Raw genomic sequence first — 72,089 nt, 5'->3', positions numbered from 1 at the left:
AAGTAGATAACTAATTTAACATTCTAGCTTGAAAACCACTTTCTGAATTGTGTCAGCAGAAGTTGCTAAGCGGGTTAGGTGTTCAAAATGATCTTGACGCGACTATATTGTTAAGAGAATAAGAGCGTGTCAAGATAATTTTGAACACCTCGCCCGCTTAGCAACTTTTGCTGCTGACTGTAGATTCTTCGGTTGGCCTTTAAAATGTTTTGGATCCTAGATAAATATGTACAGGTTGAAATTTTAACCACCAGCCATACTCTGCGTAGTGACTTTTATAGGTAATACCATACTGAACAACTTTTATTATGGGGACCAATGCCAACATCGCGAAATAAAATTTGGCTGTCCCATAGAAAACAGCGGAATCACATCAGCCAGAATGGTCTCATAATAAAAGTTGTTCATATGACCTATAAAGTCACTACTCAGAGTATGTCTGGTGGTTGAAATTGCACCCTGTATAATATATTCTAATATATTCGCACAAAAAAGATAAGAAAAATACCGATGTTTTGCTGGTTACATTTTCAAAAACTCTGGAAATACTACTCTACTGGAAGGACTATAATAAATTTAAAAGGTTGGGAAAGGGTTTAGTAGTCAATTATATTCACGAAGCGGCACAGGATTAAGCCGCTCTTACCGACCCATAAAAAAAACCACTTTGTATTTTTGGAGAGCAAAGTCCGCTTTGGGCAAAAAATAGAAGGTATGATGGAAGGAAAATAACGCCTCTTCTGGGATCGAGGTTTTTCGCGTTCGAGCTGTGCCTCATAAAGGAGCGCCACTACTAGTGGAAGCGCTGGTGGCCTAGCGGAAGCGCTCGTGGCCTAGCAGAAGCGCTCGTGGCCTAGCGGAAGCGCTCGTGGCCCAGCGGAAGCGCTGATGGCCTCTAGCGGAAGTGCTGGTGGCCTAGCGGAAGCGCTGTTGGCCTAGCAGTAAAAGCGTGCGACTTTCAATCCGGAAGTCGCGGGTTCAATTCAAACCCCGGCTCGTACCAATGAGTTTTTCGGAACGTATGTACGAAATATCATTTGATATTTACCAGTTGCTTTTCAGTGAAAGAAAAAATCGTGCGGAAACCGGACTAATCCCAATAAGGCCTAGTTTTTCCTCTGGGTTGGAAGGTCAGATTTTCGTTAGTTGACCGAAGCGAAGCGAAGGTCTACGTTCTGACTCGGGCATCTTGCTTTCTTATGTCCGGATGTTCTCCTCTACAGGTCGCAATTCTTAACCGATTCTCGTGAAATTTTGTGACCGCATTTTATGACTAAATAAAATTTTTTTGTCAATCCGGTTTTTGGAAATTTTTAAAAATGGCGGAGTCGTGATACCTGGCGCCTAAACAAATAGTCGTATCGATATCATAAGAGTTTTTTCTTTTTGAGACATGTTTACAGAGTTAATAGCAAAAAATGCAGAAAAAAATTATCGCTGGTTTAGGCGGTATTTAGATATTTAGTTTCGTATTTCCGGATGTTCTCCTCTACAGAGCCTCTACCATCAGTTTTAACATTGACATAACGCTCACGTCTACGTAATTTACTTTCTGTACATCTCGCTTGCACTATTGCTCGCATATGCGAGTACGAGCGAGATGCATAGAAAGTAAGTTACGTAAACGTGAGCGTTATGTCAATGTCAAAACTGGTGGTAGCCGTACAGGTCGCAATTCTTAACCGATTCTCATAAAATTTTGTGACCAGATTCCATGACTAAATAATTTTTTTTTGTCAATCCGGTTTTTGGAAATTTTAAAAAATGGCGGAGTCGTGATACCTGGCGCCTAAATAAATAGTCGTATCGATATCATAAGAGTTTTTTCTTTTTGATATATGTTTATAGATTCAATGGCCAAAAATTTAGAAAATTTGTATCGCTGGTTTCGGCGGTATTTAGATATTTAGTTTTTACTTGAGAATGAGTAGCTAAATTTCGTCAGCTTTAGTAAGAACTATCATGGCGCATTTTGCAAACGTTCTCTTTTTTGTTTGCATAGGGAGGTCCCTGGTTGCATCCCCAGTAATTGTATGCTGCTACATAACTTTTTGTATTTTTTTATACTTAAATTTCGTATCAATTGTTGTTTTTTATTTTATTTTTTTATTTTGAAAAAATGAAAAAAATCGTATTTTTTATTTATCAAGCGCGGGCTAAGCGTATTCGTTTATTTTTTGCAAGAGATGATGGCTTTTTGCGCTTTAAAGAAAATTTGATTCTTGAATATACGGCGCCATACCTTTGGCCTATGCTCGTCTAGATGGCGACACCATTTTATATTTAACAATTTTTACTCATATCAGTAAAAGAACATGGGTCAAAATCATATGGCGTTCTAAAAATAAAAAAAATCATTTAACCATACATATATACATTTATTGATTTTTTTTTTCATTTTCATTTTAATCCTGTATCGAAAGATGGCAGTAAATTTACTTTGACTACAAAATTTAGTATGACAATAACCCTCTACTACATATAGGGACCGTGCGCGTTGGAGGGTCTGCCATCTTGTGGCCTGAATCGGAAACATGTACATTGCCAAAACAAGTTCTACCATCTACCGTTCTTGTAGGTACGTTTCCTTATGCATAGTAGGTTCTGTCATCTTGTGGGCTACATCGGAAGCATAAACGTCACATTTACGCCTCACGCCAAAAATCTGACGGCTCCTATGCTACCCCCACGTTCACGCACGCCCACTATAGGGACCGTGCGCGTTGGAGGGCCTGCCATCTTGTGGCCTGAATCGGAAATATATGTGCACATGTACATTGCCAAAGCAAGTGCTACCATCTACCGTTCTCGTAAGTACGTTTCCTTGTGCATAGTAGGTTCTAATCATAAACTACACATCTACGCTCCGCGCCAAAGATCTGACGGCTCCTGTGCTGCCCCCTATAGTTCATGCACGTCCCCTATACACTTTATTCTCTTTAGATTAGATATTTAAATTCTTACTTGAGAATAAGTAACCAAATTTCGTCAGCTCATCTAAATGCTATCATAGCGCAGTTGGAAAGACGCTTACAAGCAAGGATATGGGATAGGTACCCGGTTCTTTCCCCAGGAAATGCAATTTTTTTTTATTTTTTTGCACTTAAACATCGTATTGCTGATTGATCAAGCGAGCGCGAAGCGCGAGGTAAGCGTATTCGTTTGAGTTTTTGTTTGAACATTTTTTTAGCGGTTTTAGTTCAAGGGCATGGCTGTTGCAGGAGTCAATTTCCACTTACATTTATAGCATGGGCGGTCACCATCCATAAATCGCAGGGGTTAACATTGCCTAGGGTAGTGGTCGACCTTGGGCTCAGGGAACTAGCTGTAGGTTGCTCGTACGTTGCGCTTTCCCGCATTAACACATTAACATTATTGTTATTTAACATTATTGTTAGTTAGACTTTGAGCCTTTTAATTTGGATCGCCTCGCTTAAATGGCCCATAATTTCCGCAAATCATTTTTTCTTCGAGGCAATTACTCCGTTCTCATTTTTTCCCAGTGGAATTTCTTCGCTTTATTTAATTTTTCGTGTACATTTTTTCATAAACTAAATTTTCCTTTTCTCTATTTATTCCCTTTTCTTTTTAATCCTAGTAGTTAAAATAACCAGTAGGTTTTTTTTTCACTAACTAAATAGTCTCTATCTCCATATTTTCTCTTTTTTTTTAATGTTAGTGGTAAAAATAACCAGGTTTTTTTCAAATAGGTAGGTTAGGGTTATTTTTTTGATGACCCTAAAAACGAAACTGCTCCCAGAGATAGGTAGGTTAGGGTTATTTTTTTTTGATGACCCTAAAAACGAAACTGCTCCCAGAGATAGGTAGGTTAGGGTTATTTTTTTTGATGACCCTAAAAACGAATCTGCTCCCAGAGATAGGTAGGTTAGAGTTATTGGCTGACAGCGTTTGGTTTTTTACTTGCAGTTTTTTAGATTATGTTTTAATTTTAGTGTTTTTGATATTTGTTGTATGTGAAATACCTACAAGTAACAAATATAATTACTACACTATTAACATAAAGTAACAAGAAAATATTATCCTAGATATTTAAAAGAACGAAAACTATAAGGAAAAGATTAATTTAAAAATACTAAAAATAGGCGATTGCGAAAGAAAACCATTGGGAAAATATGGGAATGGAGTAATTGCTACCGAGAATGAATGATTTCGGGAAATTATGGGCAACGCAAAATATGAGAACGGAGTAATTGCCTCGAAGAAAAAATGATTTTCGGAAATTATGGGCCACACTCGCGCACGAAGCTTCTTAGTTGCAGTTTACAGGTTAATTCAAAGGTAATGTTGGTGACCTAACATAAGTAGAGTTAGACCAAGAAAAGTCTGCAGAGATTTTGACACTGGCACAAATAACATTGGAACTGCGTGTGCTGTCAAAATCTCTGCAGACTTTTCTTGGTCTAACTCTATCCACTTTTCTATACAATTAGTATGGCGACGTGTATACTTAAGGGGCATCGACCGTACACTGACATCGGGATGATATTTTTATCATGTTATTTAGTAGTCATCGTGCGTCTCGCTTGCGCCAATACATGTACGGACAAGAACGAGTGAAATGCACGATAACTAAATGACATCAGTTAGATGTCTTTCTGATATCAGTGTAAGTTTGAATTGGCCTGTTAGCCAAAAATTGTTTCGTATGTCCATATGTTCTACTCTACAGGTCGCATATCTAAACCAATTCCCGAATTTTGTAAGCAATTGATAGTTAAGTTTTTATGGTCAAATTAGATTCTCTAAATTCTTCAAAACAACGGTAAGTACCATACATTTATTCAGTTTTAAACTCTGCTCGCGAGGTCTACAGCTCACAGAGCCACTAGTTAGTTAGAAGAGACTTTCGTAAAAATTAGTGCCTACGTCAAATCATGGGATTAGTTATCAAGCGGACCCCAGGCTCTCATGAGCCGTGGCAAAATGCCGGGACAACGCGAGGAAGAAGAATAGAGCTGTGCCTCATAAAAACAATAAACAATGTACACATCATTGTTTTTGCAAAGCCCGCACTATCGACGATTTCTATTGGGTTTGAAATATTCATAGCTCACCAACAACCGATTTGTCACGACAACGCTTGTGGCGGAACATTTCCATATTCATTCGGATACATGGAAACCAAATTTTATTGACAAATATGCTGACGGGCCCCGCATGTGGTAAATCGTTGTTGATAAAGACAACACAATCAAGATGAATTGATAATTGTATTCTGAATGGTGCAATTTCCATTTTATTGTTCAACATTAATTGCTATTAATTACTTATTCTGCAGCACGGAATTAATGTAAATCGTCCATTACCTACAATTTTAAAATAAAAGGAAATATGGAAAGCTTAATTCGCTTCGAGCGAAATCGAACTCTCGTTTTTAATACAGGGTGGGCCAAAAGGGTGTTGGTAGTTTTAATCTTGAATTTTTCAAAACCGCTTGGCGGGGTGCGCCGGGGGGGTATCTTGCTCGTGGAAATTTTATTGGCATAGGGCAGTACACAGGAACGGAGCCTGCATTTTGTGTATGAGCTTTTCACCAAAACCCTAAATCGTTGATTACTGCACCATGGGTGTATAGACAGGAATACCATTTACGAGATTAACGTGAGGTTCCAAGTGTTAATGTTATACGCAAATTGATTATAATGGTTGAAACAACCAGCTCGACCATAGCAATAATGCCTAGCGGACGTCCAGCCTCTAAGAGAAAGCCGACATTGCGCTGGATGTCGGGCTTTGCCCGACCTTTACGTGGGAGGTGCTCCGCGGGCGCCCTGTATGTAAGTGTAATGTGGTAAATGTCCACGTGGAGAATGTGGAGCAAGTTCGTTGTTCAGTTCGGCAAAATCCGCAACAATCAACGCGTAAGAGAGTTTGGGCTACGGACAATAAAAAATTCAACATTGCGACAAGTTTTGAAGCATAATTTGCATCTTAAGGTTTAAAAGATTCAGTTTGTTTATGAATTAAAACCAAATGATGCGAATAACCAACTTCATTTTGCCAATCAGAATACTGATGCTCTAATCTCATTTCCGAAAGGAATGATAACAAATGGCCACCCAGCCCCGATCTCGGTCCTTTTGATTTTTTTTCTGTGGGATTACCTCAAATCTGTAGTCTTTGAGAAAAATTCGAAAGATTTTGAGCAGCTCAAAAGGAAAAAAAATCGGAAAATCGCCAATATCCCCGAGGGGAATATTTCGAAGAAAAAAAAGCAGAATTTGAGATTTTGCCTTCAAGAGCGCCTAGAAAATCTGGTGGGCCACTAATTTACACATTATTTTGAGTCATACAATTTCCATAACTTGTGTTTTTAAAAGTAGTATTAAAAATGTTGTACGATTTGAAGTTTTTTTTTAATTCAATTTTCAAACTGCCAACACCCTTTTGGCCCACCCTGTACAAAATTAATTAATACTAAGCAACTTAAGTTTAATAATTATATTCAAAATACAACTGAAGATAAACTTGCCCTTGTACTACATATTTACCTATGTTTTATCTGATGTACCATTATTCCTTCCTTACTTACTTGCTGGTACATGAAATAAATAAATAAAAATACTTTTATCATAATATATTGTACACACATTACATCCCTAGGTCGTTGTTGTGTTACAAAAACGATGTCAAAAGTATAAATATTGCATATTTTTTACAGAACATGTTTTTTTTTATTTAACTTAAAATCAATTTAAAAGTTACCAAAAAGGACCTTTAATAATAATAATAATAAGCCCGCAGGGCAGCTTGTGGCGAGCTGTTGGGGAATAACGACCCCACGGACCCGACTGCTCCCGAGAGTCGGTCAGGGTCTCCGTCTCCGGCGTGTCTTCGTCGGTCGGAGTGGACCCCAAGGGGACCCGCAGGACTCTCAGCTCTGGCTTGCCTTCATTGGCCATCCAGAGAGGAGTCGCTAGAGCTATATGCTCCAGGGGTGGAAGTGTTAAAGGGCATAACGCCGCGAGTCATTTCGGATAAAGCGCAGCACCACCTCTCGACACCCCTGAGCCGCTCACACCGGTGTTGCGCCTGGCCGTCTTTACGATGGCGCATCAGGTGCCTATCTAACGAGTGGCGAGTCATCGCCTGCCTCGATAACTTGTGCAAGCAATGTTATGGCAGGTGTCCGGACTTCTTAGCAATAGCCCAGTCTTTATTTAATCCAAACTTAAACTATAGACCATAGTACTCTGTCCATATTTTTTACAATAGTTTCCAATGCCTGCTGAAACCGGTTCACGGGTATTGATGTACCCGTGAATGAGTTCCAGCAGGCGTTCTACATGACATCAAATCTCTCCTAAGGGGCTGTCCATAAATTACGTCATCGATTTTTGGCGTTTTTTGACCCCCCCCCCCCTATAATCATCCAAAAATCATGCTTCAAATGACCCCATTTCCTCCTACTTCATGCTACCGTCATCCGATGTCCAGACCCCCCCCCCCTAATTTGAAATGACGTAATTTATGAATAGCCCCTAACGGCCTCTACGTGTTGGATCCATATCCCACGCACGCCTTATAAACCGGGCTCGAAAGACCCGAGAGTTTTAAAACGGAGATACAAATAATAATAATAACTTTGTGATACCGAGAAATCTTTATCTCAACTTTGCCACTCCCTTACAAACTTGCCCATTACGCGAAGGTTCGCTCGGCCCGACTCCCCAACTTTGTCATTTGCTCAAGTGATAATTGACACAAGTGTGTCAATGTTTGCCTGTGTTCATTAATGACACGACATGTCCTTACGACGTGAGAATAATTTATCTTTATTCCAATGCCGTAAGGTTCAAATTAGTTATTAGTCATATAATGTGCTATAAATCTTAATGGTTCAGTGTGTAAAACTGACACGTTTTATTATCTAGTTGAAGAATTGATTATAAATTAAGTACTTAAGTTAGCTAGCTAGTATCTGTCCTTTACACACAATTTATTAAAAATCATTAATTTCCCTGCAAAAATATCGCAACATCTGCTAAGATGTACGGTTATTATTATTTTGCAAATGATATCCTACTGGCATTACAATACAATACAATACAAATATTCTTTATTGCTCACCAATATGAAAAAGAACATAATATACAAATTAGGCATAACTTAAACTATGGTAGACAACAGGCGGTCTTATCGCTAAAGAGCGATCTCTTCCAGACCATCTTGTGGATAAGATTTTTATTTCTTTCTTTTGAATCAATACGTTGTTTTGTCTAAATCAATAAATTATAATCGAAATATTAATCAGCAATACTCAACGCCCATGTTTGCTGATATCGTCAAATCCAGTAGTAATCCTACATTATTAATTTCAGATTCATACGTGTTTATTGAACTAAGTCCAAAATAATGAAACGCTTAGGTATATCGTCATTCACAAATCCAACCAACCAACCAAATCAAAGCAACCATATGGTTGCTCCAGTCCTGAGCTCCTGAGCCTCCATTAAAATAATAGGATTTTGCTTCCAGCTGTTTCCTTTTTCCGAATGGAATACTCGTTAAATAAAGGCATAGAGAGACTAGACGCAAAAGCAGTTTTCTCGAATGAATATGGTCGAGCCGACATCGCTTAGTCGTTAGCAACATAGCAACTGCAGGACAGCTATTTAAAATTAAATATTTGGCAGTTCATTTTAATTTAACTTGGTAGGATTATAGTAGAGGTATAGTTATTACGTATGTAGGTACCACTACCTACGGGGTTCTGGTGGTGGTTCATCTTCTTCACAGTTTTGTCACCCATGAAACAATATAAAGACAATCATTTCTAATGAGCTCATATTACCAACGTTCTTAGCTAATATTAAGTGACTTGTATTCACGACAAATGTTATTCAGTACCTATTATTTCATTCAGATTTTATTCAATAACCACCCAAGATTATTTGAGTGTATTAAAGCTTCTACAGACTTACAACAAATGTTATACGATTTTAGGTAATTGCTGGCTGATTGGGAGCAACAAATTCAATCGATCGATCAAATGCAACAATGTATCGCAAATCTCATGCGCTTATCGGAGGCGTTTGAAGAGCCCATTTAGATGAGTAGTCTCAGAAAAAAATCGTGCCTGCAGTTTGCAGGCGAAGTACTAGATACGCTGTACGGCGTTGTATTATGTCAAGTTTTGCCAACCAAAGCTACCGCGTAAAGTACGGAGCCATAACACGCCATTCACATTACTAGTAGCTGTCGAATTCGAAGCATGAATTCGTTTTGGACTTGTACAATCAATGAATCTTCGTCAACTACTAAAATCAGACGTGATTTCATAGTTCTCACTTTAAAGTTTATTTACACGAGTTTGAAGTTCAAAGCTCCGGCTTTCCATTTCCTCGGGCGCGGCAGATTCAACAAATTTCGTATAATTTATGCATTTCAGAGATGTTCGATTGGTGACTGACTGGAGTCCTTTATTGATGACAAAGATGACAGAATTTGCCACATGATTCAAACTTTACCGGTCGCCGTGGTAAGACCTAGGATTTACCATGTCGGTGTTGGTAAAAGCCCGAAGTAAACTAGTAAGATTTAACATTTCGGGCTTTTACCGATCGGCAGCGGTAAAACCTAGGTTTTGCCGAACTTCGGGCTTTTACAGTGACATATACATTATACATATTACATACATATACACATTTGGGATATTAAATGTACTTACAGTAAGCTGCGAAATTGCATGGAGAAATTATAAATAAAATCATTGATAAAGTCGCAATGTACTACGGCTGATGGTACCAACTAATAAAGTCGCTGACCGTGTCCAAGCAAGATTGTAATTTATTGACAATAGTAAGATTGAATCGCACAAAACCTTAGTTTCATATGCATAATGCCCTTCCAACATAATGCTCGAGAGTAGTGTCGTCCCATTTTTCCAACTCAAACAAATATGAAGTACACTGCGTCACCTTCACCGGTAGCGTTCCTCCTCTTATCTAAGCCTCAGCGTATCTAAAGCAAATCAAACTGTATCCAACCCAATACAAGTTCCAATTACCTTAATTTACAATCTCACCTTTCTTTTCAGGTCCAAGGAGAAAGTTTAAATTGAACGGAGGCAATTTATGAAAAAGGCAGAGTTCCTTGCACGATACGCAAATACTCCCATAGACTGCCGATGTTTGCTCTCGCTGTCTTATCATTTGATAAGTTAAAACACAAGCCGCGGGCAAACAACCTTATCATGCCCGTCTCACTGGGGACTCTGCGGCCCGTTTCAGCACACAACACTTGAAACGCAAGTTTAGATTAATTACGCTGCAACGCGATGGAAACGTGCGAGTGCAAGTGAAAAGACTGTGAATATTGTGTAAAGTAGTTATAAAATTCGGCAAACTGGAGGATCTAAGCACGATCGAGGTGCAGGAGACACTGGGGGAGGCGAATCTCAGTGCAAGGACGTTAGAGTGTTATGCCAAGAACGATGGGCTGGAGGGGAATTACTGCCCGGCGTACCACGACGGGCTGCTGTGCTGGGACCCCACGCCGTGGAACACGAGGGCCATACAGAAGTGCTTCAACGAGCTAAACGGAGTCCAGTATGACGATACGCGTGAGTAGCTTTTTAATCATTATTTTTAGTCACAGGTACTAGATTTATGTTCAAAACATTAAAATCCTCTAAAGAAGATTCTGAAGGGAGGCGAAAAGTGAAATACCGTGTAAAAATGATAGAAAACCAGTTGCAGGGATTAATGCAAAATAACATATTACGCGGGAAACCATGTTCAGAGTGATCTTATTGAACAGACTCTATAAGAGCGTGTTGTGATAATTTTTAATAATTTTTGACGGCTTTCTGGCCTAAATATTCGGTAGTGACACTGCCTACGAAGCAGTAGGGTTCTGGGTTTGAATTCTGGTATTAGACTTCCTATAGCCAGTACAAATGAATAACAAAAACGCAAGTCACTGCATACATTGTTATTACAGGAAGCCGTAGTATAATGATATTTTTTAGGTTAAGCAATGTCAATTGGCAATAATAAGTAGGAATTTCGTTATGAAATAAAGAAGCTTAAAATCATACTGCTTTACCTAAATGATATTTTTTATTTTTAACAAGCAGAAACGTCTGTGAACGATGTTATTAAATGCCAAATGCTTGCGATGCTAAACGATATTACCAAAAATTTTCATAATAAATTTCACTTGTAAAAAATAATTTCTAAGGGCGTTTAAGCTTTTCAAATTTGGCTGCGTAAAAGTTGAAAACAATGAATTATTTATGTCATTTGCCGCCGCCACCTGACAATAACCTTTTGTTTTCAAGTAATACTGTTTCTGTGCCAAAACAAGAAAACATCAAAAAAATAAAGATTCTGAGGTACTTAATTACTACTCGTAAAATTGAATACAGATGATAGACTGACCATGCTAACTTTACACAAACTTGACAGTATGAATGCTTATTCGCGATGGCCATGAGCCATGACATTACGCGACTGGCTTCGGCTAAAGCGACAACTATAGGTGGGAACGAAAGGTCCGATCGCTGTGTCTCGCTCCAACCTATGGTTGTCGCCTTAGCCGAAGCCAGTCGCGCAATGTCGTAGCCAACGCGCATATCCCTATAAGTAAGCTCTACACTTGACGTAGCATTTGGCTGAAAACTAAGCGTGGTCCGACTCTAATGACATTGTTCGCTCGTTGTTTAATTTAAACGTATTAACGCTAATACCTGTTTACCAGTAATAGAAGAAGTAATGATAATAATATAATAAAATTAGAACAGGATTAATAAAATAGATAATAATATATAAATAATAAAATTGAACGAAACAATAAAATGCAAATCAGTTCAGATTGAAAATTCTTTTTTGAAGTATTAGTACTACAGGTAGAAACGAGGGCCTTAAGAGGGATATTAAACGTCTATCAGTATCAATCTTTGATAAACGTAGTTTAGGGCTATTCCATCAAATAATCAATGCTAAAATTATGCATAACGTTTCGTAGCCATAATAACTTGGGATCGTTTGTACAATAGTTTAACCTTTTGGACGCCAATGACCGATATATCGGCACCGCAGGTCCAACGCCAAAGACCGATTAATCCGTCACAGACCACAGAGCAACACAGACCTACGTGCATTTGCATAAAGTTCAATTTCAGTTTTGACACTTCGGTGACGTGGCGTCCGAGTGACAGCTTTTGTTTGACATGGCGTCGAAAAGGTTAAACAAATAAGTTTGTTTTTGTTATTTTACTCGTTTAGCACAACGTAGATCTACCTACTACAATAGTAGTTTTGATAAGATACTACATTGAAGCGAATTTTCATACTGTTTGATAACTTTAGCGACGTATTGTAGTATGGGTGTAGCGTACATGTTCAATTTAATGACTATATCATATAGACGACGTTCTCGTCACGGTAAGTGTTATTGATATGATATTAAAACAACTGCGTCTTGCTCTCGGAAGAACGCATCTTTGTCAACCCTGTTTTGGGGGGGGGGGGGGCGGTATGATCTTGTGGCTACCGGGCCAAATCAGCTTTGATTGACCTTAGAAACAATTGTGCCAACCGGCATCGCCTGAGACAAAAGTGTATACTCACTGCACTTACTTAGCCTACGAATACATGTTCGAAAAAATCTAGTGTCTTATTGTAGCAAAAAACACCTTAGGAAATTACTATCAAAAACTAGTACTTTAGGGTTATAATCGCCCAAATCTAAAAAAAAATGCGGTTTATTCGATTTTTGATAAAGTTGCGTTCGGCGCTCGAGGTTACAAACTTGGATTATTCATTGGGCCAACATCATAAACAAGTCTGCAAAAAATCTGAACTACCGGATTTGACGCAAACGCAAAATGTATAATTTTACTGTATTATAGTTCATTTTTATATGCAGTACCTGGCACGTCATAATGTTTATAGATATGTTTTGGAAGTTTAGCACATTCATTTGTTTCTTTAATATTTTTTTTTAATTAAGACCATCCAAACTTCATTAGACGCGAGAGGTCGATCGAAAAGCGATTAGTAAATATAAAATCATATTTCGTGTTTTCCAAGAAACTCATTGATACGAGTCGAGATTTGAACCCGCGACCTTCGGTTTGAATGTCGCACGCCTTACCGCTAGGTCACCAACTTTTCTTCCTAAATAATATTTTCTGTTTTCATATCGACATATTAATTAAATTCCAAGGTTAATGGTAGAATCAATATTAATTCATAAAAGTATCTTGAAAGTTAAGAAATATTATTAATTAATAATTAGCAACTATGTAATAAGAAGTTTTGATTAACTTTTCAAACTTATAATGTTTGAATACCAGGCAATTAACTAAATTACAACTGAAGAAAAATTAGAAGTTTCTTAAACATGGACTTTCAATATAATTAGTTGCGTTGCTTTTAATATATAAAATATTGGAATAGTTTCATAATTATTTTTGAAACTAAAGTAATAACTAATAATCAATGTACGTATTCGTCATATTTAATCTTCAAAGAATTATTGGAAAGGTAAAAACTTTCTAAGTATTTTATTGTTATTGTTAGTTATTTTATTGCTTTCTCTTACAAATCAATTACATGTAACAAAGTTATTACATTAAAGAAAATGTAGACATATTTTATTTACTTAGACCTGTCGGGAGTACGTGATATAACTCGTTCAGTACCAAATCAAATAAGTAATGTCATTATCCTAGGTTTTAACCGAATAAATAATCTTTGAATGCAGCTATTCTTATCTCTAGAAAATATGCCTCCTCTATAAATAATAGTCAGTATCTTTAGGTATTTAAAAAAAAGTAAACAAACAATTTGTAAATTTTTGGGTAGTTACAACATTTATTGGTTAACCAACCAAATACAAAACCGCCTGGAGCAGTCACTGAACGACCTGACCTTAACCAACATTATTTGATCACAACTACCCTCAACTGGCTTAAGGAGCCATTTGAGGGTAGATTTTGTTTACTTTTATTTAAATACCTAAAGATACACCTCCTTATTCATAAACGCGCCACAAACCTCAATTAGCTAATAATCGTTTGTCTTTATCTGACATTTTGACTTATGTATTTGTAAGAAAGGGATAAAACATAATTTAACTAAATTAGGCCCGTAAAGTTTTATGAATAAGGGGGACAGAGTATAGTCATGGTTCCTACATACAATGCTGCTGCGAGCATAGCAAACCGGGGAATAGCAAAAAATACTTGTGCCAAAAAACATGATTTGTAAACACCAATTAGCGCTAATCAGTTGATCAAAGCTGCAGGAAAAGCTCGGAAAGTTAGAGAGCCCGACCCTTCTTTATCGCGTTGCTAACTTACAAGATGGCCGCCAAGATTTCGAACAGCTGATTTTGCTCTTGTCAAATTTTGAAAAGTGCAAAATCAGCTGACGTGAAGATTTCTATTGAATTCATTATTCATCTGTATAGTTTAAAAAAACGTACATACATACATACATACATACATATAATCACGCCTATTTCCCAGAGAGGTAGGCAGAGACCACGGATTTCCACTTGCTACGATCCTGACATACCTCTTTCGCTTCCTTCACTTTCATAACATTCCTCATACACGCTCGCCGGTTTAGGGTGCTCTTGAACTGGCCTTTCTTCAGGATTTCCCCGATCTGATCAGAGAAAGTCCGCCGAGGTCTACTTCCAACTCCCACTTCCACTTCTCCCTTATAGACTCCATTCATTCATTTTATACTTTAAAAAAACTTAAATAGGTATTAATGAGAATGTTGGTGGTTGATGTGATTTGTAGTAGATTAACAATACACTCCTTTTATTAGGCAGTCGTGTAAAACTAAGAAGAATACAATGCAAAATCATTTCAATGTATTCTATTGCGGGGATGTTTGTTTTCATTTAGTATATTATTTGCAAGCTTATTTAAATATATTGTTTTCAACAGAAAACGCCTCGCGGCATTGCGCGGAAGGCTTCTGGCACAACTACTCGGACTACTCCAACTGCACTGAACGCATCTCCAACACCTCAGCGACAGACGTCTCAAGCCTCATCTACCTCGCCGGCTACTCGCTCAGCCTCGCTGTGCTGTCGCTGGCCGTCTTCGTCTTTCTATACTTCAAGTGAGTTGACACTAGCTAACCTATGGTTTCAAGCCTAGCCAAGGTGACTATCGCTATCGCTACGACAACGAAACGCTTTGTGTCTCTCTATCAATCTTCCATAGTGCGACACTGACAGTTGCGTTTGGATCGCCACGGAGCGTAAGCGTTTGGCATGCTGGCCACGCGGCCAGTAGCGCGCGACCAGCGAGTAACGCTGCGGCGCGTTCAGCGTAGCGTACATCGTTGCTACGAGCGTCTAATTTGGAGCGTTGACTGAGGCCGCTCGCATTACCGAACGCCCCGCTGTTCGCCGACGCTTGAGCGTCCACTCAGTTTGCACAAAGTAACTGTTACCAACATCATATCAACTCGATAATTGATCGTAATCAATTCTTTCTTTGGAAGTCTTTCGCATTGAACATGTAAAGCATCGCTATCGGAAGATAATAAATCTACAAAGACCGGAACATTTTATATAAGTAATTTCACACCGCAATTGCTTGAAGTTAGATAAAAATATAATTATTGACATTTAAGAGCCACAATAATGTATAACAAAACTGTTGTCACTGTCCTATTACTTACATCTTCCAAAAATTTTTATTACAACGTATGCATCACATAGCATATATAATCATATCAGAAATCCAATAGATAAGTAACACATTCAATATTACTTTTCTAACAATTCTGTCAAGTGCTCTTCAAATATTTCATTATCATTCTGAAGAGCTCACAGATGATTCATTGATCCCAAACTAAAGATTTTTTTATATAATAAATAAGTACCTACTTAAAAAAATTACCTAATAGTCTAGGTAGGTTAACCAGAGGTCTTGTACATGCATCTTTGACATGAACACGTTCGCGGACGCTCAGTCACACCAGTTGGACACCTAAATTTTGTATGGAAATATTGGGACTGTTATAGCATTCCTGTCACTACAAATATATCTTTTAGGTTTGTATATGACGCGTAATGCTATGCAAGGCGAATGTTATGCAATCCGCGTCAATATGAAGTATATTTTTTATACGCTATGTGACAACAAATGCTATACAATTCGGATGCATAAGCATGTCTGTCACATGACGTAGTCAAGATGGGATCTTATATGACATCGCATGTTATAGCATTCATACATCGTGCTCGATGGACTTGATGGCTGAGACTTCTGACTTCCTAAAGGTGCGATTTTTGCTCTAAAGAGTCATTTGCTGACCTCTTCAAACAATTTTCTTCTTCTGTTTTGTTCCCTCTTTGCTTAACATTGTAATATTGAGTCCATCTCATACATGCCCCATCCCAAGCACGTTCGCTGTTCATTCGACCTCAAATTATGTGATACTACCTACAAATTATGCGTTGGAGACCGGCTCTAATCTAAAGGCCCAGTCATGGGTCTCATAGCATGTTGTAGAGAGCCGAGTGGCAATGTTGAGCTCTCTTAAAATGAGAGATTTGTTCTTCTAGCTGTCCAAGGTATACGCAGCATTTTACGCCAACACTACTTCTCAAAAGTGTCAATATGTACCGCATTATACTTTTTGAGTTCCCTGTAACGCACCGCCGCGTTAAGTTCTGGACGTAAAGCGTCCACCACTTTTCCTGCCAAGCGATGTTTCACCCAACTTTATATTCTCTTTCGGATGCATCTGCACCAAATACAAGGCGTGAAATATACACAGAATGATACCACAAATGCGTGTCATAAGGTGCTTACCTTGTGGGAGGTGATCATCGAGCGCAAACAGGCAATAATTCACAATTAAATGACCAAAACTATGACTAGTAACGTAATTATTTCAATAATAGGTACTTATACACATTCATGCCTCACTTTTTCACATTAACCGTTATCAAAATTTTACTGTAGTGTAATTAACAGCAAGTAAACACGTTTGTTTATTAAAACACAATGAAAAACTTAAAGAAATTGTAAGAAAAACATTAATTACGATTTTATAAAAATACGTCAAAATCGCTATCGCGCACGAAGTTCACCCAAATTACATGTGTCCACTCCCAGACGCACCTGCCGGGCTACTGAGGGAGCTGCCATACAAAGACGAATGCTATAGCATCTGCGTCACAGAAAGGGGGGCCAATTTGGAGACGTCACAAGATAATTTTTAACTTCGATAAAACTATGTAATATGGCAGTAGGCATTATTTGACTCTGGTGACTGGTAGAGGAAAAGTTGGTGAATAATATTATACTGTGTTTAAGCGGATTGATAAGCATTTCAATGAAGAAATTTAAAAAGAATAACGGATGCAATAGCAGGCGCGTCACCAGGAGGAGTACAAAAACGGATGCTATGCAATCCGCGTCCGCGAACGTGTTAATATGTTGCGATAAACAATCTACTTATTCACTTAATAGTGAGTAGGTTTATCGCAATTTAAGTTAGTAACCTACTCACTTAAAAAAAAACATAATAAAGGTGTCGCCACAGTTACCGATTCTTATTCGGCTTGAGCACCGAGCAGGTGCCGTTACTGTACTTTATTAGTTACCAGTCAACTTAGAGTCACATCAATCAAACCGAATAAAAAGCGATCAAGCTGACCGGCTTAACCCGCAGACATCCTAGAGTAGAATGTTAACCTCTTTTTTGAAAATATTTAACTGTCCTAAAATGGTGTTACGTAATTTGTTTGCTTATTCACATGATTGTTATATATTTTCTTTAGCAAAAAGCTTTAAACGTACACAATTTTCAAACATTATTATTTAATTGAATGGGACTTAATCGCGTATGTTCTCCGAGCCCAAGGGAACGATGCTGTCCTCGAAACGTCGTAGGTAATTTAAAAGCTTAAGTATACGCGTTTCAATCCCGTTAAAATAACAACAAAGCGACAAAATGCTGTGTCTGCTTGTTGCGAAATTATATTCGTATATTCATTCAGCTTTTCCATTTCAGAGATCTAAGATGTCTACGAAATACAATACACACAAATCTCATGTCGACGTACATTCTGTCAGCATGCAGTTGGATACTAAATTTATCTTTACAGGTAAGTTATGATGTAGTTTATTTACCAGTTTATTTATGTAATTAAGGTGCTTAATTGTTAATGTAAACTATAAATCAACTGAAATATCACCTACTAGTTATTAGCAGGTGCTTTGTACACTATTTACTGAAGTCAAGTAATTATCCAGCTTTAATGCTCAAACTTGGCTGCGAAACTGTCTTACTTACTTACTTTGAAGGCCTATTAATAGCAAAGTTGTTAAATCTCAATTAAAACCAAAATATTACTTTGATAAATGCGAAATGGCAAAGTAATATTTTGGTTTTAATTAATATGGATTTCTGCAAAGTAACGCCTGAATCTATTCACTGCTAAATCTCAATCTTAGAACTCAAATTCAAATAAGTTTCGAGTCCGAATGTCTGGACCAAAAAGAGTCCCTCCGCAATCTTAGTATCGAAATAAAGTGTTATATAAGTCTGACCATCTGTTAAAAATGTGATTATCGGGGGTTTTTTAGTGACAATTTATTTTGCAGAATTGAATAAAATTGGAACTAAGGAAAATTCCAGACAACAGGGATCTAAAACAGAATACGGAACTGCGAGCTTCGTGCTTAATGCAGGGACCGTATAACCGGTTTTATTAAATACCTGTATAAAAACTGTCAAACGAATACCGGTTAAAATGTTATACCTATATTCGCATTAGAGGTATTGCTGTCATTCCGTTTTTGTCTTTATCGCTATTTGTACACTAATTGACATAATGAAATACCGGTATTCATGAATACCTCAATAATAACAGGTATTCAGTATACCGGTAATGGTTTTCGTATTTAATACCGGTATTCATTGCACTTGATCAAAGAGTAACCAAAAACTTTGCGACAAGAGGTTAAAGTTGTTGTTAAGTCCTCATGCCAAAGACATATGTAACTTACTATCTATTCTTTTTGCTCATGCTTATATTGATCGCTGTACAAGCGAAAGATTTCATGATTTAACCACGAGCGTAGCAAGTGGTTCGAAATCTGTAAAATTCAGCGTTGCGACCGTTTCAAGGCACGAGGTTAATGAATGAATTAATGAAAATAATTAATCCCAGAAAACATTTCCATATGAAATATGAGCGCCGCGCCGCCAAAATTTTCGCGCCGCCGCCACCGCCAAAATTCTGCGCTATCGGTGTGGCATCGGCGTGACCTTGTTAGATACTAGAGTCTGTCTAAGCTAACTTTGCACCGATTTGAACAGAACAAAGTGAGGGAGTGTTATTATAATATAAACGTCATATTTTCATAGAACTTTGACATTAACGATGATATTTACACACGTTGTCGTTGCAAATGCTATGCAGATTAGTTTGATCGGGAATTTATTGCTTTTATATAACGTGCTAACAAATTAGGTACCGATATTTTAAGAGATGGTACTTTATATAAAAACAATTAACTTTAAATAGAAATCAAGAAAACTTTTCATATCATATTTTTGTTTTATTTACCGAACAAAAATATAAATTAAAATTATATCTAAAAATAATCATTACGTGCATTTAACCACATAAAGAAAAAAATACATAGAGTGCATGCTCACTCAGAAAAGTCTAATGCTCAACAACTTTCAGCGAATATTAAACAAGGATTAACTGGAACTTTATTTTCAACTCCTTCTGCTTTAATATAGTAGTAGTAGTAGTAAAACACTTTATTGTACAAAAATCAAAACAAAACAGGAAAAATAACATTCGTCATTAGTATAAAGGCGAACTTATGCCTTTAAGGGATCTCTTCCAGTTAACCTTTGAGCAATATTAGTTGTAAATAGTTGTTCAATACAATTTTTGAGACATTTTTGAAATTAATATTCTTTTTAGGGTTCCGTATTTCGTACCAATATCAAGTTGATATCAACTGCAAAAAAGTTTCTTGAAGGGGTTTTTATAGGCTTTTAATATCGTACATTTAAGTCACATTCACTCATTGATTCATTCATACTATTTTTGCGATTAGTAGGTGGTCTGTGCGAGCAGTGTGTGTAATCATTCACCTCTCCTGGCGATACGTACATATAATAACTATTATATTTGACTATAGCTACCCGCACTGACTTCGCACGGATTACACAAAACCTTAACAAATTGTACACCTAAACTAAAGCTTCCTCAAAAATCTTTCTATTGATAGCTGAAATCCGCATGAAAATCAGTTGAGTAGGTTTTGATTTGAGTTCATCGTGAACATACATTCATATAGTTACAGACAGACGCGGCGGGGGACTTTGTTTTATAAAGTGTAGTGAATTAGTGATAGATTCAATTAACAGTAACCTCACAATTAGGGCTTGCAAATATTCGAAACTTTCAGGTATTCGAATATTCGACTTTTTCTGACGACATATTCGAATATTCGAATAATTATTCGAATATTATAAAAAATAAGAAAAAGAACGAGAAATCGGTTTATTATCGTTTTATTCAAAAGCTTATTTCACATATTGCTAAAACTAATGATATTTTGCAGAAATCCACTTAATTGACTAGATTTTATCATCCTACTATGAGATGCCCACATTTATAAAAACAAGTAAAACGCCAAAATAAGACGTATTCAATATTTCTAGATAAAACTTTTATTATAAATGCGCCGTTGAGTGTAATAATATAACTTTAATCATCTAAACCAAACCTAGGTATGTAAGATATTTTTTTTAGTAGGTAATTATTTTCTGATTTAAATTAACTTGTAGTCACTCAGAGGCCTTAATTAATGGTCGGCTTAATTATATAATATTGGAATATTTAAGGGAAAAAGTTAGTTGACTACTGGATTATTTGTCAGCTAAAGGTGCATAGTTAGATTACCTAGTTGGGCACTTGGGCAGGTTTGGTATGATCAAATTTGAGAATTGCGATAAGTGCGGGCAAGGTTTAGTCTTAATAAACAGAATGACCCTTTAACTTAAAACTTATGCACCGTAAAAATAACATACTTTTTGATTTCGTTTTCTTTCAAATTGAGTTAGGTTTCACTGTATTCACGAAGTCTATCGAGAGGAATACAGAAAAAATATTATTTCCTTCGTATTTGGGTACCTACCATTACTCATTCACTGTAAATACCCGGAAAACACACAGAAACTGTAACTGCAGCGGATTAAATCGATTTTTTATAGTAATAAAAAATATTCGAATATTCGAAACCTGAGCGGCCGAATATTCGAATATCAAAACAGGCCGAATATTCGACAAATTCGAATATTCGAATATTCGAATTGCAAGCCCTACTCACAATATAAAGAGATGTTCATTATGCTGCTTATCTACAGTTAATGCCATGAAAAACTTTTTTCCTACCATAATTCAATAAATTAAATGAAATTAAATTAAATGAATTAAGGTTTGAATTCTCTTCGCATAAACCAAGTTTTCAAGGCTACGCCGCCGATTCGCCGCCACCGCCAACCAATTTTGACCGGCGAACCGCCGCCGGCTAAATGCCTATTGGGCGGCGCTAGACGTGCGCGCCGGTCGAAAAAAATTGGGTGGCGGCGGCGTGGAATTTTTCAACTTTTCAATATTAAGACGTATAATGAAAAGCCATGCTTAACCCTTAAATCGACAAGGGAAAAAAATCTCAAAAAACTGTGTTAAGTATAATTTTTTTGGTGTTATATATCTTATTATGTGGTTGTTTATTGTAGAAAAATCATGAAAAAAATCTATTTATAATAGTTTCGAAAAAAACATAGGTATGTCAAATATGTTTGATGTTGCCAGTCGGTGTAAATAAAAAGATACGCCGCATAATGAAAAGACGTCTAGTATTTTGGACGTTGCCTAGTTAGTATACAGTACTTTATATGCATAAGGTTTTTTTTGTCAAATTCTTGTTTTTTTTTTAATAAATATAGAATAATTGCATTTTTAATTACAAATACACTTACTGATAATGTCAACTTATGTTATGAACTAAAGTAAAACCTATTATTTTTATATTTTTCCAAAAGCTTTATAGCTCGTAGGTGGTAAAATTTTACCAGTAATTGGCGTCATTTTATTAACATTAAATCAAACTTAGCGGGGTATCGTAGGATGCAGCAACATCTGAGCAATGGTATACAACAATGCATGCAATTTTATCAATATTTTCGTAAGAAATTTCTCAAATGAAATCGGGTCTGTCTCTTGATGTCTTGATGAACGCACAGGAAAAAAAAACCGTAATTATATTTTTTTATCTATTTGGTTCATTACGTTGCAATACGACAAGTAATGACTTTTTAAAAGGTTTTGAAACACCTAAAATCCCTCTCTTTAATTCATATTCATATTCATAAAAACTACCAGAAAACGTGATAATTTTACTCTTCGCATACTTGGCACTAGTGCCCTGTAATCGACAACGGTTAAAACACTGGACATTATACTTTGTAAATGTGTTTTACCCATAGGTACATGGTACATACAACACATTTTTATGTAAATCGTACTGCCACATAATAAATAGTTAGTATGGTGTTGGTGCGACATAAAATAGTAGAAATTAAATTATATGACCAAAAAATTTCCGTAAGTACGTAATTATTGCCATGTTTAAGTAAGTATTTTACGTCAAAAATGTGAGAGTTACGTAGGAAGTGGCGCCTATTTCAACTATTTCTTATCGGACCTACCTATTACATATTTTAACGCTGCATAATACTGTCTTATAAAAAATATTCGGCGCGCATTTTAATCTACCGGCGGCGGCGGCGGCGCGCGGACTCCTTATGGCGGCGGCGCGCACGTCTAATCGGCGCTCATATATTTGAGATTATAAACTACATACGTAATAAAATACAATTAAATCAACAAAAAAAAAAACAATTAAATGAGTCAAATGAACGCTATTAAATATTTATCATTCAAAATCATCACCTAACAGCTAATTTTACCAGCCAACATGAAAACGGGCATTCTAAGATCCGGATCTTAAGTATTTACAACTTTACAAGCGGGCCGGACAACGTCCTTGACGAGTAGCGAAGGAACGAATCGTGGTACTACTACAACCGGTATTGGCACTTACTTATTACCGGTAATAGCTTTAGGAGTAAACTATCAAATAGTGGTATTTGTTGTCAATTGGCTAAACCGATAACACTATTGAATACCGGTATTCGAATACCTCTATTCGGAGATTAAGTGATATAAATACCCAAATTCAAATTACACCGGTTATACCTCAATAATAACCTGTAGTCAGAATACCGGTAACGGTCCCTGGCTTAATGGCTGGCCCATGATGTCTTGTCCTTTTTGGCTTGGCAATAGTAAATATGAACGTCTTGTGCCCTATAAAACAAACGCTCCATCTATGGCAATAATAAATAACATACGGATACTACATATTTATATAAATGTATACAGGTGTACACATACTTGGTCACCTTAATTAGAACGAACAATCCCTCTGGAACACCTTTTCTTTCGGACACACGAATAGGCACTTCCCTGTTCACTTAATAATTCCATGACAGAAACAAAAGAGCACTTTCCTCTAAAAATAAATAGTACTAGTTCTAAACTAAATTTGTAAAATTTTCCCCAAGGAGACTAACTGGAAGACAGTAATTCTTTGAACTAAAACGTTGACCTATATGTCAATATTGCGTTTGTGGGACGAATAAAAGAGCGCGAGCGGACACGGCTGTTTTTTACGAAACATATAAAAGTCCTTGCTTGGAATAGACCAGTATAAATGATTTCACGGTGTATGTATAGCTGTTAGGGATTCAGGTCTAGTTTCATTGGGAATGGGCTCGCAGTCGAGGAGAAATGTTTTGTGAATTAGGGAGCAAGACACAGCCCTTAGCGTAATGGACAAGGGAAGATTTACGATCGTCTGTCTGTCCTGTCCAGTTACAAATGAATGTGTATAGGTTTTTAAACAACTTTGAATTACGTATAAAGTTAAGAAAGAGCATTGAAAATGAGAAAGAACAATATTACTTCCCAAGTAGGTAATAATTATACTAAATGATAACAAAGATTAATTTATTGTATAAGAAGTGACAAATTTGTGCTTCGAATTTAGAAAGCAGATGGCGCTGTATGGTCATCCGTACACCCAGTTGCAAAAGTGCATACTCACTTTATGAATAAATTCCACTCATGATGTGGGTATACTGTGTTTGCAGCTTGCTGTACATATTATAGTAAGTTCTCTGGTACTAAAAAGATGACGTTTAACAATCGAGTTACCACAAAACATGGTGCAGTACAGCGCCATTTATTTCAGCTGTTAAAATTGGCGACACATTTTTTTCTTAGAGTCTACATCACTTTTACATTCAACTCGAAATAACTGTGAGTCTCAATTTTATTACTTTAGCTGTACCTATAACTTTTACTCTAAAATCTGTCTACAACCGAATTCGTAATAAAACCACATCTCATAAAAATAATGGCAATATATAACTTAGAATACCTAGGTAATGGCCTGACTCGAACGTTAAAGCTGGATAAGCACCGAACTTGGCACCGAACGGAAGTTTGCGCAATGCGCATGCCTTAACACATTCAGGGCCAAGAACCCGACTGTCGGGTACACTGTTCGTAGCGACTACGCGCTCCATACGGCGAAGATGTGGCTACGCGCGTAACTCGTAGCACTTAGTGGCTATGAATGTGTTAATAATCAAAGAGAATACTTACGGGTATGTTAGTTTTATGCCCTCGATACCCGTTTGATACGTTAGACCAAATTGCACTGTTCTCTTAATATGTACTAATTATATATCTGGGAGACCGATCTTTGCTTGGAAAACATAACTCAAAAATGCGCGTATTCCCATAGATACGACATAGATAGATCGATTATTCGCCCCCGAAAACCCCCACATAGCAAATATCATCGAAACCATTAGAGCCATTTCCTAGATCCCCGAAATATATAAATACATATACACGATATAAAGGTATAAGATTTGTGGGAACTCAAATTAATTTATTGAAGACATCCAAAAACGTTAAATTTGATATCCATTATTCACAGAATGATATTGAAATGAAATTGATATCTATCATAGGTATTTTATGTTTCCGGCTAATGAAATTGATCACCGTTCCTTTTAATTGACGAAAATTAAACATTTTAAAATGGTTTCATGCTTAATTCGTTGTTGGCAAGAAGCCATTATTACTTCAGACTCAGTTAAGATTGCTATTATTTGTCGCTCTTCTAGTTAATTTATTCTACTTGTAAATAGAGAAACAGAGGTATTAAAGAGAAAAAAGCATGCAATCATAACCTTAATTTTTTTTCTTTGCCTATTACAGTGTCCCACTGCTGGGCAAAGGCCTATCCCCTTGATCTCCACAGCTCCCGTTGTTATCCTTTAAATTCTGTGTGGATTTTAATGGTAAAAAATAATCAAATGAGTCAAATGACATGTGCTTCTTACAATATATATGAGTTTTAAACAAAATTAGTAGTAACTGTGCAGAAGTTTGAGCACAAACTAAAAGGTACCTACATCGACCTATTTAGTTTCAAAAGTCATTAAAAGCTGGCATCCCACATCAAAGATCCCCACATTCGTGTAAACCTCACGTCTTCGTAATGGATTTTTACCGTTTGTCTTTTGTTTAGAATTGGTCGGACGAGGCGTCGCAAGATCAAACGTCGTGTATGATCCTAGTGATTTGTATGCACTACTTTTATCTGACCAACTTCTTTTGGATGCTCGTTGAGGGTAAGAATTTTGATTTAATTTTTGTCTATAGTAACGGCGCCAATCATGAGACATTTAAAAGTAAATGTGCCCTATAAAATTTATACCACTTTGCGCGTTAAAAGGTGAATGTCCTATTCGTATTTTATGTTTTCGACGTGTTTAATGAAAGATACTGCAATTGGTTTCAGCATGATTAACAAATTAAAACTATGTTTTTTTTTTCTCCAATCATCGACGATACGAGGTTTTTATTAAACATTGAAATTATCAAAAATTCAAACTTTAACAGCTATACATATTTACGGTAAAATGTTCCCAGTGTTCAAAAACTGATGTTGAATGCTTATTTTACAGGATTTGTGGTTTACGTTTCATTATTGGTGCCACGTCCAGTAATATAGTCCTGTAGATTATAATAAAAGATACCTACAAAGATCGAACCAACTAAAATTAAAACTTTAAAATATATTTTTGTTTCTACTCGAATTTACCTGTATTTGTGGGTTAGCACGAATGCGCCGCAATAGTATCTCGCGTGATATATGCAGACTACTCGTCATCGTTATCAAATAACGCGTAGCACATCTCGCGCGCGAGATACTGCTGCGGCGCACTCGTGATATAAGGCCTTATTAACGCTAATTCTATTGTTAAGGTCACCTCTCTTTGACAATTTATGTAAAATCTAAGTATCATTATTTTGGCAGTTAAGTTTAAAGGCTGACGAATTGAAAATTTTGATGTTCTAGACTGGCCAGGCTCCAGATTTAAAACTCACTTTAGATAACAAAACAAGGCTAGACTATAGACACCGAAGTTGAAAAACATTTTAAGAATGTAGACATAGTCTGCTCAACTTTATCGTAAACCATAAAATTTTATTATTTCGTGATTATTTCTGTGTGGATTTGATGATTGGCAACTGCAAAAAACGCATATTTTTATTGGAAACAATATTCGCGGATCATAAATCGGAAATATAAAATTTATGATCTTCTTTTCTTTTACAAGAGCAATAAGAAACACCTTAAAAAAATTCCAACGTACGCATGGCGGGTCTGTGTTCCGGGCTATAAATACGTATTAATGTAAACAAATTCTTCAGAATTGACAGATGGCATGCGATGGACGTAACGGTTAATTTTAATTACTCGCTGAATTATTTTAATAGAATGCTTTGAAAAGAAACGTCGGAGGCTTTCCACGCGTAGTAGATATGAAATATGATTGGTGCCATAAATGGCATAAATTGTAGCATTTGTAGCAGTTCAAATTTACAGAGAACATTTCTATTGCCACTAGCCGCAGCAGTAAAAATTTAATTGAAAATTTTTGCGTGATTTAATACGCACTTGGTTTATTTTTATTTTCTTCTAATAAACTTCGAACACAAAATATAAACACAAATTACTCTAGCCTGTAGCTAAAAAAATGATTGACAGACTGAAATATAATGCTTTACCAATAATTTGAGTAAAATCAAAACACATTAGCTTCGACCTTCGGTATTATGTTTCAGAAGTCGTTTCTTTGTAGGTAACTTTGGTTAGAAGTTGTTAATTATATGATCTGTCCAGGGACTGCCCAATGTTATACAGAGTGGAACATTTCTAAGGACTAAGTTGAAAGGATATCGTTATCTAAGTGATCTACAATAAAGTTATTATAATCGTAAAGCTGGATTAAAAAGTATAACAAATCATTAAAATGAAATATTTCTATATGAGTGACAACCCTACAAAGTTATTTACATTTTAAATTGACACATGTCATGTCATTCAATCAGCCTAAACATATCCCCGTTTGCGGTAAAAGTCCTTTTTCACTTCTCATGCTCAAAAAGTGCACCTTTATGTCGTGCGTAGACGACATAAAATCGCATTTTATGCTCTAGAGCATGAACCCGGGACATCGGTTTCATAGGCAGGGTGGGTCACTACCAGACAGGTCGTCAAAACAACTGGAAACGTCAAAACAATTGGAAGGCTTCATTTACTTAATTAAAATGTTCTAATTTAATACATTTCTGACAGTATCGCATAATTTACTTTAATGCTCTAGAGCATAAAAGTAAAATTTTCTTCTAAGACTAAGGTAATCGGTCTCAACAGCCAAACAGTTAAAACATATTGCACAATTTTACTGAGCAATAAAATTGTGTAGATGACAAAACTTGTTATATTATTTTATTTTTGCTACAATTTATTAGAAATCCGTATTTTCTGTCATTAAGAGCCAACGGGAGTTGTCATTTCTCCATACAAACGTACTCCTCGTTTTCCTCCGTGGTTTTTGAAGCTAGAGCAATGATTTTTTCAACACAGATTAATATTGTCAATGTCTGTGTCGGACCGTTTTGCTTTTTTTGATATTTTTGTTTTTTAAGGCGCTAGAGCCCTTTAAAAATGGCCAAAATGGCCTAATTGACTATGCCGCAATGAGAGGCGTGGCATTCAAAACTGATATCAATTAGCCAAAAAAGCAAAACGGTGCGACACAGATAATTTCATAATCATTTAGATTTCCAAATTTGGTTACGATTGGTTAAGTTTTGGAGGAGGAAACAGAGGAGTACGAAACCTCGATTTTTGAGATTTTTACACAGGATTTTTCGCCTTGTCCTTATCGCACTACTTTTAGGTGCCGCTTCCGTTAACGAGACGGGTATATTTACCTAAAATATTTAAAACTCAGCTCCTGTTTCGTCTTAAATTTAGTAAATCACATAAAATATAGTGCGTCAAGCAAATCTTGTCAGTAGCAATGTAAAGCAAACTAAAGTAGGGCAACACTCAAAGAGCAGTATTGCGTTAAGAAAAGCAGCAATGTACGTCGAACCAGAACGAATATGATTTTTTTTCCGCTGAGCGCGCCCTACGTACGTCAATTCAAATTGTCACTTACGGCTTATTGAAAATTTTAGAAATTGTTATTTAATATGGACGGACAATTTAAAAGCCATGTTAGTCAAAATGATTAACAAATTTGAAGATATCAAATTACAATTAGAAACGGACTATGCCATTAAACTATTCTGAGAGAACTCAAAATCACCAAACGACTCTCAACAATCTGCCAGGATAGGGCTCTTAGATTCTTTGGGCACATACTGCGGTCGCCACACCACAGCCTCGAACGTGACATCATACCGGGGCAAGTTGAAGGCAAGCGCGCTAGAGGAAGAGCCCCTGCAAGATTGTCGGATTCCATAAAACAAGCATGTGGTTCCATGCAGAGGGCAGCCCAAATAGCCCTTGTTCGCGATAAATGGAGGGACATAGTTATTGATCACGATCCTCAGTCATGAGGGAACGACAAAGAAGAAGAGATGCCATTAAACTAGAATGTATGAATAAAATCATTGCTTCCGCAGGTAGATGTCCTACTGAATTTTAATATTTTATTAGATTTCTCAGTTGGAATTCAATTTTAATCATAGCAAAATGGAAATTGTGGAATATTTGATAAGTACTTACAATATAATATGCTACTTGTTAATGTAAATTAGTGTACTTTTCTGGATCAATATCACATACCTACCTGTGTAATATTTTGATTGGTGATTATATTGTACAATATACATAATAAAAATAAAACAAATGATATTTGGGTGCTTATTTAATTTAAATGTAAGAGAAGATAAGGGTCACTTTAACCTACCTACACTTTAATTCAGGGCATTCATTGAAAAAATATGAAGTTACCAAGGTTACCTGGTCACTTCAACCAAGCATCATAATACTCTGTAGTCATCTATTGCATCTTAAGCATAAAACAGATTTGTTACAAAATGTGTAATTTAAGTTTCCAAACATAAGGAGTTAAACATTTCTTGGGTAAACTAAATATTTTTAGTTTAGTTTAACAATAATTTGTCTAATTTAACCCTTGGTACCTATTTTATTTCATGGTCTAAGAAATACTATTCCTCTATTCAATTTATAATTTGTAGGGTTCTGTGGCAGGCATAAAAAAGATTCTTTATGTAGTTTGGCCCAGGACTGACTGTCTAAAGACAGAGGGAATCATACTCTTTTTCTTATGCTAAAGCTATGAGTATAATTTTCTTGGATCTGACTGGCTAGTTGTGTTTGCCCGGCTAAAGTTTAGGAAATATGTTTGAGAAATATAACACAATTATAATATTGTATAATAAAAATAAAAAATACTGTTAGGAAATTTTATTAACTTGTACATTAGGCTATTCAAGACTTGTCATTTTGGAAATGTGAAAATACTTTTCTAAAATGATACCTACACTGCGTCTAGTGCTCCATATGAATGCTGACTACATTATTTTCTTTTATTGAACAAACAGGTATGTAAAGCGACTTAAAACTTCTTTTAAAAAGATACATAGGTACAGTCAGCAGCAAAAGTTACTAAGCGGGCCAGGTATTCAAAATTACCTTGACACACTCTTATTCTCTTAATAATAAAGTCGCGTCAAGATCATTTTGAACACCTGGCCCGCTTAGTAACTTTTGCTGCTGACTGTACCTGTTTCAGCAAGTATAAACTAGGATTTCCCATAGGTATACATATATACCTAAGTAGCTGAGAGCTGAGAGCATGAAACAAATTAGCCTAAATAATATACTTTCTTGATGACTAACATAAGGACAACTTATACAAGAATAATCTATTCCATCAATATTTAAGCTCTCAATATTTTTGTTACATTTTTAAATAATAAATTTATTTTTCGTCTTGGTTGCGCTGTACACGTATACAAACCGCCGTAGGTAAGTATTGTCTGACTGAACTTCTGAAGAGAAACTACCTACTACGAACGCCTCATATTGAGCGAGATTTAATCCTGCAACAAACATATGTAAGGATTAGGTAATGTTGCGAAAGAACGGCGATATAATCAAAGTTCTTAATACTGTTTTAAAAGTTTACCTTTGTAAATTATGTAGTCGAATCAGTCGCTGAAAATAGTAAGATATGTGGGCCTATGGACGGTTTCCAGGACACAATGTGTGGTCTTATTGGATAGATTTAGGCATACGTTTTAATTTTATTTATGCCTTTTAACCCTAAAACAAAAAAACTGCACATAATCTTACAAGTTCCCAAGTTCTTCCCATGTTCTTCCAGTACTTCTCATAACCTAAAATTTTAGTAATGTTTACTATGAACGAGTATGATTATACATTGCAGGCTTAGCTTTGCTTAAGGTAATGCACAATCTTATTAAATATCAGAAAATATCACAGCAGAAATATCTCTTGAAATAAAAACGATTCAGAATGTCAACAAACAAGTTGGCCACAGATAAAACACAGACGACACGCGATTTTGGAATTATTCGAACATAGTGTTGCTAGCCCGCGATTTTTCAAATTTGCCGCCTTTTTCTACTGACAAGATTTGCTTGACGCAGTATAGGAGTCGATTATCGTTCAAAAATGCTCCGAAATGTTTGACTTGGCAGAAAACCAAGCGTCTGAAACTCTGATCACATGTTGAAAATTAAAAAAAAAAATTCATAAGTTAGTTGGCGGAAATTGGTTATGTATTATGTTCTTTCGCTTTACGACAATTTCGTGGTGTAAATTGCCGTGAAAAATATAATTTATTTTCCGCGCAATCGAAGTGAAAAGCAAAGTGTACAACAAGGGCATAAATGTCAATTTTTACCCTCGTCTACTATTTTGGCAAAAATTGCCTCGGGTAAAAATGGGTCACTTTATGCCCTTGTTGTACAATCTACTATATTCTGTTCCACCCGATATGTATTAACAAGAAATAACAACGGTGTTTGATATCATTTGATTTTATTTATAAATATAATTTATTTATATTTCTTCTCTTCTAATCTTTATTCTTTAATCCAGAAAGTCATGACCGTTGTGAGAGGTTTTTAGATTATCAGTAACTCTACGCCATAATATAATAATTATGACATTTATGAAAGAAGGGCAATATTCTTTGGAAGCATATTTATTTAATGTTTAATGATATATTATCTATAATGTTTTAATGTATTTTTTTGTTTTTAGGTCTATATCTGTATATGCTAGTCGTGGAAACGTTTACTGCGGAAAATATAAAGTTAAAAGTCTACACCACTATTGGATGGGGTAAGTTTAAAAGTTAATGTGAAATTACCTTATACCCAGCCAGCGTTGGGTAGACCTAGGTTATTTTTTATTTCATATTCGGACTTTACCCAAAAAGCTTGGGTACCTAATACCACAGAATAAATAATAGTACTAGGTACAGAAGACTCACTCTCTAACAAAACGCGTCTGTTACGATCAGCACAGATATGGCCGCTAGGTGGCGACAGCGCCACGCGCGGCTTATGGCTTTCCCCAAAATTGGGGCGGAACGGATGTACTTTTAGCTACCTGTAGCAAAGCGACGAAATCGCGGAGTGAGCCACGCCTGGTAATACTAAGTATGAACTGAACTTTGAAATGAACTTTTACACCATTACCCAGCCAGCGTTGGGTAGACCTAGGGTATTTTTTATTTCATATTCGGACTTTACCCAAAAAGCTTGGGTAATACTAAGTATGAACTGAACTTAGAAATGAACTTTTACACCATTACCCAGCCAGAGTTGGGTAGACCTAGGTGTGTACACACTAGAGTAAACCCCGAATACAGATAAATGTCGTTTAAATTTTCGGACTTTACCCACAAAGCTTGGGTAATAATACCCGGGTAAACTTAAGTTTAATCAACCTTCTAACATTAAGTATACGTAGCCATCACGTGGAACTTCTTTCTACTATATTACCTTTTAATGGACATTTTGCGTCACTTTTATACATAAATTTGTACACGTGAATTGTTATTTCAGTAATACATAAAGCCGCCCATGTATTTGGAAATATCGATAACATGATTTAAACATTCATAATACTGAGACAAACATTTTGATTTACGTTTAACGCGTTTCCCTTCACGATCACATTTATAATGCAATATAAACACGTGTCATTTCATTTCGAGCTTTATGTTTCGTATTTAAGGTTCTAAATTGTGTGTTTGTAATAAAAGCTTGGAAGCTGATTCTGTTTTATCATATCATATCATATCATATCATATCATATCATATCATTTATTCAGTAATGGTCATACATTGTCATTTAACAATTTGATATGTTTTTTTCTCGTTTTGATACGACCGTCAGTTCGTGTTATCAACTTATCAGACATCTCACGCTCACTCATAGGCGCGAGCCAAATGGCTTTTGAGGCGACTATTGATTATGATTCCATTTCGTCAAAACAAAATAAAAACCATCAAATTCATAAAGCAGTAGTATTAGCACAGGAACGACGCGACAGTATCTCGCCCGCGAGATAGATTAGACTACCCGACTATTAATAACCCTATTAATTAGAGAGGGAGTCTCGCAGGCTCCTATGCTAAGCTTGCAGAATTGGCCTCAAAAGCTTGATTTAAAATTAATTTGTCTGTTATGTTCGCAGGCGCGCCGGCGGTGTTCCTAACGATATGGGTGATATCGCGGTGCCTCGTCACCGTGGTGCCTTCCACCGGCTCCGACGGGGTAATTGATCAATTTACCGCTTATTTCACTATAACGAGCCGCCATCTTGCCGGTACCTAGTTAAGATGCCGAGTTGGCATTTTGGAGGGCGATTTTCGCATGACAGTTTTGCTCTAAGCTTCACTCTAGTTAACCCAGAAGGGTTAAGAGTGAAGCTTAGTGCAATGCCGAGATGAGATGAGAAAAATTAAAACAACCTCAAATTTAAATGAGTGTTTTTGTTTCGATATGGAAGTTCTAATAAAAGCTAGAGCGAGACCAAGAAAAGTCTGCAGCGATTTTGATAGCCCACGCAGTGCAAGTGTTATAGAAGTTTAACGTTTAAAATAACACTTGCACTGCGTGGGCTATCAAAATCGCTGCAGACTTTTCTTGGTCTAACTCTAACAAGGGTGAATTGTTAGTTTATTTATTTAATCGTATGGCAAACATATTTTAAAAATAGAAACAAATATGTACAATCAGATGTCTACACTAAGACCTAATTGTTAGTTGATGTTCAAACACGCGTTAGTTTTATTATAAAGTATTGATAATCGAGTAAAATCATGTAGGTTTATTTGCATTTGTCGGAGGTTCTTTTAAAAAATATAGCTTTATCAAAATCTAAACAGATCAATAAGTACTTACATATTAAAAAGCTAAATAGTATATTATAGTCGTAAATAAAAATGTAATGTTCGAAAACATCCTATCAGTACGAGTAGTAAAAGTAAGCGAAGTGATTGTAAACATCACTTTCGAACCACAACGATGTGATTGTGATACAAAAAGCCTCCGCAAAGCTGAAATAAAGTAAATATTGAACTACACGTAGTATTTTCTTAGCGAAAAATAAACCAAGAAACGTCAAAATAAAATGTTACGTGTGTATATATCACGTTAACACATCGACGCGTTTTTTGTACAATGTACGAGTATTTCTCGAGCTCTCGATCCCGATTTAGCATCCCCTACTAATGTCATGTTATAGACATTTTTTATTACAAAAAAGAAAGGCCATAAAATATATGGCCCAGAACAATGAAAACACACGAACGTATACTTTATGTGAACTTTACCTACATAAAAATAAGTATATAACTTATGTAGGTATACATAGTTAGGTATTAATAAAAATAAAATAAAAATAAAAATAAAAAAATAAAAATAAAAATTATTTATTTTCAGACAATTACAGTCCATACATATACGTATAATTAAATTACCAACCATGAATACTAGCGACAAGCAATAGGTACTTTGGTACTAGCGACGTATAGCATGTCCCATTACTCTCGCTAATTTGGTACTTAATTACCTACAAGAAAGGACTTTCTTTTTGAGATGATTTGACTCGCGCACCTGTGATCAGCAGGTGTATGATGGAATTGATGGATGACGTTCACGTAATAAAAATAACGATTAATTTTTAAGTGCAAGAAAGTAGGTGTACACCAGGGCTCGAAACCGGTATTGAAATATGTATCTGTCAATATCTTTACAAAACCATTGTTTTATTTCATTCCCATGCTTCGTTCGTTAAATACTTTTCGTTCACAGGTGAATGAACGAAAACGGTTTGAAAAATAAAACGGTTTCCGAGCCCTGGTACTGCCCCATACATAAGGATGGGGCAGATACCAGTGTTGGCAGAAACGTTAATGCAATTGACCATTAACCATTACAAATTGAACCGTAAACTGGAACCGTCCGTTATCGTTTACGGTTCAATTGCAATTAACGTTCGGCCAACACTGGCAGATACCATCTGTTGCCCCCACCGGACCACAATGGTAGCATTCGAGTATGTACGAAATGCAATATTTGAAATGTGTTTCAGCTGGCGATGCCAGGCGAGGCGAAGGTCTGCCTTTGGATGCACGAGCACCAGGTGGACTGGATACACAAGGCGCCCTCGCTCATAGGGCTCGCGCTCAACCTTTTCTTTCTAGTCAGGATCATGTGGGTACGTATTAAAAGTATGAAACTTAGCCTCGTAGACTCAGGAGAATTTTTGCGCTTTTGAATTTGGAACTTTCTTTTATTTCTATATGAGTTCAAAACTCGAATTTAATTTGTACTTGTACATACAAGTACACGGGGACTTACGAGGATAAGGTGTACAATGCGCAACGGCCAATCTAAAGTTTGACTTTACTCGTAGGTAAAAGTACATCATAGTATATTCAAATGATGAATAGTGGCATTGCAAAATCGCACACACAGTACACAAAACACATCGCACAGTCGCACATACAGTATACAAAATTAAACTTGAATAAAAATGTGTGCAGTATTTTCAAGTATAATACTATAAAGGCCACTTTAGCGGACCGGATATAAATTTTAAAATGTTTTTATTAAATATTAAACACAACGTTATAGATTCCATTGACGCTGCCAAATACATAGGTGCAAAGGTCTATACATGATCGCGAAAACCACACTTTACATAGATCAGCAAATATTTAAGATCTATCTACTTAACTGACATTTCATTTAGGTACCTCGTTTTATGAGTGATTCCCATACGTAACCTACCCGTACCCGTCCTACCTTTAAACATGATTCGAAAATCATGGAATATCTGATACAACCGTTATGGAACCTTTCCGAGTTTCAACCTTGCAATGAAAACTTAACTAGAAACGGTATAGTTTATTTATTATTTACAAATCCACCGCAGCCAGATACTATCCAGTTTTTAAGTAAAATTGAATAGGACAGGGGTCCATAGCTCTCTATAAATAATTACTGAGGTAGTAAGGAGATCCCAAATTCACCTTTAAAGTTTAGTGCTTACATTCGGGAAAGTGACAGGTGCTACCAGTTGGGGTTTGTTGTGATAGTTGAGAATACAGGTGGAAAAGAAAGGGTCCATTCGTAATTTTAAAGGCGGCTTTCTCCGACTCCGACTGTCTGTGTATGTAATTTATTTAAATAAATAATACTCCCATTTTCCCCAAATTCTGTTGAGTAGTAGTGTTGAGTGGCACAGTCTATAAAATAATAGTCATTCGACGAAGCCGTCGTCGCAGGGCAATCGTGCGGGGTGCGAGGGGCGAGGGGTGGGTCGCGCGCACCCGAGCTGCATACATCGCCATTGTTAGTAGCTCGGTACTACTTACATTACAGGGCTAACGTGTCTTATAGTAAGTCAAGTGTAAGTCTTGGGCGGTCGTGTAAAAGTCTGACAACACTACTGTGTTCTTGTGCGGTGTCGGCATTTACGTAAACATCAAAGGCGTCGGTCCACTGTTACTTTTTACACTATGGTAGGGGTCTTCATTAAATGACATTAAACAATAATGTGATTCAACATCATGAAAGGTATCAAGTACTTAATATTATACCTTTATTTTTCTAGATTTTTAAATGCCAATGTAATTACAATTGCACTATTTATGCAATTCTGAGAAGGATAAAAGGATAGTTTTAAAATAATGTCAAATCCACCGCCTGAAAAAAAATTAATCATGATTGTTATGCGGAATGGATAGTAGTAAGGCCGGGCCGCGGACTGGACGCAAGACAGCGGCAAATCAAGGCCGTTCATACATATTGTCGAGTGCAGTGTATGAATGGCCTTGATTTGCCGCGCATCTGGCGTCTAGTCCGCGGTTTTACACAGAGAAAACCTTATACATAGAGTGTGATCTGACTTTTTAGACATTGCGACCATATTAGCCTCTTTTAAGGGGCCCACTGATTAACAGTCCGCCGGACGGTATCGGCCTGTCAGTTGTTCGGAACTGTCAAAATTTTGTTCTAACTGACAGGCCGATACCGTCCGGCGGACTGTTAATCAGTGGGCCCCTTTAGACAACACTAACTTTTTTTTTTCCTCAGGTTCTCATAACGAAACTGCGGTCAGCAAACACTCTAGAAACAGAGCAGTACAGGAAAGCGACCAAGGCTTTGCTGGTGCTGATACCTCTGTTGGGGATCACCAACTTGCTGGTGCTGTGCGGCCCCAGCGACGACTCGTGGTTCGCAGCGGCCTTCGAGTATACAAGGGCACTAATGCTTTCCACACAGGTAACATAAAAAAATTGCTGTCTTCCAGTTATAGTTCTGCCGTTCTCGAGAAAGTTTTCCGTTTACTTAACCAGCTGAGCATTTTACGGGGTGGGCAGCGTACCGACTAGTGTTGATTGAGAGACCTATGAATCATCTTCTTCAAGGTTCGACAGTTTTTTATCCAAAATAATCTTGAGATCTTTAGGCAAACTCATGGGTGAAAAAGTTAGATCTTTTCAGTACCTACAGGGCATGACCGTGCCCCCGCCGCCACAAGTAGATATTGTTTTATTTTTGTAGAGTAAGATACGAAAAAGCTAAATAACAGTACTTGAGTTAATTAAATCTCAATCTTACTATGTTTATTTAGCTCTCAAAACAAATCTAAAGAAGAACCACAATGAGCCCGAACAAAAAACACTAACTTAGCTTAAACTTTGTGCTAACATAGACCCGCCTGTGCGCTCGTAATATCATGTTACTAAGCTAGTTGTAAATAAAAACTCACCTAACGTTGCTTTCTCAACTGGTTATCTAACAGAAACTAAGCCTTGTTGCATTTGATTAAGAACTGTTTTCGAATAAAATGCAAAGGACATCTAAGTCAGACCATAGAGGTCAGACTTAGTTTCACCATAATTTCGTTTATTTTCTGATTCTGGATTCAAAGCATCTTTTGTGTGGCAAAAACAATCTACTAGCTAAATTGTATTACCCAGGCAGACATTGCTTTCTGTGCCTTGACCCTTTGAACGCTGGAAACCCTAACGGCGCAATATCATAATTTGTCGAGCCTAGAACGCTTATCTTATAGAATGTTAGATAAGATACACAGAGACCTTAAAACGACCTTCCATTCCATGGTACTTTGAAACTTTCTCAGACAAATCAAATTTGCGTTTGATTTTATAGTTTTGGGCGGCTAGTCTAGAGTCAAATCACGACAAGTTTTCATGCCAAGTACTACTATGTTCAAGTATGGAGCTGATAGGGATATGTATGCGTTCTTACGGCCAAGTTTTTGCCAATTTCGGTAACTGGCCAGAGTCTAGAGTACCTACCTAGATTATATTTTCTAGATTATTTGAATAAACATTATTTTTCAAGTAGTCGTCTAAATACGTAAATAATGTTTAAAAAATAGGTAACATATTTTAATGTTACATTTATACAGGAACATTATAGCTACTATTACATTTTCAGAAAAAGTAGTGAATAACTTTTGTGCAACCAACGTCTAGCCATATTAACTGGGCAAAGCTTTTAAAGCCTCAACCGTCTTCTAAGCGCTTCCAATTTTCTAAAGGAGCTTTGCCAATTACAGCTTAAAAAGTTTATGTTCATAAAAGCTTTATTAAATAGAACACAGTAAAAGTTTCGAGGTAAAGCCTCGATGGAATTATGAAAATTTTGATTCATTGTATAAGTTATGGACTGCTGATTGGAATTTGCAATAACTATTAAATTTCAGAGAGTTTTAAAACATTTTTATGATTTTTAAACTCGTTTTATTCGACTTTGATTCATTATTTTACTTTAAGTGCCAATTCACATTAAATGTCGACATTTATTTACACCTGACTGATTTTATAAATGTTTTACATATGAAAGTTATGAACATAAACTTTCCAGAAATATAACCATTTCGTTGCGTCGAAAATCGTAAATGGGAAACATATCAATTGTACCATTAAAATAGGCTACATTGCAACAAAGAGTTGGTTCACCAGACTTGCTCGCTAAGCCCTTCTCAGACGGGGCGTGAAATATTGCACAAGCATTCTGGAAGAAAATTGTAGAGAGAAAAATACAGGATAAAAGACCCATACGAGTTATTTATAATGTAACTAAGGATCAAATCAAATACTTTATTAAATATTTTCTTTTGTGCCTCGAGGCCGCGGTTACTTTTTCTCTCATAAGTAAAATTATTATTAGAATTTATCAAAATTTTCCGCGTGGCAAACCGGCTACGGAGAATGTAGTTTAGCATATTTCCTAATATAAACACCTCTAGAACTGTGTCTGAATTAAACGTACATATTTAAATTTTATGCAAAAATCGATCAGGTAAATAGAGCAATTACACTAAGAGCTAGACTCACTTAGCCATTTCCCAGGCTAAGGGAGATATATTTCCCACATACGGCTCGTCAAATATGTGTTCTATTTTCGATCAATAAGATTGACATTCGATTGTCATTTTTGAACTGTCAGCCTGGTAAAGGCTTAAATGCGATTTATGAAAAGGGTAGGTATATTTTTGACGGCGAGTAGAGTCTGTGCGGAAAGAGAAGAGTCGTGGCAGAAACGGGAACTAACATTTTAAATTTTATATGGCAATCAAACCTTTGACATCTGTCTTGTAAAAAGTAAACAAACTTCTGTCATTGTATATTTTTATTAACAAAAACCGCAAGTTTTATGTATAAAATATTTTCAAAACACAATAAAACCGTACATAAAACCACAAGGAAAATTATATTTAACATTGTTCCGTTTTGTCAGCGGGAAGAAAACGGCTAAAAGCCGACTATCGACTTACAAAAAGTCGCGGAACGTGTTTCTGCTATTCACGGGTATTGATGTTGTATTACTTGTATTTAATATTAAATAATTACCTATTTAATAAGCCCCCTAAGTAACTTGTCTCCGGTACATACTCGGTAAGTATATTCATTCAAAATATATTAATTTTCATAAATATGCAGGTCATTCATGATCTTTAAAATAACTGACAAATAGTCTTGATACTTGCCATTTTATGCATATGTAGGTATATGTAAAAAAAAATTCAGGATTGTGTAAAAGTACCTACGGTATCTCGAATAAAAGACCGCTGAGTAGGTGATATGCAAGAATTCGTAATCTACGTGCCGGATTCAAGCACATCCAGTTGAGATGAAGATAGTTCTATGAGTGTCCCTGGTTGTTCTGAAGCTAGCTCAAACATAAGTGACATTGAATATTTTAATTCAGACTTCGATTACAAAGAATAAAACTTTTTCTAATAAAATATTTATTTATTTGTAAGTTTGTTTACTAGGTTCTGTTAGTTACGAAATTATATTTCATATTTAGCAGTGACTTTTCGGCGAAGTAAAATATCGTGAGATGAGAGAACCGGACGTATCCCAATAAAGCCTACCTACTTATGCACTATTTTTATTCATATTCATATTTATTATTAATAATGTACACATATACCGGGTGTGGCCTGTAACATGAGCAAAAAATTTAACTGTAGGCTGTACTCCTCATACTGACCAACATTTGTTCAAAGACTTTTAAAAATAACTTGCGGTTTGATTTTTATTACACTTTAAAGTTTATTCTAAGACGCAATGTATTGCGAATTTTGTTATGTTTAAGGCGTGACAAGCAACGTCAATCACAATAATATGGCGTGGCGATGGCGTCCATTGAAGATAATATTTATTTTGTATGAAAAATAGGGAGTCTAAATACTTCATAATTTTTAAAAGTTGTTGAACAAAAGTGTCACCGTTTGAGGAGTACAATCTATGTTTTAATTCTTTGCTCGTGTTGTAGGCCACACCGTGTATTACAAGTCAAGTTTACAATGGGTGAAATATATCCCAGCTAGTAAAATTACAGTTCTATTGCCCAATATCTACCCGATCTACCAGGTTTTGTATTAAAATAACGGTTGGACTGCACAGATTAGGCAGTATATAAATGAGACTCTATCTTGTTTGGATACTAAAATTACAGTTGTATTGGGCAGATTCTTAACTAGTTTTAGCAGTTTTGTAAATCGCACTGTCACTTTTTAGTATCTGAGACATAAAAACAAGAGTGTGTTTTAAAAAGAAAACCAGTGCCTGCGCTAAATCAGAGGATTGAGTTGACGAACCGACAGCACCACCAGGCTCCGTTCCGTCCGTAAGTCGTGGTAAAAAACCGGAACAAAAGGGGTTTCAAGTATCATGACCTTTAGTGTCGTACTATAATCACGTGACCAGTGTTGTCAGCATAGCAAAAACCATAAAATAGCACTGGCGCGCCCTCAAATCCCACGACTCTTCTCTTTCCGCACAGACTCTATATGACAATATTTGGAAGAGGGAAATTCAAAGGGCTGAAAAGAGGGTAACAGCATCACTTTTCAGCCTGGCAACATCTAGTTTCTTGAAGCCAGAAGTCAAATTGCGGTCCAACAGGAATAGCAATTATTTACTAAAATCACATAAAATAAACATTATCGACGTGGGTTTAAATTCGAAAACTAAATCGCCACTTGCAATCTGCATACCATTGGACGGCCTATTCGGTACCTATGAATGAACCTAAATTTTATGATCAATGTATTAATTTACTTTAATTATTAATATTAATTGTAAATTGTTTGTTTCAGGGTTTCACCGTAGCATTGTTTTATTGCTTCATGAACACAGAAGTACGGCACGCTATTAGGTACGTATAAAAACAGTAAACGAAAACCAGGAGCCCAAATCATATTAGATTTAGAACTCAAATCTAAGCTAAGAATAAATTTAAAAGTGGAAAAATTACTGTCTTGTCTTTTAAATTTATTTTAAGCTTAATAGCATCGTTCGCAGACGTTTCTGCTTCTTAAAAACCCAAATCTAAGTATGATCGCGCCAATACGTGCACAGACAAGATCGAGCGAAATACACGCGATAACTAAATAATATCAATTAGATATACATATTTGATTTTGATGTCAGAATCCAAGTTTGTATTGACCTCCTGGAGCATACGAAAAGACAGACATCGACATTTCCCCATACATAAGAGTCCCGTTTAGCCGATTTTGGTACAGGAAACTTTGAAACAGCCTATTCGTCGCATAAGTTGACGGCTAGACGACAATTATTGACAATAATTAACATTATGTGTAGTGGGTGGTTTGAAAATGCGATGTCTACCCCAAACTTTTTCATACAATTTTCGTCGGGTAGTTGCCCAAATCTCTGTTTTGAAATTTTGCTGGGACATCAGTTAGCCGCGACGCGACCAGTAAAACCTGTGTCAAAACGTCGGTAAATAAAGGTAATAAAATAAATTCGCGATAGATCCATCTATAAATGTGAGTGAATATAAACGACATTTTTTACCTATCGTTTAGCGAGTGTAAAACATTCCCGCACCCAAAACACGGGGGTATGTTTATCAACTTAATTTTATGTCCAGGTATCACGTAGAACGGTGGAAGACCGGACGGGCGATAGCTGGAGGCAGGCGGAGAGGCGCCTCGTACTCCAAGGACTGGTCTCCGAGATCCAGGACCGAGAGCATACGGTGAGCGAGCGTTCTGGCTTCAGCATGAGATAGCTGTTTACAATATATATACAGTGGTACTACTAAACGAAATTAATAACTAGCTTAAATCTAAAATAGGCCCTTGAGGCATTGTACCAAGGATGCTGGCGGCATTTCCTCGCTGTATCGCAATGCTGATACGTTGTGCGAGGTAGCCGCCAGCTCTTCGGTCACCAGTTACGTCAATAGCTGTTTTAGTTTCCATTTAGTTAAGATTAACTATCAATCCAAAAATTATGTTCTAACAGGCGTACCTATTATGGATGGTTTTATCCACGTGATAAAATAACTGTCACTTTTTAACACCGCGGGATAGAAAGTGACGCACACCGTTTTATCACGCTGTCACGTAGACAAGAACAACCATCATATCCGTATAGGCTTGGTCTGACACGCGCGAGTCGACATATCTATAGATAAAATATATCTTAAAGGGTTCTTCTTCATGTTAAAGGGTTCATCTTCGGGTCATGATAAATTCTGGGGGTCATAAGTGTCATAACAGCTTTACACAAGCAGCCATACTTATTATTTCTTACCAAAAGAAAGTTATATCATGGCAATACAATGCTAAGTTAATTTAACGATGTTAACATAAGTTAGCGTGTGTGAAAGAAACATTTTCATTTCATCTAAAAATAAGTACCTAAGATGTACAGTGGCGTTCAAAAGTGCATGGATAGATGTCGACCGTAACGCCTTAATATTACGGTCGAAACATCTCCATACACTTTTGAACGCCAGTGTACCTATATTATATATACACAAAAGCAAAAAAAGCTTACCTAGTCGATGCAAATAATAAAAAGGCAATCATTCTATTTAATATACCTTTCTTTACAGTATTTATACTTCTGTAAATAAGATACTGATTTCAAAATAATTGTCTATTAGCTTAGCTTTATTGATTTAAATTAGAAACAGTTTTCTTATTCAATGAAACAGCTTTTTTGCTCCATATTTAGCTTTATTTAATTCTTTCTCTTTATGAATTTTTAGAAAAGAGATAATGTTTGTTGTTATAGATTTAAGGGGCCCACTGATTAACAGTCCGCCGGATGGTATCTGCCTGTCAGCTGTTTGGAACTGTCAACTTTTTGTTCTAACTGACAGGCCGATTCCGTCCGGCGGACTGTTAATCAGTGGGCCCCTTTAAGCTTCCAATTAACTACTACAATTTGCCTTATCCGTTTTTTGTGACATTTGGAGATTGAAACTCTGAGTCGGAGACTGAATGTACTAATTATCGCGCTCATTCATTCATTGATTGAGTGCTAGCACAGACGCTAATTATTAGGATTTCTTGTGTTTATTTTTGGTAATAATAAACAAGTATAATAAAATGTACACTACTGTATAATAATTTATATAGGTATCTACCTCTCATGATGATCATAATTTTGATTAGCGTATCATTATAACTTCTAATATTAAAAAAAAAAAACAATGCACCTATGATAATTTTAATTTTAGGCAAACAACTTATACGTCTTGACAAATTTGCGATATTTTCGATTGGACCAAACCTGATGTAATCGTGTTTAACATTTATTAGTCACAAATTCAAACCTTCAACGACCATCTTATCGACATAAAGTGTCATTCTATGGAACATGCTAACTATGTAAACAAAAGTCACTAGTAAATTCATCATTCAGAGAATTTCAATATGGCGGTTTATTTATATACCTAGTTAACAAGTTCCATAGAATAACACTTTAGTTCGAAAGAGGACGAAAGACGAAATCGAATCCAAAATACCGCAAATTGGCATCAAACAAAATAGTAGGTAATCGTCTATGTAAGCATGCTTCATACAGTTCATACCCGCTTCAAACCTCGCTTGTTTTTTCTTTCCAAATCCATATTTGACATACAATTTCTGTTCCCACTAGGCTGACGGTATGAAGAAGCTTGGCGGTCCTGGATACGATCCAACAAGGACTTATTGCATTTATGAAGACTTCAGAGGAACAATAATGTGGATTTGGACGAGCATATTCTCTTTTTCGTTATTTTGTTTATAATAAATGTAACCTACTTTGTGTTACTGGTTTTTTTATTCACTCTTTCGCATCGCTTGACACTTTAACCCGAACGAAAATGCATGTGAGATGGGTCATTCTACTTTTAGGTAACATAATTTCTATTTTGTGAAAAATAAATGACGCGTATAAATTATAAACTGTACATTATAAATATTATAAATAGACGTCATATATTAAAGAAAAAGTGACGGAGCCCTCCGGTGGTATTTGATAAAAAATAATTTGATTCGTTCCCAAATTTATTGTAGGTACATAGTTAGCATAACCTAAAAAAATATATCAGTTTCAAATTAGTACTTGGACCATTTAAAATAAATTCATTGGATAACTCGTACATTAAAAAGCAGCAGAAATATAAAATAACAGAAAATTTACGCTGCGAATGTTTTATACAAAGATCAAGAACTTTGATGGCGACTGAAATACCTAATAGATATTATCAGTCTAAGAGACATTTAATAGAATTACCTAAAGTAAATATTACGCCCCAAATAATGTCCCTTTTAAAATCAAATTTAGTCAATGAAGAGATGGCCGATTATTGCGAATTAAGCATTTGAACCAAAAGTATGTGTGAATTGTGTGGGTTACCTAAATCTTATGATCAACGAAAAGTAGAATGGCCCATATTTTACTTATTGGAGCATGACTCCGTAATGTAGAATATTCTGACTGTTAAAAATAAGCTAATTCGACTATGTCATAATTACTAAAACTAAACTTGCATGCAAACTTTGGCCAATTCAGCATTGAGCTGCAAACCATCGACTTAAAAGAGAATAAACCGATTAAAGGGTAAGTAAGCATTTATAAATTTGCCACGTAGTACGACTAGTATTAACAATAGATATTAATACAATTATATAAACGTACGCAGTTGAAAAATATGTCATTATATTGCTGTCAAACTGTACCAACACCTCGACCACGAAACCACAGAATAAATAATAGTACTACCGTACAGGACTCTTCCTACAAAACCGAAGATTGACAGCGATTCAGGGTCGAATCATGCTATCCATTTCTAATGTATGGCACTATCCCTTTCCGCTATTTAGGGTTGTCAAAATTCAAGTGATTATCTTATCTGTGGTCGTGCACGTAAAGGACGTCAAGTGGTGCCAACCCTAATAATTGCTCGGAGCAATATTGACCCGAACCCTTACCCGAAACCTTATTGGAATGCAAGGAGCTTAATATGAAATTCTAACCATGCGTATCTGTAGGCCAAAAAGTTAAGAGAGACAAATGAATGGCGATCGGCATCAGTATCGAACGCAGACGCTTGGAGCGTGTATTCCGTGGCCCTTGGGTAACAAATCAAAATGAATGTGCCTCTACCACAGAATAGTAGGTACTACGGTACAGAAAGGATACTTCCTACAAAACTGAAGTTTGACAGCGATTCATGGATGATTCTTTCTAACGTATTGCACTATCGCTTTCGGCTATTAGGGTTGTCAAAATTCAAGTCGTCATCTTATCTGTTGTCGTGCACGCAAAGGGACGTCAAGTTGTGTCAACCCTAATAATTGCTCGGACCAATGCTGAGTCGAATGGAGCCGGGAATGCCTGAAAGGAGGAGTGTCGGCCCACTCCCTCTACCCACGGCGCTACCTCATTCAGTTGTCAATTCAACTCCATGATTTATATATATTTCAACTGTGTACGCCTATTATAATTAATTTGTATAAAGTATTAGATTACAGGGCCAAGTGCCCCTGAGCTACTCCGCAATCACCCTCGCTTGTATCAATTTCAATTGCACCTAAAGGCTTCCTATTTGAGTTGAATAGGATTTAAATTATATTTCTAACTAGAGCCTTTACGAGTATATTTGTTATTTTATTTTGTAGATTCGCTTAGATTTGTATTTATTGGAAAGTGAATTATAATTTGTGTTAATGAAATCGTTAGCATGAAAGAGGCTTATTTCAATTTGCTTGTATGAACAATTTGCTAATATATTAGAATTTAGAATAATAAATATAATATGTAGATTCAATTAAAATGTTGAATCTACATTGACTGTGTAGACAAATTAATCTGAGGGATTACTATATCTAATGAGTGTTGTTTTATAAAAAAACTTCATTTTAGTTTTCAATATTTAGGTAGGTAAAGCCTGACCAGTAATATATGATCATTGTCAAGAGGGCGCTGTTATTCTCATGTATAGGGTGACAGTGCAGTATAGTATGAAAAAAATAGTTCCTGTGAAATTCCGCAACATGGCGCGTAATCATTTATTCCTGGTTAGACTTTAATTCGTTAAATTTTCGAATGCTCCAACAAGTCATTATTATGTAGTTTAATTAGTTGCGTTATGCGGTTGAGTTTGACAATGACAGTTTGACACATTCACTGCGCTGTCACATCAACCGGTGTTATTATAATTATTATATTCAAACATGATTCAAACGCAATATTCCGAGGAGTCGATCGCTAAGGTTAACTAGTATAAGAGCGCTTGGGTATTCGTCACTATCCCTAGAGTCTAAAGGAGACTCATTAAAAGGGACAAAGCATGGGAAAGGCAGGAAATTAGAAGGGAACGCGACGGAAGATATGGCGATCACGCGCGTTTTTTACCATCTCAATAACTCTGAAAAGTTAATTATGTTTGAAATTTTGCTTGTCAGACTCTTTGGCTATATCATTAGCTATAATACTAAAATTATACTGCTATGGCATATAGGGTAACGATATACCTCCAACTGAAAATAAACGAAAATTAGACATATTTCGCAATTTTCTTTTATAAAACTTTAACCTTTTATAAAATAAGTAGCAACTTCTCGTTTTATTACAGAGCTCTTTATTCAGATTTAGCTGTTTGCAAGCGTTCTCACAAAGTCCACCGAAATGCGATAATAACTGCATTTTCCATTGTAGTCTCATGACAGTGGGTAGTAATAGTGAAAAAGGAGTAGCTAACGTAGTGGAGTTATTGTGACATAGAACATAGCGGAGGTGTTTGTATACTTGCCGCAAAACTAAGTGGCGAGTCAGGTCATAAAGCCATCATTTTCACTCTTGGTTTGTCTTAGCAAGGGTAAAGGAGATAGCAATTATGATCTCAGTCGCCAGTTGGTATTGCGGCAAGTAACGCAGCGTACTACGTAGGCGAACAACACGCGAACGCAAAGCGAAGCGATGCGGCGCGGGGTGAATTAATCCTTTGATACCTATAGAAGTGTCCTACGTGGGCGATCTTGTTGCGAACGCGAACGCCTTGGGCCCGCCGCGCCGCGCCGCGTCGCGTTCGCGAGTTGTTCCCTTACGTAAGACGCAGCGTAATGTTAAGATTAATTATTAGGTAGTTTTAACGAATTAATGAAAGAGATTGATACAGGCTGTACAGCCACCCGTCGAAGCGAGAGTCGGCCGCGTCCGAAACCACGACCACCACACTACTGGTGCCACGGCACTCGCTGGCTCCCCACCATTTACATGTCGTAAGTACTTAAAAAATTATAAATGATTATCAACTGAAATAGATGCCATATACTAAAGAAAAAGTTACCAAGCCCTCTGGAGGCCGTGGCCGGAATGAAACCAATGTCTTCAGCTTACGCGGGTAAGGTCTTGCCACTAGACCGGCCACGGCGGTACCCGTCCCAGATTCTCAAGTAACATAATATGTAACCTTAGAAAATTGTAAGCAATTTTGGAATAAGGGTCTCTCCTATTAATTTTGCATATTCAAGCAAAAGAGGCAGATACCTACCGAAATTTCGAAATTTCATGTTTGTGGTACGCCCTCCTATCTAACTATCCTTCAGTATGATGTTTGAATGCATGTCCAACGTATGAAATCCAATGTCGGGTCATAATGTATCAAAAATGTAACTTTCTCTCTTAAACACTATCTTCTTCTTTCTCGTTCCCTAATTGTTAAGAATCGCGACCACATGTGATTTCTGATTTGTCTCCATTTTGGGCAGTCATAAGCCTTTGGACTGCACGTGCACAGTGCAGACTGCCACCAGCTGGACTGCACGTGCACGGTGCAGACTGCCACCAGCTGACCTCTTCACAGCGTTCAGCGTTTGACCATCTCATACGTGCCCCACCCGAGCACTTTTAACACTGCAAAAAATCGAAAAGCCCAAAATAACTACTGTCTTTTTGATCTCTATTTTCTTTTGGTTAATTTTTTTTATATTACAAAGCATAATACAAAGAACTTAAAACTAAGATGCGCCACAGAAACTTATAAAATTTTTTCGTGGTGCAAATGCACATCACTTCGCTCAAACTGCATGCTTAATGTTTATACTTACTTATATGTATTATTCATATGGTATATACTAGACACAATAAGGAAAAAGAAAGCTTAGTATATAAGTAACCAGTTATCAGGTAACACCTGTCATCACCGCGTTTTTACATATATTTTTATTTTCGAGGCTATTTTTATATATATCTTCTGGTTTGTGCGCAGGAGTACATGGGCAGTGGCAGCGCCAGCGGCGACCAGTCCCCAGTGTGAGGTGAGAGGCGAGGGGGGCCCCCGCGACTACGCACTTTGCCCGAGGAAGACGCACCTGCCTCGCCCGCCTCTCTCGCTCTCTTCAACTGTCCTTTCGACGTACCTACTATCTCTGTTCAGTGATTATTCGCTCCGTGCATGACTTTGGCGCCATCCTAGTGTGGAACTGTGGAATATATTGTTTATATGACAGTTGGCAACTGCTGAACAGTATGAAGATGTCGTGGCGTCGCTTGTATTTCCCCCACCACCAACTTGGCACCTAGCCTATGTAATCCAACATAATGCCTGGTGTGAAACACAGGGCCGTCTTAACCCTTTACCAGAGGCCCCTAAGAACTAGCGTGTCTTCATACGTACTGTATATACTGTTACAACCGTATTGAACGCCTTGTAAAAAATGTATTTACGAAATTCGGAGATGTTCCTTTAAACCAGAAATAAAAATGTGGATTACGGTTATCCCATCGCCTGTCCAAGTAATTAACTGTCATACTCGATTTTGTCTTATTATATTCTTGATCAGGCGAAGGGATATATCCCTCCCACATCTTACCTATATCGGTTATCATAGTCAAGGTTTAACTCCAAATCTACTACATAAAGGCGCCCACAGATTACCAGTTCGCCGGACGATATCAGCCTGTCAGTTAAACGCAAAAGATGCCAGTTCCGAACAACTGACAGGCTGATATCGTCCGGCGAACTGGTAATCTGTGGGCCCCTTAACATTATATCAATCACTGAATCGCTCTAGGTTGAATACAAAAACAGTATTATTACTTACGTGAGTTTTTATGACATGACAAGACAATTTACCGGGCCATGGGAAGAATGCTCCCGCACAGTTAAACTCTAATAAGGCCATGGGATAATGTCAACCCACATCCTAATTCTGGTCATACACAATAATGCATGAATATTTAGCAATGTTTACGATTACATTACCTTTCAACACTCAAACTCTACAAACTATCAAAAAATTGTTTGACCTATGTACTTCTGTTTCATAGAAATTAAGGAAAGTGTTCGAATTTCTCCGTAGTTTACTTAAATTAGAGTTCAAGTGAATTTAAACGGCTGCCAAAGATATATTACGCGATTTAGAAGCATGTTGTGAATGAAGATCATAAAATACTATGTTCAGGGATTGACAAAATATTTTGTAGGAGGTTTGGAGTTAAAACCTGACTACGGTAACCGATATAAGATGTGGGAGGAATATATCCCTTCGCCTGGTAAAGGGTTAAACTATGCTGGGTCCCTTGGGCACATAAGAATTTGGGGCCCCTTTTGCAAAGTAAAGAAAGCGAATTAGACTAACATTTTTCTACTAAATATGACCTTCTATTTATTCAAATATCAATATCAAAATCACATATACCGTTACTGTCTGTCCTTCAGGGCCCCCTGAGGATGGGGCCCTGGGCACGGGCCCCGTGTGCCCTTATGGTAAAGACGGTACTGGTGAAACAGACTAGAAGAACGCGTCGTATTTCTCGCTCTCGGCTTCAACTGTTCCTTCCACGTGCCTACGATCTCTGTTCAGTTATGGACCCATCCATGTGACCCCGGTAGGGCCAGTCCCAGGTGTGAAAGGAATGGAAAGAGCTGCGTCGCCCGTCTCTCTCGCCAAATCTCAATCTTTCGATGTGCCGTGTGCCTAAGAATCTCTGTTGGACTGTGTGGACGTTTCTGAAAATTGTGAGTACAGTCATAGGTACAATTTTAAATGTACGGTGTATCTAAAGTTTATAAAAACACTTGTTATAAGTCTGTATCTTTAGATATTTAAATAAAAGTAAACAAACAATTTTTCATTTTCGGGTAGTTATAACATTTATTGGTTAACCAACCAAATACAAAACCGCCTGGATCAGTCACTGAACGACCTGACTTTTACCTACATTATTTGATCATGTAATGTTTTCATCTACCCTCCACTGGCTTAAGGAGCCATTTGAGGGTAGATTTTGTTTACTTTTATTTAAATACCTAAAGATACAGAGTATAGTAACCATTTTCCAATATATAAAGCAGATTATACTGATAGATCCTTAACAGAAATTTAGAACAATGTTTCGACGTTGGTTGTCGACTCGAGTAGTCCGGATAGTTTTACAAATGTGTAAATTTGGATACTAAATGCCTCCCGACCTGGGGGCCTAGTAAAAATGTATCGGGATGACAGAGGGCCTACCGCAAACCACGTTCGACTTGTTGCCTCTCTGTCGCACTTGTAAATTCGTACGTAAGTGTGACAGGGAGGCAACAGATGCTAAGAAAAGTCACGTGACAATTTCCATACATTATTTAAGTTTTGATTGGCATTTTCTATCAAGGATTGTCTTCTTGGCTAGTCCCCTGGTTTACCAACAATTTTATAATTCCTACTTCTTGGTCCCTTAAGCGGTGCGTGTTAAATAGGCGACTTACAAGGACAATAATAAAACAGTCATATGCAGATTATTGAGTCACATTTTGTTCGTCGTATGATAATGATAATTCGAATCCCAAATTGTTTTAACAATAAATGACTTGGTATTTATAATAAAAGCTAAACAGTAGCTACCTTGTAACTCACAGTTCCTCAAGATGTCTACTTCACAAAATAATTTCAGTTACATACTAGTGCAGTTACTAAATATATTAATTTAGGTATATAATTCTTACTTTATCAATAATATATTTAATTGCACAAACGGGTCTACCGCAATATAATTTCATTGTTTTTACCTTTAATTCCGTGACCACAGCTGGTGCAACTCAGCTGAAACGTCGGAATTAAAGGTAAAAACAATGAAATTATATATTTTTTTTTTTTTTTTTTTTTTTTTAAATTCAAAATTATTTATTTTTAACACACGTTTAAAGACATAGGTGCCGAATCCTCCTTTTAAGTTAAAAACTTGTGTTAGGAGGTATTCGCTCTTTCATACAGGGTTCAGCGCTAAAAATAAAATAACCTATAACTTAAGGTAATCTTAAATACTATTGTTAACTAATTACATAAGTATTATATTATATAAGAAAAAGACATAACAGTAGGTTACCCAAGTGGTCTACAAAACAGTTAAGTATCTACTAGCTAGGGTTGAAACATGCATATTTTTACACTAATGTTTAACAAACTGTATCTCACAACCGAATTCAAACATTAGCGTGATTAATAAGTAAGAAATAAAGTACATATCCTAAACAATTACCCGTTTGCATAAACGTCCCTTGTTCCGTACCATCCGTTATACAGTTACATAATTTATTTACCTATCCTATCTATTCTATGAGTGATTCAGTCTCATCATAGTTTTTATTTTTTAACCAAGTTGATAAAAGTTTTTTACACTCTCCATAACTTTTTGTGTAAATGCTCGTTAGCCTGTTCACTTTGTTGTATAGATTGATTGATAATACATAAAATTGTCTTCGTGCAAAAGAAGTCTTAGCTGTATGAAGTTGATTAACTACCGAATGTGGATTACGTTTTTTTATTAAGTTATTATCAATTTTTAATGTTTTGTGTACCTTGAGAACACTATTTAGTATGTAAAGCTGTCGCACTGTAAGCACGTCCGCGTCACGGTAAACGTCGACAGTGCTGTATCTTATTTTTTTACCCAGAAGTGTCTTTAAGATAGATATATATATCGCGGTAGACCCGTTTGTGCAATTAAATATGTGTACAAAACGCGAGAGTTTAAAGTGTTTTATCAATAATAGCCGCTTGTCACACACACTTATATCTTACTGATAAGATGTTATAAATAAACTTGTGCATTTATTACTTTACACTAACCCAATTAATAACTTTAAATAGCGGTGCACAGCACACTGTACATCTTTATGTAGGTACCATCAGCCGTAAAAGTGCATGGCGAATTTATAAATGAATTCATTCATAACTTCTCCATGCAATTTCGAAGCTCACTGTACATAGCTTTGAGTGTTTCAATGTTCCCAATTGAAAGGTCTAGTAGCTAGTTTGTTGTACAGAATAGAATCTTCTGAAATACAGTAATTATATTTAATAAGTAATGATAATTGATAACTTAATTGACGTAAATTGTAAATACAATTCTGCTAAGTGTGCCAATACGTGTAGTCGAGTTCATTGTTAATATTAAGGGGCCCACTGATTAATAGTCCGCCGGACGGTATCGGCCTGTCAGTTGTTCGGAACTGTCAAAATTTTGTTCTAACTGACAGGCCGGTACCGTCCGGCGGACTGTTAATCAGTGGGCCCCTTTAAGGTGCTTTTGGAGTAACTTTGGTATCGGGGTAATTTTGAAAATCGCTAATATCTACTATTTGTGTTTTGTACAATAAAGAGTTTATACATACATACATAAACTAGAAGAACATTGTACTGTAGCAAGGGATCGGCAAACTTTTGAGAAAAAGAGGCAACCGTAGTAGAAATCCCAAAGAACCGCAAATGTTGTTTTCAGTGGTATATGAAGAGCTGCGGTTTGCCGACCCCTGCAGTATCGTAAGTGGGTCATTTGCCCAAGACCCAAATGTTGGTAAAGTATGAAGTGCATCTAGTTTAGTAATATTAGATAATTTTCATAATTAGATACCCCGTTGTTGAAGTTATCCCAATGCATCCTATGACTTTCCGAATCATATCAATCTTGTATCCGTTTCATTATTTTACTTCTTAATAAATGTATAATGCAAAACAGAAGAATAAACGAATTTTATATAAATTGTTTTTAAGTACAAATATTCAGACTAAAAGCTTATCGAAAAGTGTTTTTAGGATTTTGTAGAGTCATTACCTAAATGTCGTGAAATATCTTAAAAATCGGATAAGTACCTAGTTGTTTCATTGGAATATGATTATTGACGATCGATCGATCGATCGATCGACGATATTGACGATAAAAATGTACATAATATGTTATAGCAAAATAACATCAACAAGGCATGATATATCCTGATTAGTTGCCAAAAAATCTAGTTAATATAATATAATTATCGCATAGAGATAAGATGTAATGTAATTATATTGGGAAACAAGACGCTATTTTGTATTATAAAAATCCGTAGTTTATAAGAAATTATTGTAATTTATATGTAAAAAATATATTCTATTATGATGGACCTCATTAATTTTCAAGTGTTTTTAAATGTGAATCCAAAAGCATGGTTGTATTTATAATGTGTATGGATAGACCATTTTGACGTCTAAAAAGTATAGATATTTATAGATTACGAGTAGACATTTGCCGTGTAAGTCTATGTTCAGATCAGGTTAAATAAAAAACCGGCCAAGTGCGAGTCAGACTCGCGCACGAAGGGTTCCGTACCATTACGCAAAGAAACGGCAAAAAAAATCACGTTTGTTGTATCTACTTAAATACCTATGTCTTTTATTTTGCGGCAACAGAAATACATCATCTGTGATAATTTCAACTGTCTAGCTATCACGGTTCATGAGTTAAGTACAGCCTGGTGACAGACAGACGGACGGACAGACGGACAGACGGACAGCGGAGTCTTAGTAATAGGGTCCCGTTTTTACCCTTTGGGTACGGAACCCTAAAAAAGAGTTGGCGCTCAAACTAGGTCTTGGAAGTTATTGTATAAAAGTCCAATCTCGCGCTAGCTCTTATACATTTGTACCTACACAATAGAATCATTCAAAGCCTTTGTGTGAAAATGTGGCAATGTCTGGCTCCTCTACACGATGGGCCAACGCCGGCCACTCCAAGGGACGCAGCCATGCGGTAGAATGAGATAGCAATATCACTTGCTCCCTCTAGCGCATAAATGCGTCCCTTGGAGTGGCCGGCGTTGGCCCATCGTGTAGAGGAGCCAGTAGATGATAAAGGCAAATTTTATCAAGTTGAAAGTTATTTGCTGTAACATTTGATTTTCGTATTGCTGACTTAATTATTTGTCAACTAATTCCACATTTGAAATAGTATCTTCAGTGTCAATAGTTGCTAGAGTTACATACATAGCTGTAATAAAAAAGGAATGTACCTACTACTAAGGAATGTAATAATTATTGGGCTGATGTAACTATATTAAAGGTCTACCACTTATCTTAGATGACACTTAAATGTTAATATTTTTTTCCTTTTTTACTGTGGGACGTACCACATTACAATCTATAAATTGTACCGGTGGGTTCGAGTCCCACGTTCGCCAAAGTTGATCATAGTTGATTTTTTCATTGTGATTTACATCTGTATACTTATACGATTTATAAGATGACGCACGGTAGTTTACTTGTACTACCTAAGTATTTACTTACACATACGCAGAAAAACTGTAATTACAGTCCATAGTTCACTTTTATAACTAATTTTCTTTGTAACCGGCTCAGGTAAGTGGTAGCTAGCAATGTACAAATTGCAGAACGTTCCCAAAAAGCGGAAACGTTCTCGAGAATGTTCTCAGAACATTCTGCAACATGGAAATTTATTGTTCCGCCATCTAGGATTTTTTCTAAAAAAAATTTTTTGTCATAGGAATCTAGAGGCCTCTATCTCCCGCCATGCCAAATCTCGGCGCGCTCGGACCAACTTGAAAAAATTAAAAAAAAAAGTCGGCCATTATGATTTTTTTTAATGCAGTTTGTTTTGTCTCGGGGCCCTCTATGACATTTGGTCGAGCACCCCCCACCTATCGCGCACCGTTTAAAAGTTGCCATACAAAATAGAAGTGGCCAGTTTTCCCGCAATTGTAGCATTTTTTCAAATAAGAATTTTTCATAGGTATCTAGGGGACCCCGAGATTCCGTGACCAAAATTTTAGCGCGCTAGGACAAACTTGAAAATATAAAAAAAAAAGTCGGCCATATTGAAAAAAACATGGCCGCGTCAAAAACTGCCAGGGTCCCTCTATGACATTTGGTCGAGCACCCCCCACCTAGGTCTGACCGTTTGGCCGGGCCGTCATACATTTTTCTGATCGGAAGCGGTAGACCAAAAGTCGGAATTTTCTGGGGGTAAGGATACTACACCTAAACTATCGTGAATATTCATGGTATAAACTACGATAAATAAATAAATTCTCGTTCTCGAGAACATTCTCAGAAGTTACCGAGAAATTCTCATGTGGAAAGTTTCGCAACTTTGGAAAGTTCTCGCGCGTGCATTGCTAGTGGTAGCCCAATACTTATGCTGACAATCAATAACTTTACATCTCCACTGGATTCATTATTTACATATATAAAATGTGAAGCTTTTTGAAATGTTGGTCTTACGTACGTTTATTGTGTATTACGATTGTGACTGTGAAACAGGTTTTATATAAATAAATTCTATAACTTAAAGACGAATAATTTATTTTACCCTTTAAAGTTTTGTCTCGAGTTTTGAAGTATTTTATAAAATATACATACAAAACGTTGTGTAAGTTGCAGAAACGTTTTGTAGTCATAAAGGAGGACATCTTGAATTCAAAGTTAGATATAAATGTCTGAAGACCAGTCCTTCTTGTCCGGCGCGGCAAGTAATAAAGCCGGCTTGAAGAAAGTAGGTACCTTTTTACATTCCCTCGGATAAAAGAGCGTCTCAGTTTACTACAGTATTCTAATAAATTCACAAAGAAATCACATGAATCAAGCACTTCTAAGTTTTTTGTAGACTGGAATTGTTTTTCAAAGTCAAAGTCAAATATACTTTATTCATGTAGGCCTAGCAACAAGCGCTTATGAACGTTCGTAAGTATTACATATAATATGTATATTATCTTAAACTAATTATCAGAGCAATTTATTGATGTTAATATTATTCCATAATAATATTGGATTATTAGGACCAAGGGGACCCGCAGGACTCTCAGCTCTGGCTTGCCTTCATTGGCCGTCGAGAGAGGAGTCGCTAGAGCTATATGCTCCAGGGGTGGAAGTGAAAGATGCATAAGACGCGAGTTGGCACAGTGGCTGGTAACAGCCACTGGGTAGAAAGCGGCGCACACCTCTAGCCACCCCTGAGTCGCTCACACCGATGTTGCTCCTGGTCGTCTTTACGACGACAGTTTCAGGGGCCCATCTAGTCAGCGGCGAGTCACCGCCTGCCTCGATGACGGTGTTAACATTGTTATGGCAGGTGTCCGGACCTCTTTACAATAGCCCAGTTTCATTGTCCACCCAAACTTCAATCCATAGACCGGTATACTGTTCACTTTTTCTACAATAGTCCCAATGCCTGCTGCGACCGGTTCATGGGTGTCTATTGTTGCGCCTGTGAACGGGTTCCAGCAGGCGTTCTACATGACATTAAAGCTCTCCAAGGGGCCTCTACGTGTTGGATCTATATCCCCACGCAAGCCTATCAAAAGACCGGGATTTATAGGCCCGTGAAACCCGAAATTGGATTATTATACAGATCAAATGTAATACTATGAATTTCATAAAAAAATCGTCAAACAAAAAAAATAAAAAAGATACTAGTCTAGAATGTTTCTAGAATAAAACCTAAATGTCTAAAAAAAAATTGATACATTAAAATAACTATTTATTTTGATTCCGAATGTACACTGCAACAAAAGCTAATTTAAGAAGATATAACACAAGTTAACTAACTAATTTTTTTTTTGTGTAACATATGGCAAGATGTGACCTAAAATTCGCAACAACTATTTTACCCCAACAATGATTGATTGGACCTCGGACTCCTCAGAGTCCGAGGTCCGAGGTACCTTCTGTAGGTAGGTACATTTAATGTCGCATTATGCGGCTTACGACGCAATGTCGCACGTCGTCTACCCGTCGTCAACTTATTTACTGTACCTTTTAAATAAGGCAGAGCTACCTCTCTCTTTCATCGCATTCCTATCAATTATACAGAGTAAGTTCTTCTACACAATTCAAAATTAAGATAACCTTTGACTCCTACAAAATCACCTTTTATTTATCTAACGAACGTGAACGCAGTCCATGAGTTAATCAACGCATGACTGACCCTCATTTCATCGCATTTCTAACAGCAATCTATACATCTATACATATAATAAAGCTGAAGACGGTCGAAAGTCTGTACATGGAAGATATTTGAAAAAAAGTTGGCTGGGGATACTTAGAATCGATAACAGAACACATTCCAAAAGTTTTTAGAATTTTTGTCTGTTTGTCTGTTTATCTGTTTATCTGTTTGTCTGTTTATTTGAACGCGCATCACGTGAAAACGGCTGAACGGATTTTGATGAAAACTTTACTAATCTGTCGAGAAAATCCCCGGCCAGGTTATAGGCTATAAAAATTCAACCCCTAAAAGGGGGGGTAGCCACAACACTCGATTGACTTAAGTTTGCCCCTGAATCTTATGGCGCTACTTAGGAAGGAGGGGCAAACTTTTTTCAAATATGTGCTACCACTATTGAGTACCCTGGTAAACTAACAGATGGCGCTGAATTTAATACGTTGTGACATGAATAAGCCACCGAGGAAAGATTTTGCCAAATTAACTCTAAGTTAAGAAGACACGGATATCAAAAAAATAATTGAATAATTATGTTGATTTAATAAATTAATAATACATATATCGAAAAATGTTTTCAATACCTTTCTAAGATATGGCGACTGCAGCAGCATTACTCTGTTGCAACGTTGCTGCTGCAGCACTGTCACTTTTCATGATAAAATGATGTGACTGACTTCCATACTAAAAGTAAAAATGTACAACTGTCTAACTGTCTATCAAATTGCGTTTTTATATCGAAAAATTTTCGCGCTCGCTTCGATGGCGTTTTCAATACCTTTCTAAGATATGGCGACTGCAGCAGCATTACTCTGTTGCAACGTTGCTGCTGCAGCACTGTCAATTTTCGTGATAAAATGATGTGACTGATTTCTATACTAAAAGTAAAAATGTACAACTGTCTACCAAATTGCCTATGTATATCGAAAAAATTTCGCGCTCGCTTCGCTCGCGTTTTCAATCTATTTCTAAGATATGGCGACTGCAGCAGCATTACTCTGTTGCAACGTTACTGCTGTAGCACTGTCAATTTTCGTGATAAAATGATGTGACTGATTTCCATACTAAAAGTAAAAATGTACAACTGTCTATCAAATTGCGTTTTTATATCGAAAAATTTTCGCGCTCGCTTCGCTCGCGTTTTCAATAACTTTCTAAGATATGGCGACTGCAGCAGCATTACTCTGTTGCAACGTTGCTGCTGCAGCACTGTCAATTTTCGTGATAAAATTATGTGACTGATTTCCATACTAAAAGTAAAAATGTGCAACTGTCTATCAAATTGCCTATTTATATCGAAAAAATTTCGCGCTCGCTTCGCTCGCGTTTTCAATAACATTCTAAGATATGTTAAGGTGACATTCGGGTGGCGACTGCAGCAGCATTAGGTACTCTGTTGCAACGTTACTGCTGCAGAGTGCCGCAGTGACAGTGGTCAATTGTCGTGATAAAATGATGTGATTAATTTCCATTCTCAGCTGTAATGCGGTGTCACTTAATTAACCAAAAAAAATCAATGTAATCTTGATGACCCTAGGGAGAGGGGGCACCATGGTCTAGAAATGCTTAGGGCATCAAAATATCTTAATCCGGCACTGGTCGTTTGCAGAGTCAAACGATTTGGGACTCGCATTTTATACGCATTACCATGCATTCCCGAAAAAAATCGAATCATTCCCGAAAGTCTCGCAACGCATTGAGGTTACAAGGGGCACGTGGTCTTCCTCAGGAGTCTGAAGAAGACCACGGTGACGAGTGGCGGGCTTTCGCTCGCGCGCGTATACCTTAAGGGGCCCACTGATTAACAGTCCGCCGGACGGTATCGGCCTGTCAGTTAGAACAAAATTTTGACAGTTCCGAACAACTGAGAGGCCGATACCGTCCGGCGGACTGTTAATCAGTGGGCCCCTTTACGGCTTAGGTACTGTATCGTCCGATATACACCTACTACTCTGTCGTTTAAGTCACGTGTAAAATTTGAATAAGGGCGAAAAAACTATTGACTTTGGAGTGTAGTTTTATTTAGCGGTACCTAATTGTAAAATATTTTATCTGGACTACTACAGTCCTCTAGCAATCCATCTGTCAACTTTACTTCAAGTTCCGCCTCCAGGGGAGAGGGAGAGAAATTAGGATTAGAAATTAGCCGCTTACTGACACAGACCGAATTCCACGCGGGCGGAACCGCGGGCACAGCTAGTGCTTAATAAGGTATATCACAGCAGTCAAAATTAAGATCGACGTCCCACAAAGTCACCTTCTGTACATTTTATGTAGCATGCGACTTACGACGTAATGTCGCACGTCGTCAACCAATCGTAAACGCAGTTCATAAGTTAATAAACGCAGATCCCTCTCTCTTTACATAGCACTTCTAACAGCAATGCTTAATAAGATATATCACAGCGGTCAAAATTAAGATTGACCTCCCACAAAGTCACCTTCTGTACATTTTATGTAGCACTAGGCGGGCCCGCGGCTCCGCTTGCGTAAATGAAATAAAGAGTTTGTCTTATGTTTCGTTAATTACCGACATTATTATGTACCTATTCAACCCTGCCAGTGTTCATAACTCTGTGATAGGGACTTCTTATTTGTAACCGTTATTTGGATAAATTAATTCACAAATTTCTCAATAAATGATGTCATTTGATAAGATAAAATGATGGCAAGATTGTATTTTTTTAAATTATTATTTATTTTTATACGCCCAGTCCAGTCAGCAAAAATGTTCATTAGATTAATTTCCGCCTTAAGACGAATTCGGACGACCACCGCCCATATATCGCCTTTTCATACAAACGTAGGTAGTCCCCATTTTCCTTTCTGGACATAACAATACTTACTACGGTGACGCAACGATCCAAAAAGAGTCCTGGGCTCCGATACCAGATCACGCCATGTTTCTCGGTCTTGCGATAGCTCTCGCCAGTCGCTATGGCCGAGGTTGAGCAGGTCTTGAGCAACGACGTCGTTTCTGCGGTACCTAGGACGTCCAATCGGGTGTCTCCCATTTCGTTGTCCCAAGTACGCTCTCTTCACGGCAAGATCCTCTCCCATTCTCTCTGTGTCCGAGCCACTGAAGCTAAGCCGCTTTGGTCTCTCCAATACCCAAATATATCGGAACACATCCTTATTTCTATGGCAACAAAGTTATATTACGAAATATTTGGCTACTTTAGCCTGATCTATGTCATACTGACTGTACATTGGCTTCATGAATGTGTAGTTGCCATTAGATATATATCGTAGCCACCAAGGTCGCTCAAAAATATCTGAACATGCACTTTAAAGTTACATTATAATTTACATTGTTCAGACTTCAGATATTTGTGAATACCTCATCCACTCCGATATATATGATGGTGACTTTCAGCAAGAAGAAAAATCTTACCTGGTCGAGTCGTATCGTATTACGCGAGAAAACAGTTTCCAAATTGATTAAGTATACCTATCTCTAAAGTCATCCCTTAAACTGATGGACTTCATATTAACGTATCCACTTTGTATTTCTGGCCTATCTCGGCAGCCCGTTCCCCGGACGAATGGCAATGTTTGCCGAAGTCGAATTTCTTTTTGACTTGATTGACTGTGAATTCAAATTGACTCCGAATAATATACTTAACTCAAAATAAATTTAAAACAACAAAATACAAATTATTAATAATATGATAATATTAATTTGATTGATGTCATATTTGGCATAAGTCATTCGTATGGGCGTACACTAAGGTTGAGGTTGACATCACTTTTTATATTACTTCGTATAAAAACACGTAGGAATAACTGTATACCAACATGACAAACATAATTTAGATTACTTTACACCGAAACGAAACGAACCGAGAGTTGCCGAGAAATAGCCGATGTTCATACAATAAAGATTGTTATGAAAATTTAATTTCCTTTTTGTAAATTAAATACGCGTCGAAAGCGGTAGTTTTTACGTTCTAGTTCTATTCCCATATTTAGATAATAGATTTGAACAGTTTTTTCTTATCATACGTTCGTCGTATTCGAGAAACGTGTCAAAAACTTTTTTAGAAATTTGTAAGGCGCCATCTCGCTTCTTCCCTCGTATTTTATCCCGTTCTGGTTTTTAAATTTTATATATATGATGCGACTTACGACGCAATGTCGCACGTCGTCAACCAATCGTAAACGCAGTTCATAAGTTAATAAACGCAGAGATCCCTCTCTCTTTACATAGCATTTCTAACAGCAATGCTTAATAAGATATATCACAGCGGTCAAAATTAAGATTGACCTCCGACAAAGTCATCTTCTGCACATTTTATGTAGCATGCGACTCACGACGCAATGTCGCACGTCGTCAACCAATCGTAAACACAGTTCATAAGTTAATAAACGCAGAGATCCCTCTCTCTTTACATCGCATTTCGAACAGCAATTCTTAGTAAGATATAATCACAGCAGTCAAAATAAGATTGACCTCCCACAAAGTCACCTTCTGTACATTTTATGTGGCATGCGACTTACGACGCATTGTCGCACGTCGTCAACTAATCGTAAACCAGTTCATGGGCTAATCAAGCGCTGCTCTATATTGTCGCCGAGCACAAATAAACTTGGTAACAATAAGACCTCCAGTCTTACGAGTGTCACTTAACCTAGCCTGTAGTGACCCTGCCTACGAAGAAGGAGGACCCGAGTTCGAATCCCGGTAAGGGCATTTAATTATGTGTTTATGACGAGTAGGTGTTTGTATCTAAGTAGGATCCTACTATATCTATATAAGTATAGATATGTATAAATTGTATAATATATCGTCATTTAGTACCTACAGTACAAGCTTTGCTTAGTTTGCTTTGTTCAAACAAATATCACTCTTACGTGTCATCCCTCGTACCTACGTGTGGAACACTGATTACCTATGATAGATGGCGTGTACGGTTGATAAGTACAAACGCCTGAGCTTAAATATCAATACGCCTTTGGATGACATTCACTGTGAGTCGTTGGAATTGGAATGACAACTGGACGTAGTTTACACAAAAATCTATCAATAAATTTTGAATTTAAATGAATGATATTTGAACATGGATCCTTTTCGTTAAACCATGTACATTTGTCCAACTGTTTATCAAATATGTAGTTGCAATCTTAATTAGTCGCCACTTGAAAGTACAAACGCTATTTCCTGTAGGTTGCACCATACCGTGCAGAATTTGACCTTTGTATCACGGGTTTTATGAGTTATATAATAGTCAGGTTCGATGTGGCTACAATAATCGACCCTCGGCCCGACTCGGCACGAAAAGTGACGTTTCTTTAAACATAAACGTCACTTTTGAGACTGACATATCCGATCCTAATCGTATCTAGACCTAATATTTGACGTATCTTAAAGTTCGAATCGAGCTGCCTGGCGTTTGTAGCCGTGACCCATCCCATTAAATTACCATTTTATAACAATCCCATTGCTAATCCTAAATACAAATAAAATGTACAAATGGCGGACTTAATGCCTAAAGGCAGTCTATACCAGTCAACCATAGGGCTATACACATACAGAGATGTAATAAAAATGGTGCAAGAAGAAAAATAAGTGAATTTAATTAGGAACTATTGCAAACAACTGAACAACATAATAAACTACATATACAATACACAGATAAAAATAATAAAATATATGAGTATACAATGAATATACTACTACATAATTCTCACAATACATATTAATATATTACGATTGATACTAAAGTGTCATTCTATGGAACTTGCTAACTAGGTATGTACACAAATGTCACTAGTAAATTCATCATTCTTTGACAATTTCAATGTGGCGGTTTGTTTACATAGTTAGCAAGTTCCATAGAATGACACTTTACCTACTCATACTCTTGTCATAAACGTTGTTGTTGTGTTTATAAACGTGATTGAAACCTAACTGAATAATCGTAAGTATTGTAAATTTACTACATCTAACGGGTGACTGCGATCCACAGCTACGAAGTACGTGCAGAATCTCAAAAAACAACGAAATAAAACCCAAATTGAAGATATAACAGCAACGACATAAAGTTGTTTATTGGCTTATTCAGATTTTTACACGGTTTATTTATACGTTATTGTCAATACATATTATAAAACAAAATCCCCCGCCGCGTCTGTCTGTATGTATATATGTTCGCGTTAAACTCAAAAACTACTGAACGGATGTTGTTCTGTGACACTGATGTGTTAAAAATTATTTGTTACGAGATAATTGCCTTGTAAACCATATAAATTATAGAAATAATGTTTTATAATTAAAACCGCAAAACAAAACCGTAAAATTAATTTTATGACTCTGTAAAACTAATTTCTAGGAAACAACTCTCTTAGCCCACACGCCTTTTTTATCTGTAAACTTCCAAGAGAAAATTACCCGGAAAACATTACTATTGCTCTTTTATTTCCCCCGGACCATTCATTCCTAACAAGTTTTACTCAATTAGAGATTGTAGCAACGATTTGGACGGATTATCCCGTTTCTTTTCTAACAAATCTCTCTGTTATTTATACTGCCTTCTTTATTTTTTTGGATTTCAAGAGTAAGAAAATAAAGTGGGCAATTTTCATTGTTGTTATCTTTTAGCTACTATGTAATTCCTACTGGCTTGTAATGTGCAACGACTGTGTAACGGGCTTGTAGTGTAATTCCTACTGGTAATTTTAAAAATTGTTTCTGTGTAAACATGTCTGACCCACCTTAGCAATACAAGATTTATTATTTTTTAAAAATCTACAATAGTAGAAGAACGTAAAATACGAGCTAATAGAAGAACGAAATTATGTAGTTATTTTACCTAAAACCTGGTGGTGATAAATAAAAACATTGTATCGTGTACGATGTAGTGCATAATTGTTTTCCATTGTAGTAATGTATTGGTATTAAGTGTCTATTGTATATTTAAGTATTTAAGTACTGCGGAATGGAGTATCGAGACAAACCATTCTGGTTTAACGATGCTTTTGGATCAAAATATTATGTAATTGTGATTTATCTCTAATAAATAAAAAAAATAAAAAAAATGTATATTCTAGGAAACATTCGTATTTGTCATGCTACTTCAGTCAACGTCCATACTTTTTTGTACCGAGACTGACTGAAATAACGAGACACGTTCGTACGTTTCCGTGAAAATACGAAGGAAAATAATTATGCACTACATCAGCTGTAGTTATAATGTGGTTTTTAATATGAGGCTAGTTAAACACGGTGTGGTACTTATAGTTGGTCAAACCAAATTTGTCAGTAAATAAGGACAAAAAAACTATACTCATCCTTTTCTTTTGTGTGCTAGTACTGGTGTAAGACAAAGATATAGGTAGTATGATTCTCTCTATGTTTGAAATGAGTCCTTTGACAAACTATAGTAATTTACAAGTGCATTGCATAAATAAAAATACTACAAGCGTAATTGATACAGAATATGTATTGCATTATTTTTAACGGCCTCCTAGCCTAGTCGGTAGTGCCTAATATGAACCTGGAGGTCCGGAGTTCGAATCCCAGTAAGAGCATTTATTTGTGTGTTGATCGTGATTATTTGTTCCTGGCCTTTGTCCAGCAGTGGACGTCTTTCGGCTGAGATGATGATGATGATTTGTTCCTGAGTTATAGATGTTATCTATGTATCTAAGTATATATTTATCAATATAAGTAGGTATATTGTCGCCTAGTGCCCATAGGGATAGCCTTGCTTAGCTTGAGGCTGTCGGTCTATGTATGATTGTCTCCAAATAATTATTTATTTTACTTATTAGATAGTCACTGTTGTATCCAACCCATATGTTTGGCCAAATATTTGGCATTTTTTAAGAACAGCATTACAAAGCTTAAAGAAAACTAAACTCGATTTCCATTGGCCTAACTAATACACGCAAATTACGTAGAACATCGTGATCGTGACGGTTCTATCAGTCGGCCAATCAGGCACCAGCGGGAGCGAACTGCAAAAAATGTCCATTTGGACGCCGGAAACAAATTGGTAAGGGGAACCTACTTGATGAATGACCGCTTCATGATAATTATAGCAACCGTAAGACTAAGGACTTTAATATAGATAAAAATAAAATTCTGACAAAAAAAAACATTTTTAAAAACACATTTAATGCTGACCGTACTTGGTACCTACTAGATTATTGTATTGTCTTCTGTATTATATACAGGGTGTCCCATAAGTGACACGTCACAGTGACACTGGAGGTAGACCAGGCCAAGAGGACACAAACCAACTTAACATGACCCCAGTAAAAGTGGCACGGTTTTCTAGTTATTGCCAAATTAAGGTTTTTCATGAATTTTGACCGTTTTTAACATTGTTAGTGCCAGTGTGCACTCGGGAAGGTTTTTTATGTGTACGGCATCATGAATAGTTAGTAGGAAATCTGCAATGCTACTTAGTAAAAATAACGATTTTATCTAATTCTGGATACAGAAATAAAAAAACGCCTATTCGGTATTTCCCGAATGCCTAAAAGAAAGAGATGGAAAATGGTTAACTCCCTTTTTAAGGATATCATTGAGTTGATAAAGGTTCAAAGAAATTAAAATACTGCAGGTTGAAGTTTAATCAATTGAAGTTTTACAAGACGGTGTCAAGCGTGCAAGCCGGGGTAAAACAATTCGAGCACCTATTGTAAGATAAAATTATTTTAATAAATTAATTAAACTTCAACTTGCCATATTTTATTTTCTTTGAACCTTTATCAACTCAATGATATCCTTAAAAAGGGAGATAACCATTTTTCATGTCTTTCTTTTAGGCATTCGGCAAATACTGAATAGGCGTTTTTTTATTTCTGTATCCAGAATTAGATATCTTAACATAAATCATTATTTTTACTAAGTAGTGTAAGAGTAAAAACCACCACTTCACCAATTTTAACAATATTTATTAGGGAATCACAAATATGAAAGTATAGGTCTGAAAATAATATGCGACGCCGTTCTTGCGAAAAACCAATCTAAGATGGACGACATCTATAGTGATGTGACCTCGCCGGTTATCGTAGTGATGTCAAACATCGCTGGATGACGATTCTACCGTTTAGTAGCAACGGATTGCTGATTTCCTAGTTTTAACTTATTTTTTATGAGGCTTTCGAAAGATGATAATAATTCCTATTTTATTGCAGGAAGGTACATGTGTCATACCATTTTTGAATCTGCATAACATGCTCAATAGCTTGACGTTATTTTCTCATTACATTTCTAGTAAAACAATTTTCACGATAGATGGTCAAAGTCGAAATTAATTTTTCGCTGTGTATTTAATTCAAGATTAAAGCAGTACTTTTTTGCATTTTACATTGTTTATCGATAAAATACCTATTCTGTTATCTTAATTAACTATTCATGATGCCGTACACATAAAAAAAATTAACTTTGAGACCTTTCCGAATGCACACTGGCACTAACAATGTTAAAAACGGTCACAAAAACGGTCAAAATTCATGAAAAACCTTAATTTGGCAATAACTCGAAAACCGTGCCACTTTTACTGGAGTCATGTTAAGTTGGTTTGGGTCCTATTCGCCTGGTCTACCTCCAGTGTCACTGTGACGTGTCACTTATGGGACACCCTGTATATTTAATTTACTAGCAAAGTTTCAAAACGATACAACTATTTGAAGTAGATTAAAAGAAAACGAATCACGTAAGATTTTATTACGTGATTCGTTATATTAAAAGTGAACTAAGTGAATATTTAAATGTGTTAAAAATGAGGTATTTATTTTACTTCTTCGGAAATCTTGAGGTATGGTTTTACATCCTATCATTTTCGTTGATAATATTAACAATACTTTGACGAAATAAGACAGAAAAAGCTCTTTTAAATCCACCTGATCGATCAGAATTTTTTTTTTCAGGTCAGGAAATATAATAATGTCTAATCGAAATTAAACTTTCGTGAGACATATTTTAAACTGTTTAGAAAGCCGACAACAGTTTCACTCACTTGAATTTTTAGTCGCTATTGGCTATTCAAGTGAGTGAAACCGTTGTCGGTTTATAATAATGTCTCGTTGGATTTTTATACCGGGTGTGGCCTGTAACATGAGCAAAAAAATAAACTGTAGGCTGTACTCCTCATACTGACCAACATTTATTCAGCGACTTTTAAAAATAACTTGTGGTTTGATTTTTAATACACTTTAAAGTTTATTCTAAGACGCAATGTATTGCGAATTTTGTTATGTTTAAGGCGTGACAAGCAACGTCAATCACAATGATATGGCGTGGTGATGGCGTCCATTGAAGATAATATTTATTTTGTATGAAAAATAGGGAGTCTAAATACTTCATAATCATCATTTGTATGGAATTTTTATATTTATTTATTTATTTAAACTTTATTGCACAAAGTATATACAAAAATGTACAAATGGCGGACTTAATGCCAAATGGCATTCTCTACCAGTCAACCATAGGGCCAAACAGACATCTACAATTCTATAATAATTTAATTCTATAATAATTCTATATTAATTTTATATTCTGAAATAAAGATATTTTATTTTTTTATTTATTATAATTTTTAAAAGTTGTTGTACAAAAGTGTCACCGTTTGAGGAGTACAATTCTATGTTTTAATTCTTTGCTCGTGTTACAGGCCACATGCACCCGGTATACGTTAATGTTTGGCCTAAATTGTTTGTTAAACGAACCAAAATCAGATCACTCTTACGTAGCGTCTCAGGATCAGGGTAAAAATAACGGGTATCCTTTATGGCTACTCTCTGGCGACCGTAAAGTTAATCTTATAATCTTGTTTTAGTACACGTTCGTAACTTCACTACTTAGGCGCAGATACAGAAAACATGGAACAAAGCGGTGTCACGCATCGCAGCGTTTGCGCGGTCAGATGATCCGTAGCTTTAAATTTTTAATGAATGCATTGAAATCGAGCTACATTATAAATGATAATCACTCACTTATCATGTGAAGTGTTCTTCTCAAGTCTGCTCCAATTAATTGTAACAGATGCATTGGCAACACTGGTCGGCGAAAAGCTGTCACCTAACATGGCGCGGTATTGCGAGTGCCCTATGTGGTCCAATTACAAATTGTTTAATTACAATAGGCTACATAACAAATTTTCATTGATGGCATAAATCAATCAGGTTTGTTTTTAGGATCAAATGTCTATATGGGACCCGTTGCATTAACCCTTTAATGCTCAAAAAAATTTTTCAAATGTTTTCTGCTTTTAAGCACATAAATGAGTTCTTAGGGGTAATATAAAGTACAGAAAAATAATAAAAAAAATATTTTGTATATGATCTTCTAGAAAACATATGTTAAGAATACTCAACATTGCCCAACTTTCACAATATCACCATTGGCAACCAATGTTGAGTACTCTCAACATTGCGCATGATTTAGAGATAATGAAGAAATAAAAAATTTATAGTTTTTAATAAAAAGTTTCTATTGAGCGTCATGAAAAGAGTAGAAACCATTTGTTTTTGCTACTAGGCGAGACATAATATCAATTTTGAATATGTTCGTATATCTAAATCACAATCACAATATAAATTCCTAAAAATTTACCATGTGTAATTTTAAGTGACATTGTATATTGTGAGATAAATAAATCATATCATATCATATCATATCCTATTTTGCAATACGTTCAAGGTGTACACTGATTTTATATACTGAACTACAAGATGTGGAGGTCTTGGAACGTGAAGCTTCTAAAAAAAACAGGGCCCAGCCCTGTTTTTAGGTTTCCATACCCAAAGGGTAAAAACGGAACCCTATTACTAAGACTGCACCACAGTCTGTCACCAGGCTGTATCTCATGAAAGTCATGAACCGTAGTAGCTACAGCTACACAGTTGAAAATTTCGCAGATGATGTATTTCTGTTGCCGCTGTAACAACAAATACTAAAAAGTACGGAACCCTCGGTGGGCGAGTCCGCCTCGCACTTTTCTAGTTTCTTTTTAGCAGCTCCATTGCTAGTTGTGTTGTAGTCTTAATTTATTCAGTAGCATAGTCTTGTCAGTAGCTCCTGCTTGTCGCCGATACAACAACCAGACATTATTTAGGTACTTTTATCTATAAAATCTGGATATCCAAAGAAGTTCGTAAAGCTCATTCGCCAATTCCACGATGGTATGAAAGCGCAGGTTCAACATGAAAACGAACTCTCTGAGGAGATCCAGGTTACAAGCGGAGTGAAGCAGGGATGTGCCATGGCACCCACACTATTTGCCATATACATGCTTCTCAGTGGAGACAACTAAATGTGAGGGGCCTGAGAAAGGTGTCTTAAAGGTTCAGGGCGAAGTCTAAAGTGCGACGAGTCTCCATATTAGAGATACTCTACGCTGACGACGTATGCCTTATGTCTGGCAGTATGGCGCATCTCCAAAGCTACGTTGATGCATTAAACCGCTCTTGCCAACAATTCGGGCTGGTAATAAGTATTTCTAAGACACAAATCCTCAACAACCACCCTGTGGAGTTGAATCTGATTCAAAACCACTGAATCTAGATGGGACCACTAGATGAAGTCTTATTTTAAATATCTTGGGATCCCTATACGACATGACAACACCCTGGCTTCAGAAATACCATCTCGCATCGCCAAAGCCGCTCCCATGATATCAAGTTTGAGACTAAGATAAGCATCTATAAGGCCGTAATAATCCCAGTCCTATATGGCGCAGAGACACGATACCTGTACAAGCCAGATATCAAAAGACTAGACACGCACCACCTAAGATGTCTAATGTTTAGGTACTCCGAATTAAATGGCAGGACCGTATTCCAAACTCTGAGGTTCTGCGTCGTTCCGGGATGTACGGCATGGAGGCACTATTGATGCAGCGTCAGCTCAGGTGGTGTGGGCATGTTCTTCGGATGGACGATCGCCGCCTGCCTAAAGCTATATTCTACTCAGAATTAGCAGAGGGCAAGCGGAAGCACGGCGGACATGCTCAAGCGTCACCTAAACGTGTGTGATATCGATCCTGCACGTTGGGATGGGAAGAGCTCGCTGCAAAACGGTAATCTTGGCGGTCCACCATCTTTGAATTCATCAAGTCGTGGATGTTGCATCGTCCCTTATATTAACCTTATCTTCGCACTGTTAAAATTACTTAACAGCCTAACAAGAATGTACTTTATTCATAGCGTCGCAGTGTTAAGAATGCTCAACATGCGTTACACTAAGTATATTTCTACGAATCTCGCAATGTTGAGCATTCTCAACACGCATAATGGTAACCCAGTCCTGTGTTAGTTAGGCTTCTATTGTGTTATAAAAACATAAAAACACAAAGCACACACCCTCAAGAACACATTGTAATAGTATTTCAATCGACATTATAGGTATAAATATTTTTAAATATTTTTTAATTAACTTGCGTCCTGAGGTCAATTGCTGTCGTGGCTCCATTTTGCCATTAACTGTCAAAATACGTGCGCCTGGGCAATAATCTCACTCGTCGAAGATGCGTTAGGTTTTAAACTATCATTTTATTAAAAAAAGTACTGAGTTTAAGTGAAAATTACGTTGCAATATTTTTTTGATTCTAATGTTAAGCATACTTAACATTGCGAATTAAAGGGTTAAAGCAATACAAGAGTCAGAAATGATAGTCAAAGTCCGACAGTCGTACTTCACTCGCGAAACGCCCCTAACAAAACGATAAGTGACCGTGACGTCAAGGTCACTGAGAGTCCATCTTGAAGTATGAACACTATGAACAAAACAAGAAAATTGCGTTTTTGTCGGTGAAATATTGCGTTTATGTATATAGTTGCTATACAATCTTTTTTTTGGATAAAATGTGAGGAATCGAATGGTATCCTTACTTATTTCGGTTTTGGAAGTTAAAAGAAAACTTAAATATTGAAACTTTCAGGTGCTGTATTTTTGTATTATTTCCATTTTTTTTTATGTCCTCAATATGTGATAAATTGCTCATTTCCATTTTACTAGA

At 36.6% G+C, this 72,089-nt stretch overlaps 1 protein-coding gene across 3 annotated transcripts; it reads left to right on the top strand.

The window, feature by feature from the left end:
• The first annotated feature begins 14,977 nt into the window (after positions 1–14,977).
• LOC134798103 (diuretic hormone receptor) lies at positions 14,978–49,712 on the top strand. Of its 3 annotated transcripts, XM_063770440.1 has the most exons (12): positions 14,978–15,110; positions 18,024–18,117; positions 25,715–25,817; positions 31,808–31,888; positions 33,252–33,331; positions 35,154–35,279; positions 37,163–37,351; positions 41,712–41,770; positions 42,512–42,619; positions 45,436–45,483; positions 48,044–48,146; positions 49,136–49,712. In XM_063770440.1, the coding sequence occupies exons 2-12, from the start codon at positions 18,064–18,066 to the stop codon at positions 49,181–49,183; spliced, it is 999 nt and encodes a 332-aa protein (XP_063626510.1). In that variant the 5' UTR covers positions 14,978–15,110; positions 18,024–18,063; the 3' UTR covers positions 49,184–49,712. The 3 variants fall into 3 exon arrangements, with proteins under 3 accessions (XP_063626510.1, XP_063626511.1, XP_063626513.1); XM_063770441.1 differs by lacking the exon at positions 45,436–45,483 and having other exon boundaries at positions 49,136–49,710; XM_063770443.1 differs by lacking the exons at positions 45,436–45,483; positions 48,044–48,146; positions 49,136–49,712 and adding an exon at positions 44,536–44,690.
• The last annotated feature ends 22,377 nt before the right edge of the window (positions 49,713–72,089 follow it).

This window comes from Cydia splendana, chromosome 16 (assembly GCF_910591565.1).
Source record: "Cydia splendana chromosome 16, ilCydSple1.2, whole genome shotgun sequence".
NCBI classification, from domain to species: Eukaryota; Metazoa; Arthropoda; class Insecta; order Lepidoptera; family Tortricidae; genus Cydia; species Cydia splendana.
The sequence above is the reverse complement of the archived record's forward strand: the minus strand, read 5'-3'. Positions and strand labels throughout refer to the sequence as shown.

What these genes read in the sequence shown, in the direction of transcription:
- LOC134798103 (XM_063770440.1), top strand. Translation starts at nt 18,064, where the DNA reads ATGTCGACGTACATTCTGTCAGCATGCAGTTGGATACTAAATTTATCT. An exon ending in TACTAAATTTATCTTTACAG is followed by an intron (nt 18,118 to 25,714) that starts GTAAGTTATGAT and finishes TCTTTTGTTTAG; the next exon opens with AATTGGTCGGACGAGGCGTC. An exon ending in GAAGTACGGCACGCTATTAG is followed by an intron (nt 41,771 to 42,511) that starts GTACGTATAAAA and finishes TTTTATGTCCAG; the next exon opens with GTATCACGTAGAACGGTGGA.